Here is a 60,948-nt window from a genome sequence, read left to right as displayed (position 1 = left end):
GCCAAAGAGGAGTGACTAACTGCTGTTTGGTAGGCTGGACCAGATGACTGGAAAACAGGAAGGCAGTCTCCTCTGGCTTGGACCTGTGCTCCTTCAGTTCAGAATGGGCAAAGCCAAGGAGAGCAGGAATCATTGTGATCATTCCCTGAGAGCTTCCTGGAGGCGGTGACGATTTCTAGGAATTTTTGAACTGTGGGAAGAAGATAACAATAAAAGAAAATAGTCATCACCATACCCTCCATTGATGCCATTTCCTTTTTAGAATGGGTGGGGGAGGTAGGTGGGAAGTGGCCTCAAAGCTCTGTAGCCCGGTGGAGCAGAAAATGGATTTTTCTCCTCCAGGTAATGGTTGTGGGGTGGGGAGTAGAAAGGCTGGCTGCACTGAGGGTATCCTAGGTCTGTGGTATCTGGCCTACGATGGGCATCATTCATCCATTTATTTAACAAATCTCCAACTAACATCTGTTGGGTGCCCGGCACTAAATCGGATAGCCTTATTCAGCCTTGAATCCCCAGGAAAGGAAGGAGAAAAAGGGGGGAGGGGATGAAAAAGGAGCAATCAGTTGGAGGTGGGCTGGCGAATAAGATTCTTCAGTTGTTTTCGGACTTCCCAGGATGGACAGAAAGGGAACCGAGAAGGTGTCAACGGATGGCACCCCCACCCCCACCACCATGAAGGCCTGGCATTTCTCCCAACACCTCCCACTGCTGCCTGGGAGGAGACACCGAGCAGGAAATGGGCCTGGGGTGGGTGGGTTTTATTATTATTTTTTAAAAATTTCTTTTAATTTACATGTTGAAAATGAAATATTTTTTGGTGTAAGTTCTTTGAGTTTTGGCAAACGCAGAGAGTCGTGGAACCACCATCACAGCCCAGATACTGAACAGTTCCGGGGAGTGGAGGAAGGAGGGTTAATAATCTCCTCGCTTGTTAGCCGCAGCGGTTGCCCGCGATCCCACGGGCCGTCCTAATACAGTCCTTGCGCACAAGCCGAGATAAATAACAGCGACAAGTGGAGCAGGTGAGATTAGCAGGACCGGGGTGGGGGGACGCGATCCGAGGCGCAGTGGAGGCCGCCCGCCTGTCTTCCCAGCCTACGCCCTCTCCCCGCTGGCCTTTGGGAGGAGCGCCCTCCCAACCCTGCTCCGGGAGCCGGGGTGAGGTAGTGGAGTTCCGGAGTGCCTGACCCCCGCTGCTGGAACCGGCCGCGGGGCTTGGCTGCCGGAAGAGAGTGCGCCCCTGGGGCGCTTGGGGGCGCCTGAGGTCCTAAGGACAGGCTGGATTGGGGGGGGAGCAGAGAGAGAGGGGCTAGCCAGGGAGAATGTGGGTGGCCTAGGGGGGAGATCCGGCAGCGGGGTCCTGCGGACAAACCTGTTGGCAACCTGTGGGCCGAGGCAAGGGCAGGAGCTGTAAGCGCGGGCTCTCCGCCCCCGGCTCCGCCAGCTGCTGTAGCGGTGGCCCCCACGCCCTACGCTGGGAGAGGCTGAAGCTGCCTGGAAAGGGGCGGGGGCTCGGCCGGCGGCGGAGGGACTCCGGGGCCGCGCAGACAGCCCTGCAGACCGACAGCAGGCGGCCGGCTCACGCGCCTGCAGGACCCCAGAAGACGCGGGCCCGTGGCCTTTCCCTCCGACCCCCGCTTCAGTTCCGACCACCAAAAGTGCAAAACATTTACAAAGTGTGCAGTGCCCCGCAGGCTTCGGTCCCCGGGGCGAACGGCCGTGCTTGCCCCGCGAGCATACTGGAATCGGTGCACCCGGCTCAGCAGCCAATCTGGGTGTGCAAGGGCGGGCGAAGAGCGAGCGTGCGAGCGCGCGGCTGCAGAGCCCGCGCCGAAACCCACGTCCCTCCGCCACTGTCCTCGGGATAGATGGATCCATTTCTGCTTTCTGACATTTTCCTGCCGGGGGTGTGGGGGGGCGGAGAGAGGGAGAGAAGGGGGAGGGGCAGAGAGAGAGAGAGAGAAGAAAGCAGGCAGTCTGCTTCCCCCAGCCCTGTTTTGTTTTCTCTAATTGGTCCTGGGGGAGGCGAGGAAATTGGACAGAGGCTGGGCCGGGCGAGCTGGGCTGCCTTTAATTGGCTCCCTATTTTAACTGGAGGGGAATCAAACAGGAGAGCGAGCGACAAAGGGTGGGAGAGCGAGAGACCGAACGAGGAGACGCGAGGAGGAGGGAGGAGGGAGGGAGAGAGAGAGGGAGGGAGGCGGGGGGAGCGCGGAATGAAAAGCTCCGAGGGGGGAAAAAAGCAGCACAGCGAAGCCCAAGTTGCCGAGCGAACGGAGCGCTCCCGCGGCCCCGAGCCCAGCGGTCGCCGCGCCCGGGAGCCCGGCCCGGCCCCGCCCGCTCGGGGCCCCCGCCGGCCGAGGCCGCCGGGCGGGGGCGGGGACGACCAACTTGGGGCGCGGCGCAGCCCCGCTCTCCGGAGAGCATCGAGCCCGGGAGCGCCACGGCCGCGGCCAGACGGCGGGAGCTAAGCGCGGCGAGCGGAGGCGGCGAGCGGCGCCCGCGCCGCAGCCCCGGCCTCGCGGAGAGCGCGAGTATTTTTCAAACGACTCAAACTTTCCTCCTTTCTCCGCTTTCTGGGGTCTCTCTTGGCTGGAATTGCTCTCCTGATTCCCGCGGGGCGCCGGGGCGCGATTCCTCCCCGGGCTTCCTCGGTGGCTCGGTTAACTTCCCGGACCTGGGTACCCGTGGCTTTCGCCCCTCGGCCGAACCCAGCCAGCGCCGCTCCCCCGCTCAGGAGGGCCGGGGCTCCTTCGCCTCCGGGAGGGTGCCCAACCTCGCCCCCCTCGGTCGGGCTTCTGAGACCCCAGCACCCGCCGCGGGACTGGAGACAGCGGATTAACCCCAAGCGAAGCCCGGGCCTTCCCGTCCCCGCTCCGCGGAGGGGCGTCCCCTGGGCGGGGAAACGACAAGTTTGTCAGTCGTCGGTGGCCTGTTGGATCGAAGAGTCCCCGCCGCCGCAGAGGGGTTCCTGGCGCCCAGCACACGGAGAAGACAGCCCTGGGGACCTGGGGCGGATCGGCCGCCGGGCTCCTCGGGCCGGGGCGCTGGCTGCTGAGCCGGGCGCGCCAAGGCACCCGGGGCCGGGCCAGCGCCCCCTGCGTCCCCACGCGGGCAGCGGCCCCGCCGGAGGAGAAACCCGGGTCGCCGCCGCCGCCACCGCCGCCTCTTCAGTCTCCTGGTCTTGGTCGCCGCCGCCGCCCCCTCCGTCGCCTCTCGGGGGAAGGGGGGACGCAGGGGGCATCGCGGGGCCCCGGCGGATGCGCCCCCCGCCACCTCTCGGGCTGCGCCGCCTCGCGGGGATGAAGCACCGGCCGTGAAGATGGAGGTGACCTGCCTTCTACTTCTGGCGCTGATCCCCTTCCACTGCCGGGGACAAGGAGTCTACGGTAAGAGCCCGAGTCCCGCTCTAAGCTGGCTTAGCACCGCGCGGAAACTTTGCAAGAGGCGCAAAGTGCGCGCTGCCGGGGTTTGGTGGGGACCCCGGCTCGGACTCTGGAGTGGATGCCCGGGTCCCCGCCCTTCTCTGGGCGTGAGATCGAGCTAGCTGTTTCGGAGCACGGAGACGGGTCGTTGGGTCTGGCGTGAAGCCGGGGATGCCAGGGGGAGGTGGCCACTTCCCCAAACCTTGCCGGGGCAGGAGTGACTCGGAACCCTTGAGAGCACCCAGTCGGCTCGGGAGATCCCAACAGACCACAAACCCGGGCCTGGGGCAGCGACTTGCACGGAAACCTAGTCCTTCCCTGCCTGGCTCGGCCTCCGGAGTAGAAGCCAAGCGATGCACGATCCGGAGTTGTGCGCGGCTGGCGGGTGAGCTGGCTGCCGGCACCGCGGCCGGGCGGCGGGCTCGCCTTCCCGGCTCTCGCTGAGGCTTCGCTTCTTTTCACTCGCTTCTTGACGGCCGGAGCGGATGCCAGCATCCCCTGGATTGGGCGCCTAAAACCCCGGCATCCGTTTTCAAATCTAGCCTGAGCCAGTTCTTCCTGTCCCCGGTTCCCAGCTACAAAACCCCAGCCCCACCTTCCTTCTCCCCGAGCGCACACACGGACACATTCAGCCACCGTCCCCGGGAAACGCAAACACGGCACGCACCGATCCGGCTACGTGTTCAAACTCTGCCTCCTGCCACGCAGCTCTGCTCCTGCGTCCCTACGCCCCCGTTGTCCGGCGCTTAGGGGACTCCGGCTGGGTGTCCCTTCTCCTGTCTCTCCAGAGAGTGTTCCCTGGGGAAAGGTCCCGAGAGCCGGCATCATCTGTACACGATGGCCCAGAGCTCTCCCCTCTCAGGAACCCCTCCTCTGAGTTCTAGCAGGCTTCACAGTACCTTGACCTTATACACACAAAAAAAGTCCGCCTCGGGGCTCAGTGGCCCTTACTTTGTCTTCTCCTGACTGCAGGGTGTCCATGTGGGTCACTTTGTAATCCTGTGTAGCTGGGGTGGGGAGAGGTCCCTGTTCCTTTTTCCCCAGGGCCTGATTGTTCATCTTTAGATCAGGGGAGAGTTTGACCTGTTCTGTGGGCGTGGAGGCAGAGGCATTGTCCCCCCAGCTGCCCACCATGGGACCTGGCACACAGATGCCAGCCTCAGATGCCGATGCTAAATGCTCCCTTCTGGGGGTGCCTGGCCCTGCTGTGCCTCCCGAGAGGCAGGGGTGTCCTGAGGGGTGTCTGGGAGGTGACATGCTCCCTGCCCTACACAGTTAGCTGGCTTGGGCTTAATTCCCTGGGGAGGCAGGCCCAGGCATCTGGCCAAATTCTGCTTCTTAATTAGTTTGTGTCTCTTACTGCCTGGCCCTTTACAGAGGCCAGAAGAGGGAAGGGGGAGGAGGAGCGAAGTGGGGACTGGGAGGGGGGGGGGATTGTAGGGAGGAGGCCACTGAGCTGGTGCCAGAGGCCTCCCCAAGGCAAAGGAAGACACCTGGGGCTTGGGGGGGGGCAGGGGTCCTCTATCTTCTTTCTCCCCAAGGGTTCCTCATAGCCTCATTGCCGCAAGAGCTGGCCTAAGGAGAGATGTCACTGAGGCCTTTGCCTCCTGCTCCCCACACTCCAGGGGCTCTGAGAGTGACAGAGACCACTATTCCCTGCTTTCTATCCTCTACCCTGCTCCTCCCTCCAAGTGCCCTTGGGCGATCCGGCCAACCTATCTCCTGGCCATCCCTCTCCTCCATCCCCTCCAGCCTTCTCCAGGGCTGCACAGGGCCGGTGTTGAGGAAGCTCCTGTGAGCCTAGCCTGGAAACCCTAGCAATGAGGGTGGGGAGGGAGGAGGGATGGGAGGCATAGGGTTAGTGGTGTCTTTGGGCCCTGATTTCAGAGGCCCTGGGGTGAGGATTTAGCCTTTGGTTTATCTGCCCCCTATTTTCTGTAGTTTCTCCTCCCTCATGTGCCTGAGTCTCCCTTTTCATTGCTGTCCACTTGGAACAAATCAAGGTGAGCTGGGTGTACTGGGGCCAACCCTGGGCCCTGGGGTGACAGTGCCTTTGGGGCGTTGGCTCCGGAGAAGCCTGGGGCCTCAGGGGAATTGCAGAGTGGAGCTCTGTCTTCGTTGAGGTCGATGGAGAGAGGTGAGGATCTAGTGTAAGAAGGAAGATGGCAAGAGGCTGCTGAGTTCTTTGTGATGCTAGAAGCTTTGGCCAGACTCAGCAGAAGGGGGAACTATTGTAGGCCTGTAGTTCTTCTGCCCCCCAATTTCCCTCTCTGTCCAAAGCAGATGAAGCAACTCGAGGAAGAGTAGAGTGTCGGGGCGAGGAGTGATCACTTGTGTCCGTCATTGTATCCTGGCATCCAATATGGCACTGGGCACACGGAGAAGCTGGGCAAACATTTGCTGCAGGAATGAAGGGCTGTGGTTGGGGGGAGGTTGAGGAAATGCTTTTTGAAATTCTTTCCCCCCAAGAAGTCAGTTTAGGATGCTTTCCAGCAGGGTAGTGGGACACATTCTGAGGGTCTCTGCTTAGGAAGAGTCCCAGAGCCCTAGGCTGGCAGCCTAGGGGGCCTCAGGGAGAAGAGAAAAGAAGCCGAGGAGCAAAATAAAAGGCACAAAAAAACGCAGTGTGTCCTGGGGAGGGCCCTGTGGCTGAAGGAGGGCCAGATTAACACGGAAGCTGAACAGCTAAACTGAGGAGCAGGAGGAAGAACAGGAGGATGTGGAGGGCCAAGTCGGCAGGATCTAGCCTGGGCTGTGGGTCTCTGTTGAGGCTGGCAGGAGGCCAGTACCCAGAGCCCTATACTCTGCTTCCCGCTGAGGGTCCTCTTGCTGGCCCTGAGCTCTGTTGTCGGGCTGGGGAGGTGTGCTCAGTCTGGCCAGGTGGCTTCCCTTCTTCTTTGGGGCGCAGATGCTCTAGCAGCCGTGTACTGGACCAGATGGTCCATTTGGAGCCGATCCCCTCTTCCCTCCCTGCCTCCCAATCTCCTGGCTCCGTGGTGGATCCTGTAATTTGTTTTCTGGCTCGTGAGGGGGGTGGGTTGGCCCCAGAGGCCTACTTCTGGGGCAGAGTTAGTCACCAGGTGATGGAGGAGGAGTCCCCTGCATGTGGATAGCATCAGAAATCACCCTCTCCTCCATCCCGGCTTCCTTTCCTCACCTAGCTGCCGGACTTCCAGCCAGGGCAGGTTGGTGGGATTCCTCTCCCTTACAGAAACACAACAAACCCCTGCATTATTTAATATTCAGGAGTAGGAATTGACATTATCCTTAAGACAGGTTGTTTGCAACTTACTGGTGGAAGTCAAAATATTTCACCAAAGGTGTCATCAGAAACTACTATCCTATGCTAATTTTTGTGGGAACATGAAGACAGATGTTGAATAATTTGACAAGAGCAACATAGCTTACAGAATTATCACCAAGTCAGGTTTTTTCCCCCTCTTCTGAGGGGTGCACAGAAGGAATTTCAGGAAGTGGGTCTCCCAGTGCCATCTTCTGGGTGTTGATCTGGGTGTGGGCACTCGGGATTTTTTTTACTAGAGTTTCTGCCACGTGCCTTGAGACTGGCTGTCCGTATCTAACTCTCCCCCTGGAGAAGGCATGGCATTGGAAGATTCTGTTAGGGCTAACAGAAGGCTTGGAGTTTTCTAAATGTCCTCAAGAAGGTTCAAACCTCTGTTCCTTCTTCCTTCCCAGTTATAGAAATTGCATGAGGGAGAGACGGGCCTTGTGCCCGAAAAGGGGGCTGGTTTGTTTGCCTTGTTAGCACTGTCTCCCTGCCCCCCCCTCCCCTGCTGAAGTCGATGCTGCCTGCTGAGCCAGCCTGAGGGCTCCCCAGGAGCAGGCTGGAGGGCCCCACTTCAGGTCAAGATCGGCATGATGTCCCATTCCACCCTGCAGGCTGGGAATCTGTGTTTCCTGGTGTGGTGGGGGCTCTGGTGAGGGGGTGGTTAGAGAGGACGTTATTACCCAGGAAACCACCCCTGAGAGGGTATGCTGGGGCTATGCCAAGGGCCCACCTGTAATTGGCCAGGCTTGGCTGTGAGTTGCTGGGGCAGGGTGGCAAAGCCTCATTTAGAGCCTGGTATGAGCTCTGCTTTGCTAGAACAGGGAGGAACAGGCGGGGTGGGGTGAGGGGGTGCTCCAGAGGGAGAATGGAGGGAGCTAATCACAGCCGCCAAGGCCCAGCAAATGAATGATGCAGGAAATCAATATCTGGGGGCGGGAGTGGAAATCCGGGCATTGGTAGCAGCCCGGGCTTCTCCAGCTGCCCGGGAGGCATGGGTGGGCCTGGGAGGAGTGGGACAGGCTGAAGTGTGGAGGACCCCTCTTGGCCATCTCCCTGCCACCGCCCCCCCCCCATGACTACCCTACGTCCCACCCCAGCCCACCCACCACCTGCCTTCCATCTCCATGTTGGGTCAGTAGATGCCCCTGCAACACAGGGGGCCTGGGAGATAAGACCTCAGGTCTCTCAGTCCCGGCAGAGCCTTGCCCTGCCCCCTACTGTCCTCTGGACATCTGAGCCTGACTCGCCCCAGGTGCAGGGAGTTTGTGCAGCAGCCTGGGGACGCTGCCCTCTGCGGCTGGCACTGCCACTCCAGATGTGGCCAGCAGGGGGAGGGCTTGGCCACCACATTGCCTTTCTGGGGCTCCCTGGGCCTCAAGCCTCCCAGTGGGATGAGAGTCTGGATTCCTCAGCTTGGGGTCCATGGGGGGTCCCTAGGGCCTTCTGAAGCTCTGGACCCCCTACACCTCCACCCAGTGCCCCACGGCACTTGGCTGTGGCCAAAGCCACACTTTCTGCACCCTCTGCCACAGGAGAGCTCTGTGGAGGGGCTCAGCTCGGTGGGACCCTGCCCAGGTGGGGCTTTGTGCTGAGCAGGGACCATAGTCCCTGCAGAGCTGCCTCTTTGTGAACTTGGGGTGTGGCCCCTGTTCTTCATCTTCCTCCCCTTCTCAGAAGACTCTGCTTTGCAGACACACATCTGCCCGTGGCGGGAGCTGGGTATGAAGGGCCCGATTGCATTTCATTGCTGATACGGGAGGTGAGAGCAATGCTTAACACAGAGGAATCCTTTTTAAACAATGAAATCTCTTTTCCCCAAGGCAAAGAGTAACACGTAACAATCAGAGAATATATAACAATTATACGGAAGTAAGTAAAACTCGAAGCCCCGCCATGCATTTGGTGATGGTTCTTTGGTTCTTCTAGGCAGCCTTTTGTGCAAAGAGGACGGAGACTCCGATCCAGACTCGGTTTTAACAACAATCAGTCCTTTATAGGCGTGTAAATGCCATCTGCCTTCCTCACTGTTTCCATGCCCCTGCCTCCTTTGATTCCCGTAAAGTTCTGAGAAGTCAGCACAGCAGGTCCTCTTGTCCCCATTTAAGAGAAGAGGAAATGGAGGCTCCAAGACTTTAAGTGACCTGCTCAAGATTAGCCAGCTGGTAAGAAGTGGCTCTGAGACTCCATCCCAGGGGACCCTCTGGTTTGGTGATAGGAAAAAGGGAGGTTTTGCCCTCAAGGAGAAGGGGAGGGAGTTACATACAAGATGGTTCCTGATGATCTTGGCTAAGGGCAGATAAAGAACTGGGAGTTCAAAGGGGAAGGAAGTTGCTCGAAAGGCCTCGTGAAAGGGGCATTTGAACTGGCTTGACAAACAGAAGTAAGGGCTGAGAAGGGCATTGCAGGTGGAGGGCTCGTTGTGGCAAAGGCATATGGAGGATTAAGACCCTGGTGTGTGTGGGGAGTAGTGAGTCACTCCTTCGGGCTGGAGCAGAGACTGAAAAGGAATGGGCAGTTAGAGCTGGAACAGTGAAGGAATGATAATAACAACCGCTCATGTTTCCTGCCCAGGCTGAGATCACAAATGTGTATTGTCTTTAATCCTCACCACCGCCCCGTGAGTGAGTCATCGTCAGCCCCTTTTACCAAAAAGTAAACTGAGGACTCAGGAAGATGAAGTTGCTGGTCCAAGTGACAGAGCTGGGCTCAAACCCAGAGCTGAATACAGAGCCTGTGCTTGGGTGGAGTAGGCTGGAATCCTGGGTGTGTGGGAGAAGCTCCCAGGAAGGTCTTGAGCAGAGAAATGGGCTGACGTGAGCCATCCCTCAGGCCATTGTGCAGCTAGCTCTGTGTGTTTTAAAGAGGATATGACCAGGAGGAGGGCAACTGGGCAGGAGTTCCTGCAGTTGTCAGGGGAAGCCATAGGGAGAACTTGATCCCGGGTGGTGGCTGGGAGGATGGGCAGGAGGGAGTGGGTACAAGGACTGTGGTCATTCAACAATCATGTGATTGAAGGCTCTGGGTGGAACATTTGAGATGTCTGGCGGGAGAAGCAAGCTCTTAGTCTCTGAGCATTTGCATTCAAACCGAGGAGAGACAGGCAGTAAACAAGGAACAAGTCTATAATGCATCATACGGTGATGGGCTGGGTGGAAATGGGTAAAGGAGCCAGGGGGACAAGGAGTGGTCAGCTGCGGTTCAAGTTGAAATACAGTGGCTGGGAGGCCTCCTGAATAGACATCTGAAGATGCTGAGGGAGGAGGAGGCCCAGTGGGTGTCTGCAGGACGTATATTCCAGGAGGGGAAGAGCCAGGGCGAAGACTGGAGTAGAAGCATGCCTGGCCTGTTTAGCAGCAAGGAGGCGTCCTGTGTGGCTGGAGTCCAGTGAGCGATGGGGAGACCAGAAGGACAGAGTTAGGGGGTTAGTGGGGCCAGGTTGTCGGCAGTCTTGAAGGCTATGCAAGGATGTTGGCTTGTATTCTGAGAGATGAGGGGAGCCATGGGAGGGTTTTGAGCAGGAGAGGGACATGAACTGACACCTTTTAGAATCCCTCTGGCTGCCCTGGAGAGAATAGATGTAGGGGGTTGGGTGTGGGGGAAGGGATCCACTTAGAGACTGTTGAAAAAGGCAAGAAATGAAACGATACAATCATTAACTTCCACAAGTGCTTCTGGAAGAGTGTAGGCAAGATCTGGGGCTGAAAATGGCCCTCATGCTATGGTGGTGAGGTACAGCAAAGGCCGTGGGAGTCAGGCGAGTCTGCGGCAATGGGGTGATGTAGTTAAGAGCTGGGACTTCTGGGTAAGAAACCAGGTGGGAACCCCAGCTCTGCCCTGCACCAGCCACGAGAGCACGAGAAGTTACCTCAGCTGTCTAAGGCATGGCTTTTCTGCTTGTCGGATAGAGACAGCCGAACCCACTGCGTGGGTTTGTGACAAGCAGGCAGTGAGACAGCCTGGGAGGCCCCGAGAGCCAGACTGGCTCTCAGCCAGACCCCAGTGCATCGTTTTCTTTTAACGACAATGCCAGTGCAGTTTTGAACTTCATGGGATCCCGGTGTGGGATGTCTGGGAGAGATGCTGGCAGGATAAATAGACCTAAGTGTTCATGCTCAGGTGAGAGGGAGGTTTGCACATCTGGTTTTCTGTGCACAGAACCATGTGGGCTGAAATCGTGAATGGACTGAAACCACCAGGGAGAGAGCGGAGTGAGGGGCACTGGGCTGAGACCAGCACCCTGGGGTGTGGGAGGCCTGAGAAGAAACAGAGTGGGTGGCATCAGGGAGGTAGGAGGAGACCCAAGAGGGGTCAGGGACAGGAAAGTGAGAGGGGATGGAGTCGGTGGGAGCCGAAGTGGAGGAGGAGAGCAAGGGCCAGTCTGGGGACTGGGGGTTTGGCAGCTAGGCAGCTGCAGCCGTGAGCAGGGCTCCCTGAGATCCAGCAGGACTCCTCTGGGGACTTTATGAAAACGCAGATGCTGATTCAGTGGGTCCGGGGCTAGGCGGAGAGTCTGCGTGTCTAACCAGCTCCTGCGTGCTGCCCACGCCACTGGTCCACGTTGCTCTTTGAATACCAGAGGCACCCAGGAGAGACTCTGAACTCAAATGGCTTGGGTTGGAGGGCCAAGTAGGTAACATGCTGCCTGGGTGGGGCTCTGGCCCAGGAGCTTCACCTCTGAGCCTCAGTTTCCCTCTTTGGAAGGCTGGTTCGGGCATGCCCGCCTCTTGGGATTACAGAATAGCCCGACAGTAATAACCTTCTGTAAGCTCTCAGGCGAACTCTGGGGACTCTGTTTCCCGAGAGCAGAGGGGGTGGCAGGCAGATGGTAGGGGAGCCCCAGGAGTGGGTGGCGTGTGGAAAGGGAGGTGCAGGCTGCGCTTTTGAGAAACGTGGCAGGCTAGGGAGGGCCTGCACAGCAGTGCCTGCTCCCCAGACCCGGCCTTCTGCCTTCGGGAAGCTGGGGCTGCAGGGGCGGGTGAGCCCTGTCGGTGGGCAGTGACTTGGGCAAGCAGGAGGGTGCTGCTTGGCCAGCTTTGCAAATTCCACCCCAGGCTCTTGTTGGTTCCTTTCCAGCGCCAGAAAGTCAGCTGAAATAGACGTTGATTATCTGGAGGGTTGGAAGTTGTGTAGAGAGGTGGTTCGCAACCCCAGGGGCATGTCAGAACCACCTGGAGAGCTTTTCCAAAGACAGATGCCTGCCTCCACCCCCAGACCTCCCGAATCAGAGACTCTGCAGGTGGCATCAAGGCAGCTGCGGTTGTTGTAAAGAGCTCTCCGTTTGATTCTTGGGCACAGCTGGTGTAGACCAGGCATCCGAATGTGTCAGGCCCAAACAGATGTCTTCTTCCCTTGGGCTTTCTGAGGGCATTTCTGGGTTTTTTCAGGTCACTGCCCAAGCTTTGTTTTAGCCAAGCTCATCTAGACCCTGGGGTCTTTAAAAACAACAACAAAAACAACAAAAACCCATGCTTGTTATTTTGTAAATGATGAGCAGGGAGGCTTTCTAGTTTAATAGTTCTAACTGGCAAGTCAGGGTCACAGGCTTGGGAGACCAGCCCCTCCCCCTGCTTAAAACTGGGGGATTTCCAGTCCTGAGCCTCGAGAGCCAGAAAGACACTGCCCCAGAAACTGTTTTCATTGATTTCCAGTAGGTAAATTCTGTTACCATTTTGAGATGTTGCCCTGTTGTTTATCCTCTTCTCTTTTTGGTTTAGAGAAAATGAAAATTTCAAAGCTGGACCACATCTCGGCCATTCAGTGTAAACCAAGCAAATATTTAATATTATAGTATCTGCTAGGTGTCTGGACGGGTGGTGGGTGCAGAGGTGAAGGGCACCTGCCTCCAAGGAGCTCACAGGGAGATGGGAGAATGTAGTCTTTTCCAAAGCCCTCATTTCCTAGGTGCAGAAGCTTGAGTGACTTGCCCAAGGCTGTACAGTTCGTAGATAGTGGGGTAAGGATTTGAACTCAAGCCTGCCTCTTGCCAAGCCTAGTGTCAGCCTGCTTTCCCACGTGTGAGGTTCCTGAGGGCAGTATCTGGTCATTTTTTTTTTTTTTAAGATTTTATTTATTTATTTGAGAGAGAGTGAGAGAGAGAGCACATGAAAGGGGAGAAGGTCAGAGGGAGAAGCAGACTCCCCATGGAGGTGGGAGCCCGATGTGGAACTCGATCCCAGGACCCCGGGATCATGACCTGAGCTGAAGGCAGACACTTAACCCACTGAGCCACCCAGGTGCCCAGTATCTGGTCATTTTTTTGTTCCCTAGCCTGTGTTGTGGAAGATGGGTTGGCTGATGGGAACAGCATGAGGACCTTCAGTCCTATATCAGATAAACATCACATTCTGTTGCCAGAAACAAGACCCGACTACAGAGCCTCCAACAAATGAAAGTTGACCTTCTTAAGTCAAGAGGTAGGCTCTCCATGACTGCTCTGGTGATTCCTTGGTCACTAGAGATCCAGACTCCTTCCATCTTATTCCTCTGCTCCCCTTCTTAAGAGTGTTACTTCTCAAACTCTGCCACATGTTAGAATTATCCGGTGAGTGTTTAAAAATCCCAATGCCTATGTCATACCTCATACCAATTAAATCAGAATGTCTGGGAGTGAGAACCAGGCATCAGCATATAAATGTATTTTTAAAGGACTCCAGCCATAGAGCGTTTTTGCCTCGTTGTTGCCAAAGGGCTGCTGGGGTTTAGACATCACGACACATTCCAGGCAGGAGGAAGGGAGAAATATTTAGAAGGGTGGACCTACCTGGTGAGTCAGCTTCTGTTAAATAACTTTTCCAGGAGCCCCCTCCCAATGACTTCTGCATACATCTCATTGGTTAGTCTCAGCTGCAAGGGAGGCTGAGAAATGTAGTCTTTTAGAAGGGCACATTCTCACCTAGGAAAACATGAGGTTTGGTTAGAAGGGGAGAATGGATATTGGGTAGGTAATGAATAGTCTTTACCACAAATCCCCACCTCAGGGCCAGTTGGCATTTCTTGAAATGAGAAAGGATTTAGACGGATGTGAACGCTGCTCTCACCCCTTCCTGCCAGCCTAGCTCAGGTGGGGTGGACGGCTCTGGCTGCTCTGAGGTTGCCCAGAAGGATCCTCAGAGAAGACCGAGAGGCACAGGAAAGAGACAGACATTCATGAGGGGTCCCGCTTCCCATTTGCACTTGTTCCCTCCCCCTCCCTCCACCACTCAGGCTTGCCCGAGGTTGTTCATTTCTGCTGCTTGGTACCCCTTTCCACGGGCAGGTGGCTTCTTTGAGTCGTAGCCACGGAAGAGCTCTGAGGATCTTTCTGATTTTTAGACCAGAAACTGAGGGTCCATACTGGAAGCTGGGGACTGTACTATAGAAATGACAATCTAGCTCATCTTCCTGTCAGACCCACACCCACTGGAGACCAGTCTACCACACTGCTGTTTGCTCAGTGTCTCTCTGGTCCTTGTTTCTGGGAACTTCTCATTGTCTGACCTTGTTTCAACTTGCCATAACATAATCTCTAACAGAAAGATTCAGGAGCTGAGGCCTCTGAGCTGACCTTGAACATCGGTCTGGCCCTGAGATTTTTCCCATATGTGATTCTTAAGACATCAGGAGGGTAGAGGTAGGGAGCTGGATTCCGGTGGCCTCATGTACCTGTGTTTGGTTCTAGGGTTTCAGTGAAATGTGGGGAGACCTTGGGGAAGTCAGTTTAACTCCCAGTAAAATACATAGGCTCACAAGGCACGCTGGAGGTGGCAAGGCCTGACTTCCCTGTCCTTTCTGGAATAAGGCTACAGGGTAGACAGAGGGAAGGCCATGAGATAGGGACATAGCAAGGTGTGAGCTCCACTTCCAGCCAGTGGCCTTAAGTGACCCAGAAGCATATCTTTGAGATTCAGTGCAGGAAGAAACTGAGACCAGTGAGGGTAAGGGGCTTGTTGAGGTCACACAGCAATTAGGTGCCAAGGCTGAAGTTAAAATCCATGCCAAAGGACTCTATAGCTAGATCTTTTTTTTTTAAATAAAAGATTTTATTTATTTATTTGACAGAGAGAGATCACAAGTAGGCAGAGAGGCAGGAGGAAGCAGGCTCCCTGCTGAGCAGAGAGCCCGATGCGGGGCTCGATCCCAGGACCCTGAGATCATGACCTGAGCTAAAGGCAGAGGCTTTAACCCACTGAGCCACCCAGGCGCCCCTCCATAGCTAGATCTTGCTCATTCTCCAGTATCACCTTTCTAGGTTCAGGAGAAGCCACGGCATGTCCACATGGCATTTATAAGCTCTTCTATAGCCACACCTTTATAATTTCTACCACCCCCCTCCCCCCGCACTCCCCTCTGAACCCTATGTCTATTCCCAGGCCTTTTTGTATCTGAACTATAGGATCCGGGACTTGGTCTGGGCTCAGGACTCCGGCTTAGATGTTGGAAGCCCTTAATGGAAATCTCAAGGAGGCCCCCCCCTTGTGGGTAGAGGAGGCAGCTGGCTTGGCAGTGTGAACTAGAAGTTGCTGCCAGGCCCCACCAGGTCCAACGTCTCTGTCATACTGCCTAAGGCCCACCTTAGAGTTATTAACAAGCAGAAACACGGACACTGTTACCAGAAGGTCACTCTGGGAATACCTGGCAGCCCTCAGGCCTTTTGCCAGTGGTCTAGGTCAGTTGATGAGATGAGTTGGATCTCGAAGTGTTGGTACTCAGGCAAGGAAGTTTCCAAGGAAGTAACAGGTCGTGGCTGGGGGCCATGGTCAGTTATGTGATGTTTGTGGGTGTGATTGTTAAGCAATATGAGGGCTCTGGATCATGGCCATGTGAGAGATCTAATAGTGGACATCATGATGATCAGAACGGGCTTGGACTCACAGTCTTCGTTTGGGTTCCCCAGAAGCAGACCTCGGGAAGAGAAGCCCAGTGAGGCAGTTTATTTGACAGGTGAGCCTGGAAAACTCTGGTGGGGAAATGGAGATGTAAGACAGGGAAGCAAAGGGAACCCTGAAAAGGTGGTGGTCAAGCCAGTCACCACCATGTCCCATTGTGGACACCTGGGACACTGTAAACACCCTGGAGTTCTCCCACCGTGGTGAGGGAGCTGGGGCATATATACGCCAGCTCCTGTCATCAGCTGAGGGCTATTCTGGGGGTATTAATTTCCTGGTACTTACAGCCCCGTCCACATGCAGTATAAACTCTAGTGGCCGGAGACAGCCTCAGGCAGAGAGAAGCAACTTCTGGCCAGCGTGCAATCAAGTGGTTGGGGGTGGGTGGGGGCACGGGGGTGGCAGGCACCACCGACAGCTTGTGCTACATCCTGCCTAAGCCACCCACCTTGGTTTTCCAGACCCAGCCTGTTTGGCTGAGCTCTTTGTTCTAAGGTCTTATCTTCTGTGTAAGCCCTGACTCCAGGCTGCAAAGTCTCCCTGCGGCCATCAGATCTGTGAACTGCTCATTTACTTCCTTGGATTCTGTAACCAGAACCCCAGCGCATCAACTTCCCCAAGACCTTCCCGATAGAACCCAGGCTCTCCCTGAAAGATGGAGGGGGCCTCAGCCTTGGGAAGGGCAGGGTTGGGGGATCACTGAGGACAGACTCGGAGACTATGGGTCTTTCAGGCATTGCTATGAGAGGCCTGATCTTTAGCTCCCCACCTGCTGAATTCAAAGCTAAGAAAGAGGTGGAGAGAACCTCCGAGACTAGCTCTCTGCAGGCAGAATACCATGTGGTTGTAATAGGGTTGATGGCATTCTGTTCACTTCCTTCTCCAGGAACCAAACCTCCTCCCATGGGCAATGACCGGGCTAGCCTGCACCCTTGAATGTCCCTGGGCTGTATGGATCCACATCAAAGCACCTCAGTCTGTTGTGAGTTTTTGTGTCGGTTCGTTATCCACCTGAGATGAATTAATCCATCAAATATTTATTGAGTGCCTCCTATGTGCCAGACACTGTTCTAGATGCTGAGGATACAGCAGAGAGTGAGACAAAGAGATGATCTAGAATTACCGGCTCCTAGAGTCAGAGCCAGCAGGCGTCTTAGGGCAGATCTAATCATTTGTTGGGAGAGAAACCTGAGGCCGAGAAGGGGCAAGAGAAGTCCTCAGGCCACACGGCAAATAGGGAGCTCTGCTTAGACTCATGGAAGGCCAGAGATAATGAGCTAAGAGGTCAGCTGTCCCTAACTGGTCAGTTTTCAGAGGCAGAAACCAGTGGCCAGAGGCAGGGACATGCCAAGCTACCAGCATTACTCTTGTTTGCGAGTGAATGCATCCTTCTTTCCTATGTCTCTCCCAAGCGAGATCCGGGCTCTGATTTACTGAGGGAGTGTGTGCGTGTGTTTGTGTGTGTGGCTTCATGTGGGCTAGGGCAGCCAGCTGGAGACATGAGTGGCTTTCTCGTGATCAAGCCATCCCACCTCCTTCTGGGGCATTCAGAGGCTGCAGTGGGCTCTCTCCCTCCCCTCTTGCCTCCCCTAGTTCCCCCAGATGGACATGGCCCCCTGGCACTGCCCGCTGTCACAGTGGCCTTGGGCAGTGCCAGGAGGGTTCCGTCCTGAGTGTGCCCAAAGCCTCCACACTCCTGTCTGACTCACTTCCTTACTTTCTCAGGGGCTGAAGGAGCAAGGACTGTGAAGCTGTCCAGGGCCTGGGTAGGCTGCCTCCCTCCCAGTCTCCTCCCCCTCCTTCTGGGGGAGCTAGGGCAGGTGTCAGGAGTGGCTCTAGAGAGCCAGACTGAGAGGCAAGAGGAGGTGATGGGGTGGGAGTTCTGGGGATCAGAGTGTGTGTGTGTGTGTGTGTGTGTGTGTAGAACCATTGACAGTGTGATTAGTTGCTCGCACTGGGTACCTCGATAGGAGCTGGAACACACACACCCTTTCTCTCTATCCTGTGCATGTGTACTCCATTTGTATTTTTTTGCGTACCCATAAATATATGAGGGTGTACCCATGCTGAAGGTGTGTGAATGCATGGTTATGTATCCAAGAACGTGCCCCCCTCTGCACAGGGGGCCAAGTGTGTTACCTGTGGGGAGACTGCAGACCTCTTTGGGGGACCTTCTCTGGGTCCACCTTTATCCCCCTGCTGCTCCGGGTAGCCCTTGGTTCCCAGGCGGGGGACAGAAACGGGTATCCAGCACCCTGGGCTGTCAGCCCAGTGCTTATGTCCAGCCTGGGTTATGGCTGCGCCCCCCAACCCCCACTTCTAGGAGACCTGAAGTGGGGGCCAGGGGCAGGCTGAGGCTGGCCTGGAGCTCCTGGCTAATTTTCCCCGGCCTCCATCGATCCAGCAGCTTCTCCTGAGTCTATTAGCAGTCGGCGAGTGAAAATATCCCCCATTGCGAGCCCTGACCTGAGACAGGGAGGAATCCATAGCAATTTGTTCAAACAGAGGAAAGCGTTTCCCTCTGATTTGTATTCCAATTTATTCTAGGCAGGAAGGGGGTCAGGGTGGGGGGGCGGTGAACCCTGGCTCACCAGAGCTGGGCCCAGGCCCGTCTCCCTTGGCCCCCCATGCCAGCCGGGGTGGCAGCTGGTGCTCCCCATGGTTCCTGGGGTGGGGGCTGAGGAGGGGAGGGTGGGCCCCAGCAGGGGGACGGGAAGAGAGGCCCGCCAGCCTTCCCAGCAGGCCCGGCTTGGCTGGAGAGCTCAGTTGTGGATTTGGTTTTCACAAAATACAAAGCCGCCTGCTCGGAGCCTCTCTCCCGGGCACTGGGGCCTGTGCCAGGCGTGCGCTCACCCACTGCGCCCGTGCCAGGATGGGGGCTGGGCTGGGCTGGGCCCACGGACAGTGGCCCCAGCTGGGCTGAGTGGCAGGAGGGTCTATTCTTCCCTGAAGCCCTCCCCAGCCGGCCTTGCAGAAGCAGAGCTGCTCAGGCTCAGAGGGGAGCTGACACTTTGGAAAAGCTGCTGTGCCGGGTTGGCGAGCCCCCCATCCCAGGAGCCCTGAGTGCATCTTCCTGGTACCGTGTTCAGGCTCCGTTCCTGGTCTGAGCAAACGGGGGGCTCACCGTTCTCGGATCCAAAGTGCTCCAAACTCTCTGAGCACCTACGATATTGACAGCTCTGACTGACCTTCATTAGGGACTTACTATTTGCTGGACACTGGGCTAGTGCTATAAAATATCCAGTCCTTGCAGGGTCCAGGCGTCCTTAGGTGCCTCAGTTTCCCCACACTTCCAGATCCTTCTGCCACCTCCCTCACCCCCCTGTGCTCTATCTTTCTCACTTCCTCCTGAGAATCACTTCTCCCTTCCACCTGAGGGTGGCCCTGGTGACGGAGGGTCTCAGGACTGACGCCTCTGCATCTTTTCCAGAGGGACCCTGTGAACAGGCTAGCTCCCTTTTTCCCAGGGAGCTTCCTGTGGCCCCACCTCACCCTCACCTCCAGAGTGCAGGCCTCTGCAGAGGTGACGCCATGGCAACAGGAGAGGAGGATTCTGGGAAGGGTCAGCCGAATGGTCCTACAGCTACCCACCCCCCTCCCCTGTTTCCTTCTTTTTTGCACTGGTGCCCGCAGGGAGGGGAGTAACCAGAGACACTCTTCACACCCAGGTGTCAGTGACTAGCAGCTCTGAGGTCAGCTGTCGCACATGATTTGTCGGGCTCCATGACACCACCAAGGTCTAATTTCAGAAGCCAGCAACTAAATATATCAAAGTGGATGAATAATCATCTCTCCCAGGTGGGAGTATATGGCGTGAAGGAGCAGAGGCTTCTGACACAGATCTGGGTTCAGGTTCTGCCTCAGCCACTCCCTGGCTGTGTGATCTCGGGCAGGTTAGGCTCTGTGCCTCACGTACAAGCTTCCCCCGGGCACAAGATGGAGGTCTCAGCGTCTTCCTGAGGGGGCTGTGGTGAAGAGGCAGTGGGAGTGCATGGAAAGCCATTCTTAGCCTGGGGCCTGGAACACGGGGAGTCAGTGTTCAGAAGCCGCCCAGCTAAGTGAGTGATACCTGGGCCTGGCTGGGGGAGCTAGTGAGTCACAGAGGAAGCAGCATGTGGGGCTCTAGGTACTGGCATGTGACACATTATTAGGGGAAAGAAGGAGCAAGACCAAGACCCTGGCCCAGGAGAAAGGATGGCAGAATTCCAGCCCTCCTGCCATGTTCCTCCTGGGGAAATTTATAGCCAGAACATTCCCTGTGAGCCACTTTGCTGGTGGGGAGACAGGTGTGTTTTGCACCCAGGCCTTTGCTGCACCACTGCCTCTCCCAGACCTCATTGTCCTCCTAAGAGGCAGCCCCCCACCCACACCTCCTCAGCCCCCAGGAGCTTCCTAAGGGCAATGACTTTTCTGTCTCTGGCTGTGATTGAACTCTGGTCCTATTGGCTTCCTCCCTCCCCAAGTCCTTCACCTTTCTCCCTGACCTACTGGGTTCCAAATCATTTACAAGTTGTTCGGGGGAGGCTCAGCTTATAATCAGGTCCTGCAGTGCATGCTGCTTATGTGATTTCTAAAGTTTTAGCCAAGAAAGGAGTGAAACCCTTCGGTGATAGAGAAAAAAAAATAATGAGAATACTTAACAGGAGGGCAGGTATTGCACTTCTTGATTTATAAATGTACCCAGCACTAAAGAAAAGATGTTCCCCGACTTGATGCTTCCTGCACTGACTCTTGGAAAGAAAAGACTGTCCATCTTTTTCAGGGATTTAACATGCTTTCCCTCCTGGAGGTGTTTGCCTTTTGAAAGGGACACAGAAAAAGAATGAATAAGTGACTATTTAATATGCAGGGTGTTGATGAGTGTTATGAACCCACAAAGCAGGGAAAGGGATTGAAAGTGGTGGAAGTGGGGCAGGCGTGCTGTCTGAAATAGGGTGATCCGGGAAGGCCTCCCTCAAAACACAGCTGAAGGAAGTGAGGGAGTGAGTTCTGGAAATCTGGGGCAGAATAATGCGGCAGCTGGGGCTGCAAGTGCAAAGGCCCTGAGGTAGGAGTGGGCTTGGCCTGCTTGAAGAACAAGAGAGAGCAGTGTGACCACAGTGCTGGGGACAGTCAAAGAGAACATAAGGTGGGGATGGGAGCAAATGACAGGGGGTGTGACAGCCTATTAAAAAAGTGTTGGCTTTGATTCTACTTGAGATGGGAGACACGGTAGGGTTTTGAGCAGAGGAAGGACAGGGCCTGATTAAGTGTTATAAAGGGATTTACCTGGTTTCTGGTGGAGAAAAGACTGTAGTGGGCAAGGAAGGAAGCAGAGTGGTCCTCTCAGGAGGCTGCTGTAAAAATCCAGGCAGAAGATGGTGATGGCTAAAAGTGGGGTTGTATCACAGGGGTCAGACTGGGGATCGGTTTTGAAGGCAGCTGAGAGGGCTTGCTGGTGGCTTGGGTGTGGGGTGTGGGAGAAGGAGAGAAGCCAGGGAGGGCTGTTTCCAGCTGATGGCAGGGGATAGTGTGTCTTCACTAATGAAGGTGGGGGTAAGGAATGGCTCTTGGACCGTGGGGTGCTGCAGGGGGCGGGTGGTGTGGTGACCTCTGTCCTCCTGAGGTCACTGGATGCGGAGAGAGGCGTAGAGTGAATCAGACCCTTACATCTCAGCTCCCTGATTTTTTTAAACCTCAGAGCTAATCCTCCTGCTGCCTCCTGAGCTGAGGGGGGGTGAAAGCAGGTCTGGGGGAACTGTGGGGAGGTAGCTTCGAGACGTTTCATGCAGTCAGGTTGTGGTACCTCTAATTCCACCCCACAGCTGGGTGGGATGAGGCCCCAAAACCCACACCCGCCTTAGGGGTGGGGCCCTCAGGGGCTCTCTAGAAACTCTGTCCTCCCCTCCCCTGCTCTTTAGTCCAGGGGGTCTAACGCCCCACCTGCTCTCAAGCCACAGGATTGATTTTGCTTTCAGGGTTGTTATTATTACCCACTTAAACAACCTCATAAGAAAAAAAAAAGGAACCCAATGAGCATCAAACATTAACTGTTCATTCTAAATTCCCTGCTCATACCTGTCAATACATTTTTACATAGTGGTAAACAGTCGTCAGTTCTGTGCTGTCGGCCGACTTTATCTCCCGCACACGTCTCGAGGTATTGACTGAGCCCTCAGCCCTGTCACTTTAATGGCTGCAGGGTACTCCCTGCGTCGACCCGCTGGGGTTTGGTCACCATTTCTCTGATGCGGACAGTCTGGGCAGTCCGGCTTCTAAATAGCTCGGCTGTGAATATCCTTATGTGAATTCCTTTTTCCTTTTAAATTATTTCCTTGGGGCCTATTCCCCAAAGTGAGATTGCCTAATAGGTCATAGGATAGGAACAGTTTTATGGTCTCATTTCGCCCTGCCGGGTCGTGTTACAAAAAGTTTGAGCTGGCTTTGCACACAGCCCAGCCACAGTGGATTTTATCCTCTGAATTTATTTCCCTGGTTTTAATAGGTGTGTTATGGCTTGTTTCTTAAATTCTAGTGTATGCCTCCTGAAACCACGTTTGGGTCTCTTGGCGCCTAATAAGCACCTGATCTGGGCAGAACTTTACAGTTTTACGTGGGGCTTTCTGATATGTCCTCTCAGTGAGGCACTATGAGCGTCATAGCGTTGGCCTCTCTTTTATAGGGCAGAATGGGAGTTTGGTCACGTTAAGTGCTGGAGTGAGGCCTCTAACCAGTTCTTACAGGTTTGGTTAGAAAGGATTCCCACCCACCTGCCACTGTCCCATTCTGTCTGTGGGCCTAGGGTCCCCACAGAGGGACCCACAAGGAGCCCCCAAAGCCCCACCTGAGCCCCAGTTCAGTGTCCTTAGTCCTGTCATCTCTCCTCAGTGCCCACAGCCAGCTGGGGCCAGGCCCCCACCAGTGGCCTCTGCTTCCAGGTTGGGTCTCATCTCTATGGGGCTTGGAGGAAGCCATTGGGTTTGGGGGTCAGGTGGAGCTTTGGGGGCTCTTTGCTTCAGCAAAGCCATGATGCTTTCCACTCCCCAGCCTAGGACTGGCCCAAGCTCTACATTCTGGGTGGGGGGCCTAGACCTAGCTGGTTTTATTCTGCTCCCTTTGAACCATACTTCATGACTATCTCCTAGGCAGTGGGCACTTGTGCTTGGTGGATTCCGTTCATACTGTGTTTAACTCTCACAATAGGGAGCGCATTTATGCCCATTTTATAGTCAGAAAACTGAGGCTCTAGACCAGAGAGTTAAAAGACTTGCCCCAGGCCAGAAGGCAATTGCTGCAACTTCCTGGATGAGAACCCCATGCCCAGGCTGTGTCTAACCAGAGCCGCGCCTCCTATGGCTTTGGATCCATAGTTACGCTTTAGTGTGGGCAGCTTTGATCATATCTGTGTCTGGGGCTGCTGCCAGGGTGCAGGGCCAAGGGAATGGCAGTGATGGGGTCCCCAGGACCGGCACAGCTTGGTGGGGCTGGGTAGCTGGGACCCAAGCAGGAAAATCTACATGAGCGACCCCATATCCGTGGGCCTCATATCCCTTAGCCAGGCAGGCTCAAGGTCCTGCTTTCTAGAAGCCATTCTCTGCCATGATGGTGATAGCCTCTCTCTCCCACCATCATCCTGTATGTTCCCTTGGGGAGACCTTTCCTTCTTGCGATTATCCTATAGCCCACCTTCTGTTCTGGTCTCTCAAGATTACGGCTCGTTGCGTTCCCCCCCAAAGTAGACCTCCGCATCCAGTATTACATTTTCTTCTTGTAGGCTCTTTGAACAGGTTCCCACAGGGTCTCGGGATATATTATCAAATGGAAAAGGGACTCGAATTTACGAAGTACCTACTGAGATACCAGTCCTTGTGTTATGTACCTGATGTGAGCTATCTCATTTAATTCTCATAACCCAGAAGTTATTTCCACTACTGCCTGAGATGTCTTTTCCCCATTTGCCAATTGAGGAAACTGAGGCTTCAGGAGACTGAATGACTAGCCCAGCAGTAGGGAAATGAGCAGTAGAGTCCTATCCCCTGCGCCTCGTTCCACACCATCTGGGCTGCCCATCAGGCATACATATACAGCTTCGGGTCAAGCAGTGCTGGATTTAGGGTGTGTGCCTCTCCTCAGTCTTCCCTGAGTGTCCTGCCTGCACTGGGTAGAGCTGCCCTCACCATTGAGAGTTTTGTTTTTTTTTTTTTTTTAAGATTTTATTTATTTATTTGACAGAAATCACAAGTAGGCAGAGAGGCAGGCAGAGAAAGATGAGGAAGCAGGCTCCCTGCGGAGCAGAGAGCCTGATGTGGGGCTCGATCCCAGGACCCTGGGATCATGACCTGAGCTGAAGGCAGAGGCTTTAACCCACTGAGCCACCCAGGCGCCCCACCATTGAGAGTTTTGATCCTGGTCTTCTGTGACTGAGGGAGAAAGCCCCTTATAGCTTCTCCCAGGGCACCTCAGAGTCCCCATGTAGGGGACTTTCCTGGTGGTCTGTCCCAACATCCAGAGTTCCATTAGTAGGGTGCCCATTAGACTTCTACTAATCCATAGACAAGGAAGAGTCTGTGAGTATCACCTGGCACTCTCACTGTGTGCCTTCCGATGAGGTCAGATGTGGGTGCGAGGGTGCTGGGCATTCCGTGGGCCTGGGGCAATGGACCGGCCACCACTGCTGGTAGAGAAAGCTTGTCAAGAGGGTCAGGCTCTGCCCAAAATGTTGGGCTCTGCAAACTGTACTAGGCTCTGAAAACAGTACTAGGCTCTGAAAACAGTATCTGCTCCTGCAAATAGGAGCAGGCTCTGCAGCCAGTAGCAGGCCCTGCCTGCTTTTATGTTCAGTCGTGGTGATAGGATAGCAGCCCGAGCACTCAACCCTTCTGCTGTGGTTGCTCTCATATTCAGGGATAGCACCTTGTACTTGGAGGTCAGAGATAACCGTGCTGGGGTTGGGGAGATTTCTGTGGCTAAAGAGGAGGTTGGCTGAATACAGGTTTGGTTGTGATGAGCGAGAAAAGGACTCTGGGGTAGAGAGCAAACACTAGTGGGATCTGCAGCAAAGTGAGGACAGAGGTTCTTCACTGAGGGTGGCTCTGCATTATTTTGTCTTGTGTCCCAGTGCTGAGGGCAGGACAGGTCACACAATAGGTGCTTAGGAAATACTGCAGAACAAATCAATGACTCAGTGGCAAATAAACAGGCAATTGTGTGTGTCCTTTGAAAGGCTGGGAGGCCAAGAGCGAGAGGGAGGATGGAGAGGGAATCAGTGTGCACTGAGGTCTAATGACCTAAGAGAATGTCCAGAGGTGTGTAGGGCAGAGTGTGATGGGGCTTCCCTTCAAGATGACTGGCATTTTTTTTTTTAAGATATATTTATTTGAGAGAGAATGAGAGAGGGCGAGAGCACAAGGGCCGGGGGAGAGAGACAGAGAATCCCAAACAGATTCTCTGCTGAGCAGAGACCAGTGCACGGCTCCATCCTGTGACCCTGAGATCATGACCTGATCCAAAACCAAGAGTTGGATGCTTCAACTGACTAAGCCAGGCCAGGTGTCCCTCAAGATGACCAGCATTAAGGTGAGGTCAGAGGAGATGGCGTGGTTTGAGGGAGTCTGTTTCAGACTGGTTTTTCCCAGTATTGAATTGGAGCCTCCCCTAGGTTTGGAGAAGTCCCATGGTCCATCCTGGGTGGTGAACAGAGGACAGGTGTTAGCCAGCGCCACAGACAGCCAGGGCCAAGGGGGAGGCAGGGCAAAGCCCTGCTGTGGAGAGCACAGAAGGGTTAATTTTCCCAAGAGGTCCATGTTTGACGGCCTGTGGTTTGTTGGAGAGGTATGCCCTAACATCATCCCCAGAAAAAAGGTGCCCAGGCGGAGCTGGCCAGGGGCCTGCCCCACGAGCTTCCTCCCAGACCCTGGCCGCCATTCTCTGAGCAGCTAATTAAAAGAGAAAAGCCTGTTAATATTTCAGCACTGTTAACTCTGCTAAATTATTAAGTGTCCATTTGCATTACGTGCATAAAAGGATCCATAAACATGTGCGAACCAGGAGCTGGGAGGAACACGGAAAGATGGCTTCTAAGGATGCTGCCTGGGACTGGCCCAACTAGCGACTTGGAGACTACGTCCTGCATTCTGAGCCCCCAGCACTGTGCCAGGCCCTCGGGAGCTGGAAACACACAGGGCTTAGCATAAAAGTCAGAGAGTCAGACTAAATCAGCAGGGCGTCCTTGGACAACGTACTTAACCTTGCTGAGCCTCAGCTTCCTGATCTGACAAATGGGAGCAAAAGGCTTGTTATGAGCAATGCATGAGATAATAGACATGAAACACTTGACACAAGGCTGCACATTACTCTGTGCACAGAGTAACTTGCTATTCGTGTGTACATATTGTGATGTTATTGTTAAGTTAGGTTGGGGTTGGGGGACACTGAAGCCTTAACTCCAGCTCACAGCCGATCCCTCCCTGCCTCCTTTCTGCTGCTCAGCAGGCCTTTATAGGCATTGTCCTTATCCCAGCTTTTCCAGGACTGCACACTTCCCTGGACTCTCCCCAGCACCAAGCTCAGCCCCTCATGCTCATAAGGGTGTACTGACTGGTGGAGTCAGGACCGGAACACAGATCCTGATTCCATACTGCCTGACCCAGAACACTCAGGGATGCTCGTGGGAGGCTGTGAGGATGGTGGCCCTTGCCCTGCCATCTGCTAATGGGCCAGAAAGAACTGATGCCAGGTGGGAAAGTCCGCAGCTCCCTTCTCTTCTCCTCCCCCACCCCGCCTCCTCTGAAAGTTTCCGGGGCCTGCAGCCACACACAACTTTCCAGAAAGAGTCAGGAGCAGGAAGCAGGACCACAGCCCCCATCTGAGGATGATTAACCTTTTGAAATGTTGCGTGGGGAGGAGACCTGAAGGAAAACCGCTGGAGCTTTAAATGAAGGGTTTCCATTCATTTCGCTGCCTGCCTGCCTTCTTTGGCTCTACATCTTACTGGCAGCTCCTTGCGTGGTTAACAGCACCTCCCACACCTTGACTAGTGCTGGGGAGGAGATTCTCTCATGAGGGATGGGGTCTCTGAGGAAATTTCCTCTCCAGGTTCCAGTGAGAATTCTCTTCTGAAGCCCAGTGGGCAAGTTGAACTTGTCTTAATATGAATCCTTGAGAGTTTGAGGCTTCCTCACTGGGCTGCTGGGTGCTCACTGTCCTGACCCCCACCTATAATTTGGGGTGTATGCTTTCTGGAGGAAAAAGGAGTGAGCCAATAGGCCAGAAGCCTTCTACTAGGGACCCACTATTTCTGCCTCAGCTGTCCTCCTTATGCTGCCCTGTGTGTGACATCTCTCATGCTGTTTGGTCGTGCCCAGCCACAGGGCTGGGTGGGAAGGGCCATCGTACTTGACTTGACAGACATTTGTTTTATATTGAGCTTGGGATCAGCGTTTCTCCACTTGTTTTCCACAGCACTTCTCTCTCTCAAGATGCTAGGAGATCCTCTGTGAAGAAGGATCAAATACATTTGGAAAGCACTGGCTTAAACTAAGTTACATAGGTATGTTTACTGAGGGACTTTTCAGAGCCTTTAAAAATCTACATTTGGGTGCAGAGACACTCTGGGAAGGAGAGAGAAGGTGCAGCATCAGCATCCTGGTTTGGCAGAGGACTATCAATGAACACTTTATGGCACACAGGTTGGGAGATCCCATTTTCCTTTTCCATGGGGCTTCGTTGAGAGATCTCAGGAGAGTGAAATCGGAAAAGTCTCATAGACCAGAGGCAGAGAAGCATACGTGGTTCTAAACTCCTGTCCTATCTTCTATCCACCAACGTGGTGTCAAGCAGAGATGATCAAATCCAGCCTCCAAAATTCCCAAGGAGCTTGTTACAAATACAAACTCTGACAGCCTTGGAGTCGGCATGGCAGCAGGCTCCCCAGTGACACAGAAGGGGTAGGGGAGTCTGTGGAGGACTGGGACAGTGAACGGAGTTTCAAGCTAGCAGGTGAAAGACCTGGGTTCAAGTCCCTGCTCTGCTCCTGTCCTGTGTCCATGAGTGATGAGGAGAGGGCATTTCCTTTTCTGGACCTCTGCTGTCTTCTCTGCCAAAAGAGGCTAAATAAAACTTACTCTTCTGCCTCTCAGAATGAGGCGAGGAGCTGGGAAATATATACAGCGGGCCCCAGGAAGGTATCACTCGTCACTATCTGTAACATTAAGGCCAGTCCTTTCACGGAAAGGGCTTGCAGCAACCGCCCCCCCCCCACCCCGCCCCAACACTCCCGGAGGTGGGTTCTTGAGAGGAGCGCGGGATCATTTCTAGAATAATGATGCTAGCTACTATGTTTAGATGGCTTACTGTACCAAGCCCTGTTTTCGGCCTTTGATGTGAGTTTACTTATGTATCCCTCATAACAAGCCCGTTTTACAAGTGAGAAAATAAAGGCTTAAGTAACTTGCTAAATTCACGAAGTAACTTGCTGATAGCTGAGTGTGTTGGGAAGCTGAGAGGGGTGCTCAGAAGGGGCCTCATCCCTCCGCCCTGTTTCCAGCTCCTCCGAGGCCTTGCACCACCCTCAACATGAATTTTAACATATCGGTGAAACATCCCTACTGGCTTCATGACCGCTTTGAGCGTCTCTACTCTGGGATTTTGAGGGTTTGCCCTCCTGCCTCCAGAGGGCGCTCTCCTACCCCAATCTCTTGCTCCTACTTCATCATCTCAGGAACCGTCATTTATTGAGAGAGCACATACTGTTTGGCCAGATGTTTTACAGATGTTGTCTTAAACCCTCACGCCAGCCCCGGGAGAAGGTATTATTGTTCCCATTTTATGAAGGGAGAGGCTTAGGCTCAGAGAGGTTAAGTAACTTACCTAACGTCACCCAGTGGGTGGGTAGCAGAGGCAGGCGTTAGTCCCAGATTGTCTTCTTTTCCCATTTCTCTAAAGGATATCTCTCCTCTGCTTGCTGTTCCTCGACGCATCCCCTGCTTGAGAGTAGTCCTAGCACTTACAGAACTCTGAAGCCATCCTGTTCATTTCTGTTCCCTTGTTTGCTATCCATCTCCCCAACACTGCTCCGTCATTGTTTGCTTTTCCTGATAGTCTCTCCCACACCCAAGCAGCAGCTGCCGGCTCAAAGCATTTGTTGTTTGACAGACTGAATGAAGGGATTATGATGTCATGGTGCCTCTTGACACAGGTCCTGGCCTGGTTGCCTTTGGAATAGAAGCTGCTGCCACTAGCATTGCCTTCCTAGGGCGTGTGGAACAGGAGGCTGAGGTTAAGTGGGGCAGAGCCTTTGGGGGGCCTGGGACTTGGTGGGGACTCTGTTGGTTCGGGGTCCAAAACACAGTTCTAGCCATTCCAGGGGTAAGCAGAGTGGGGGAGACCGGTTCACGTTAACAAAGCTCAGTGGGAGGCCACGGGCAAATTGAAATGCCAAGGCCGAGGGGGCCCGGGCACCCCTTGCTCCAGAGGGAAAATCTACACCTCGAACAAGTCAGCCATGGGAAGCAGCTCATCAAATAGGAATCAGAGTAAAGGGAGTGGGTAGTTGTAATGGTTTGTGTCAGCCAAGGAAACTAGATAACCTCAACTGGCAATTTTTAAAAATTGAAGTGTACTTAGGAACAGCCAAATCTTAAGCAAATAACCTGATGCATTTTTACACATACGTCCGCTCATATAACCACCACTCAAATTCAGATGTAGACATCTCCATCAGACCCGATAGGATCCCACCTTCTCCCCAGAAACTTCTGGTGTGCCCTTCCCAGCAAATAACCCCCATCCCCACCCAAGGGCAACCACTGTTACTTTAAAATCGTTTTTTCCAGTTTTGGATTTCAGACACATGAAGTCATATACTATTTACTCCTTTGTGTCTGAGTTCTTCCACCCAGATTGTCCAGGTGAGATTCAATAGTGCTGTTGCGTCTATCAGGCATTATTTTATTTTATTTTATTTTTTTTAATTTTATTTTTGTGTAATATTCCAATGTATGATTGTACCAGAATGTATTTACCCATGCTAGTCTTGATGGACCTATGGGTGGTTTCTCATTTTTAGCTCTAATGAATACAGCTGCTATGGATATTCTTGGACCTATTGTTTGGTTGTTGTAAGCATTCATTTGCACTGGGCACTACCCAGGAGTGGAGTTGCTGTGTCATGGGATACCCTTGTCTAGCTCGAGGAGGTACTGCCAAAATCTCTTCCACAGTGGTTCTATCATTTTAGAGTTTGATCCTCTTAAGAGTTAATGTCATCAAAGGGAGTTAGGTCATCTTAGTGATGTTACCATCCACGATGCCCCTTCTCCAGTGAGGAAACGTGGCTGGTGGCCAGAGGCCTTCTGTCTGCTGGCCGGACCTTGTGCTGGCCAGACCCTGAGAAAGTCCGGCTCTCCAGCTCCTTTTCAGTATTCCTTATCAGTCACCGAACCTTCTGTTGTTACAACACTGCTTGGCTACGGGCAAGCCACAGTGTCCAAGATTACAGCTTATCTTCCACTGGAACCTGTTAAATCAAAGTCTTCCTTGTGGAGAGGCACCCCAGGCCTCTTGTAGACATCCACACAACCTTCTGGTCTTATCAGCAACTGGCATGCTCATCATGCATGGGGGGCGGGGGTGGGGGGTGGGGGTTGTTTCCTGATGAGATTTACTGGGGACCTTGACCACAGATGGCCCTCTCTTCCACGGAATGGTGATGTTCATGCATTTTCGTCATAAAGGGTGACAGTTTCAGACCCATTCCCTGGATTCCAGGGTGCATCTTATATATGGACTATGCACTAATTACAAAATTTATAGAAAGTGTGAGTTGAGAAGGATCTCAGAGGTCATCTAATCTGCTCTTCTGCCATAGGAGAGGAAACTGAGGCCCATGAGGTCTGACTGGCCCAAGGTTGCAGAGCCTCGATTCCCTGACAACTAGCCTCGATTCCTTCCTCTATGGCAGCCAGGCAGGCAGGACAGTGGTCTGGACGCTCAGACTCTTGGCTGCCGGCAGCTGCTACTGTTTGCAGAGCCTGCTACTGTTTGCAGAGACTCTAATGGTTCAACATGGCCTGTGTTGCCCCCAGTTGCTACCCCACAAGCTTTTTGATGTACAGCTGGGCTGCTGTGTGCACCCACCTCTGTAACAGTTCATGACTGTCCCATCCGTGTTGGTTGGAGAGACTCTGGTAAGGCGCTACTTGGGGTAACTACAGGATACATCAGGGTTTACTAAGCACGTCTCATCCAGTCTGTTACTGTCACACCCACCCTCATGAGTTGTGAGGGCTGGCAGCATTCTCTCTGTTTTAGAGATGAGAAAATAAGGGTCCAGAGATCACTCATGGTTTACTCTAGGTAATATATATTATATAGGACTCTGCCCTGTCACCCAGCACAAAGCTTCCCTGAGACCTGGTGTGAAAGTTGCTTCCTCCTAAAGCCTTTGGGATTCTTCCTCTAACAGACAGAGCTCTCTCTCTCTCTCTTCTCTGACCTCCGAGGGCCTTCTGTACCTCTTTTATGATGCTTAGCAACATCACCATGGGACATTCTTGTAAATTCACCCATTCAGCATTCACTGAGTGCCCCCTATATTCAAGGCCTTGTGCTGGGAATAATAAGGTGGAACTCATGGTTTGGTAGATGGAAAGGCTAGAACCCTGGATCTGGCAGACAGGCAGATCGATGCTCTTTTGTCACACTGGGAGAGTGATGGGTACAGAAGGAGGGTGGGCACCGGTCAGTCAGGGGAGGCTTCCTGGAGGAAGTTACACTTTTTTTTTTTAAAGATTTTATTTATTTATTTGACAGATCACAAGGAGGCAGAAAGACAGGCAGAGAGAGAAGGGAGGAAGCAGGCTCCCTGCTGAGCAGAGAGCCCGATGCAGGGCTTGATCCCAGGACGCTGGGACCATGACCCGAGCCAAAGGCAGTGGCTTTAACCCACTGAGCCACCCAGGTGCCCCGGAAGTTACACATTTTATGTACAGGCTTTACTTCACCTTTGTGCCCCTCTTTAGGGCAAGGACTCTGTTTTCACCCCTTTGTGCCCCTGGTGCCCACCTCCACTTTCTTCATCCCACAGCTGTGAGCAGACAGGTATGAACTCAGGGGCCTTGCCCTCCTTTTCAGAGCCCAAACATTGCTGGGCTGGGGGCTGGATACTTAGGGAGGGGCTGTGTACTTCTCCCAGTCAGTCATCTTCCTTTTGGGTGTTGTAACCACATCCTAGCTGTGGTCCCCTGGCCCTGGTCCCTGTGAGAAAGGCCAGGGAGGAGCCACTCTTTTGAGAGCTTCCAGGCCCCCAAAGAGAGCTTCCGTCCCTTGAGGAGGTTGGCCCAGGCTCAGGGAGCAATGAGGGAAGAGTAACAGGCCTTTGGGTAAGGGCAATGGGCAGTCTGTGGGACCGGGAGATATCTTGATCAAGCTCTCTAAAAGTAAAGCCTGGGATGGTTGAGGGGGTGCAGGTCAGGCGCATGATTTACTGAGAAAGTGCTCTCAGCAGACACTGGAAGGGGGAGCAGCCAGGCAAGAATGTGGTTCAGTTGCCTTAGCCTCAACCTGTTCCCAGGGGACTGTGGAGTGTAAGTGGCACATAGTCATCCCACCAGCATACAGCAGACGGTGGGGAAGCTATCAGTCCTTGGACGCTGTGTGTGTGTATTTAGGAAAGGGGTGATCTCCTGGGCATTTCTGGTGAAGGACAATTCCCAGGGGAAGGTGAGCTCTGTGCACCTAGCAGCTAATACTTCCAGAAGCTAGGGCGTGGACGCCCCCACCAGGTGTGGGGCAGTGGCGGGAGCGCCAGCATCTTCTATGACAGGGGCTGCTAAGAGGTCGATGCTCATTGAGTGACAACCCATTTTATACAGATACTGAGCCCCTCATACTCATCAGCTCACTGACAGCCCAGATCTCTTGCAAGGAGAGAGGGCTGAGGAGGAACTGGCCTCTTCCTGAGTCCTTGACCTTTCTGGTTCTGGCCTGGGGCCCTGGGAGTGTCCTTTCTAGAGCTCAACAAGTCAGGCCTCTGAGGAATGGCCTGGGGAAGTCTGGACTGCCGCCTCCCACTAACATACTTAGAGGAGGAGTCTTAGACCCCCTTCTGGCCTTGGCGCCTCTTGCCTAAACCTGTCCCCTCTCCCCACCTCAGCTCCCGCCCAGGCTCAAATTGTCCACGCAGGCCAGGCGTGTGTGGTGAAGGAGGACAACATCAGTGAGCGTGTCTACACCATCCGGGAGGGGGACACCCTCGTGCTGCAGTGCCTTGTCACCGGGCACCCTCGGCCCCAGGTAAGTACCCCCCTTGCCTCGCCGGGCACCCTCGGCCCTAGGTAAGTGCCCCCCTGGCCTTGCCTCCTCAGTCCCCGGTCCACCCTGGGATCGGAGCCACGGAAGAGGCAGTGGGAGCTGGGGATAAGAGGCAGATGAAGTTGGCAAGCCAACACAAGACAAAAGACTGGGTCTGGGAAAGAGCTAGAAAATGAACCCTGTGGGGAAGGGCTGGAGGCCATGAGCTTATTCACCTGAAAACATTGATGACTGAGGGGAAAAATTAAATGGCAGTTGTTCAATTCCACTTCATTCCTGTTGTATCTGTGGGGCAGACACTTCCTCAGAGGCATATTCCGCCTCCATGTGAGGGCAGCCCTCATGTGCTGATACTTGTGAGGTGCTTCCCCAACGTCTTCTCTTCGGCGCCTCACGCGACCAGGCTGTGGGGGAGACATGAGGGCTTCCATTACACAGCTGAGGAAATCAAAGCCTGGGTAGGTTGAGTGAACTCCCAAGATCACACAGCTCCTGGAAGGGTGAAAGCAGAACCTGAATCCAGAACCCGTGTTCTCTGTAGCTTAGCACATTTCCCCACAGCGTGTCTGCCTTTGGGTTGGGGCTCTGGATGTTACCAACAACATAGGATGCACTCTCCTCTTTGGGAAGCTTCAGGTAGGCAAGCCCCACACTCTGGAGGTTAAAAGACTGAAAGCAATAGAAAACAATGGAAGAGGAGTATCTGGAAATACCAGGTATATTTTGTCACAGACCAAGTATGTGGTTTAGTCAGAACGGTTGGCCAGTTATCACTAAAGCTGATGGGAAGAGGCAGGAGGTGGGCTGGAGGGATGGTTGGAAATTGCTGGTGAACGGCTGTGGTATTTAAGAGCAGCAGAAGATTCTTCATTGGGTCCTGGAGAGGACAATGAAATGCAGAAGCATTTTTTGGATAATTTGGGGGCACTGGGATGACTTTGATAGGTTTGGCCTGGAGACTAATAAAAGGACAAGGAAACTGCGAAGGACTCAACCTGAAACCATCAACACCTCTTGCTTCTTCTCTAAGTTTTGTTCTGAACTGATAGCGATGCTGCCATTCTTCAGTTGCTGTTTGTGTCAGGCACGATGTCAGTATGGTCCCCCAGAATGCCAGGGAGGCCACTGGGCCATCTCTCCCTAAAGCTGCACTGGCCACCTGCGTGTGTCTCCTTGTGCATTGCCTTTATGAGTGGTTCGTGGCTGGGGCTCAGTGTGTGTGCCCACACATTCTTTTTTCTACTTCCATCCACGATGTCATTCTTCCTGCTACCTGGGCTTAAACACTTAGGCTACAATATGGCTGTGTGCCATCTCATTCCCCACATCTAGCCAGCCTCTGAGGCTTCTGTTTTTATGTCTCTTGCATGGGCCTTCTGTTTCTATTCCTCATTACCTCTGGAGCTCAGACTTGCTATCCTAGCCCTTGGACCATTGCAGTAGGCTAACTGCCTCCACCCCTGCCATGTTCCCACATCTCCCCCTCCAATTCACTTCTGTACCCTGCTCCCAGAATTGTCATCCTCAAACCTGCTGTAATATGATGGAATATTACTCCCCTTCTCAGAGACCTTCCATGGTTTACCTATTACCTACCAGACCCAGTTCAGGCTGCTAGGGATGGAAGTGAAGAAACCCCTCCACACACACACAGTTTGGCCCCACTGCCATCCTCCTCATACTCATACTGTGCTCCAGTCACACTTGCCCAAGCAAACCCTGTTCGTTCCTGCAATAGCCACTGCTGTTCACCTCTCCTGAAATGCCGTCTACCTCCTTGTTTGCTCATTTCATTAAACATGTATTTACTGAGCACCTGCTATGTGCCCAGTGCTGTGATAGGCCCTGAAGATGCAGTTACAGTTCCTGTTGTCATGGAGCATCCAATCTAGCAGGGGAACAGGGAAGGAGCATCTCATAGCCCACTCTGAGGTCAGGCTGGGGGAAGGAGTGGATATGGAATTCCCCACTCCAAACAAATAACAAGAGAGTAGGAATCTCGAGGGCCAAAATGAAGAAAGAATCTGTAGCAATGGCAGTGAGCAAAATGTGAAGAACATGTCCTTGGAGGGGCTTGAACTACGTACCCACCTCAGGGATAGTAGCATGAATAGACGCACAGGGAGTATGAGTTGAGGCCACAGGTTCATCTGTGGTTAGAAGCTACACATAGACAATCTACCTAAAGCAGAAAGCTTGACAAGGGCACCCCCTGTGAATGGGGACCAGAAGTTCTCTGTCCCACAGCCCAGAGTCACAGCAGAGAGCAGAGTCTGCTTCTGGGCATGTGTACAAAATGTCGTCTGTACAGGAGAACACCTCTTGGGCTGTCTGTGTCCACTGTCCAAGTGGTGAGGACACCCAAAGCTAAGAAACTAATATAAAAACTAGTTGGAACCTGTGAACCCATGGGTCTTGGGCATAGGCAACCATAAAGCAACACCACACACAGGCCTGTGAGGGCCCAAATGGAACTTCTGTGGAAGAAAACTCCCATGGAATACAAGCCCGTGGAGTAAAATTTTAAAACAATATTTAGAAATACAGTGCCAGGAGGGCCAGTCCAGAGACTCAAAGAATTGAACAATTCACATCTGAGGAAACAGACAAAACAGAGCCATCTGAAAGGATCTTGAAAATAAACATGTTTAAAGTGTTTAAAGAGATAATGAAAGATTATACAACCTGATTAGTTAGATATGAGGGGAAAAACCAAGTAGAAATCCTAGAAATAAAAATAATACGGTCTTTTGAAAAATTTGGCCTCAACACCATAGAGATGGCTAAAGAGAAAATTAGTGAATTGGATGAATAGATCTGAGGAAATCAACTACAGTGCAGTCTGGAGAAGACAAAGAGATGGAAAATGTGAAAAGGAAGTTGGGAGACATGGAGGCTAGAATGACAAGGTACAACATAAACTTAGCACAGACTAGAGAAAACTGTGAGAAGGCAACATCTAAAGAGATAAAGGCTGAGAATTTTGTAGAATTGAAGAAAAGTACAAACCCTGCAGTGGCCATACCTGCATGAGAAAGTTGCCTTTCACCCACTTTTCCCCAGCCTTATTGTTTTTATGGCCTATGGCCTGCCGTCTTCACTGAGATCAGGGGCTTTGCCCTGTCTCAGTAATAAGCGGTCCTTCCCAACTTTAAGTTGGAAACTTCCTTACACTACTCTCCAATTCTTAAGATTTAATGACCTGGAATTGATCAATTTTTCTTAAACCCCTGCTACTCTGAGTAGTTGCTCCAGTGTCTTGTGTGATCCTTGCTAGTTCCCCACAATCTACAGCAATGTTGATAATAAGGGAAATTCATTGAGTGACGAATATATACCGGGGGCTACACTTAGATGCTTTACGCTTGTTTCTAAACCTCTACAAAGCGTAAATTATGCTGCTGTGTAACAAATGCTCTCAAACTTGGGCTCAGAACAACAAATACTTGTTGCCTCATCATTCCTATGGGACCAGAATCCAGGAGCGGCTTAGCTGGCTGGTTCTGGCTCATGGTCTCTGAGGAAGTTGCAACCATTTGAGAACTGACTGGGGTGAGAGGACCCGCTTATAGTCTACTTCCTGTGGCTGTTGACCTGATGTTTCCCTTCTTCCCCTGTAAACCTCTCCCTCCAGAGGGCTGCTCATGACAAGCCAGATGGCTTTCCTCAAGATGGAAATCACAATCCGTCATAACCTGATCTTGGCAGTGGCATACCATCAGGCCAACTGTGTTACATGGGTCACACAGCCCATCCCTGGTACAAAGTGGGAGAGCACCCCAGAAAAAAGAACTAGAGACCGGGATCACTGGCCACCATCTTGGAGGCTGGCTACCCCACAGGCCTCTCCTGCAGATGAAAAATCTGAAGTTGAGAGAGGAGTAACCTACCCAGGGCCACTAAAATTTTTAGAAAATTCTCAGTCTTACAGACACTAAAGCACATTTAATCCTTTTAGGAACCCTAGGTGGGGGTAATATTCTCCATTTTCCCAATGAGGAAAGGAAGGCAGGAAAGGGGTGTAACTTGGCCAATCCAACTTGCCTCTTAACCACTGCGCTATACTTCCTTCTTTAAAGGACCCCAGACTCTGATCGCAGATTCCCCAGATTCTTTCCCAAGGCATCCTACCCCATCTGTGTATTCCCCTGGGGGGGGGGGCGGAGAGTGGATTAGTTTTGGGTGGGTGGGGGTGCTCCATGGGTACTCAGGAAAAACAATGGGGTAGGAGGGGAGACGCCCCATCCTCCCTGCCCAACCCCTCACTGCTGTGGCTACTCTGCCCTTCCCCGTGGACCCAGGTGCGCTGGACCAAGACGGCGGGCAGCGCCTCGGACAAGTTCCAGGAGACGTCGGTGTTCAATGAGACGCTGCGCATCGAGCGCATCGCACGCACGCAGGGCGGCCGCTACTACTGCAAGGCCGAGAATGGCGTGGGCGTGCCTGCCATCAAATCTATCCGCGTGGACGTGCAGTGTGAGTTGGGGCCGGCGGCGCCCCCAGGGTGCTCAGGCTGGGCCGGAGGAGGGGGGTGGAAAGGAGGCTGGCGAAGCGACCCCTCATGGAAGAGCACAGTAGAGACTTCATCTCTCCAGGCCTAAAGGGGCATTACCTGCTGTTCCTACCATGTGTCTCACCCTATACCCTTAACACGCGTCCCCCCATAATCCATACAAACCCTGCAGCAGCCCTCTCAAGTGTTCAGGGAGGGTGGGACAGGTTGGATTAGACGATTTTCACAGATGAAATTGAGGTTATGGTGGGGGGGGGGAGTTGTGACTTGTCCACCCGCAAAGGTTCTCTTGACTGCTCTGGTGCCCTTCCCATAGTACCTCATGTCTCTGCTTTGGCCCCAGGGGCAGCTTTGAAACTTCCCTACCCCCACCACTTACAGGACCAAGCACCCCTTAGTCCTGACTGCTGGTTGAAAGGGAAGCCCCTAGTCCCTACCTGCCTGCCATAGAGATACCCTCTTAACCCCAAGAGGCTATTTCACTGCTTGCCACCTGCCTCTGTGCTGGCCCAGACTGACGCTAGTTACCGAGAAGCCCCAGGGGTAAGCCAAGGGACCTGTCTTGTGCCATCTTAATGTCTACAATGAACCTACCCATTAGAAATGCCCTGTGCCCCTCCCCTCCAAAGTGAGATCCCCAAGTGGTGAGCAGCGGAATCTTGGACCCTGCTGTCCCCCATCAGTCACCCAAAGTCCTGCCAAACCCTGGAGGTAAAGGTCATTTCTTGATTTATTCGTGCTGGAAGGGGCTGGCAGGCATGGCCTGGATGTCATCAGTGCCCTACCTCCACCCCTGGCCTTTGTTATGACTTCTGTCCAAGTGTGCTGTATGAGGGCAGAATGATGGGACACTTGTCATAGGATGTTAGGCTGTGTAATGTGGGTACCTTTGGTTCACAATGCTGGCTGTCCATTAGAATGTCTGGGGGTCTTTGTAAGAAACTACCGATGTCTTGGTTCCACTTCCAGAGATTCTGATGTAATTGGGTGTGGTGCCCAGACATTGGGATCTTTTCTTAAACTCTTTTTTTTTTTTTTTTAAATTGAGGATTAACCTACATCCAATAGAGTACACTAACCTTAAATGTACAGCTCAATGAGTTTTTGTGTCTATGCATGTGTAAACACCATCCAGTTCAAGAGCATTTCTCGGACCCCAGAAAATTCCCTCATGCTCCTCCCAGTCAATAATCTCCTTAGAGGCAATCATTCTTCTGACTTCTGACACCATCAATGAGCTATGCCAGGCAGTGGTATTGAAAAGAAAGGTATCCATGTGATTCTGTCATGCAAACAAAGGTGAGAACCACCAACCTAGTCCAATTTACCAGTGAGGCAACAAGCCCAGAGAGAGAAGGGACTTAGGCAGGTCACACTGCAAATTAGCACCTAACCCGGGATCTGAACCAGTGTCCTGATTTCCAGTCTGCAGCTGCTTCCTCCATCCCATGACGGGAAGGTGAAGAAAGACACCCCCGTGCAGGACCGGGGGCAGGGACAGCTGGGAGGCTGTTAAGTCTATTCCCCTGCCTCTAATGGGTTGGTCTATCTTGCGGGCTGGGAGACCATCTGGCTCTCTGGAAGCTTCCCTTGAGAGTAGCTTAGCTTTCCTGGGGGGCTCCCAGAAAACCCAGCCCCCTACCTTGGGGTCAGCCAGCCCTGACTCTCTCTGGCGTGGTATCCTTGCAGACCTGGATGAGCCCGTGCTGACGGTGCACCAGACGGTGAGCGATGTTCGAGGCAACTTCTACCAGGAGAAGACAGTGTTCCTGCGCTGTACTGTCAACTCCAACCCGCCTGCCCGCTTCATCTGGAAGCGGGGCTCTGACACCCTGTCTCACAGCCAGGACAATGGGGTTGACATCTATGAGCCCCTCTACACCCAGGTCAGGATGGACAGCAGCCGGCCTGGTTTCCTCATGGCTCGCCCCACACTCTTCTTTCTGCACCCCGCAGGGGCGGGGGACGCGAAGACCGAGGTCTCATGATCCCGAGTTCCAGGGACTGCCCTGACTCCAGTTATTCTGTTCTGATGTCAGAGGCATGCATTCTCACTGGGCTTCAGACATCCGGACAGAAAGGTCAGGGAGGACGGGAGAGTCCCCCAGGCAACATGTCCTCCAGGGTCATGGCTAGTTAGGAAAGGCACCCCCCCCCCCCCAAGGAGCAGGCACGTGATGCCTCAGTCTTCTGGCTGGCAGAGTATTGGGAACTCGGGCAGGTGCAGTGCTAGCGGGGGGCAGAGAGATGACTGCACTTCCCACGGGACCCCTACAGTCCCGGGAGGTGGTGAGGAAGCTGTCCTACCGGGGAGGCTTTCCGAGGTGGCTATCCCAGGTGGCAAGGCTCTACGTGTGGACATGGCCTGGGGGCCAGCCCCATGTTTGCATAGGTTGTAAGACAGAACAGGAGTCCTTCCTTACCCCCCCATTTCCCAGAGGGGGAAAGCTGAGGCCTTGGTCCTGGCTGGTGTGTCCCAGGACAGCACCAGATGCAGAGAAGCTCAAGGTACGGAGAGGGCAGCATCCAATCCAGGCTGTGGCTCCCCAAGGATAAACTGTGGAGGTTGGAAAGACAGGAATTAAAGGAAGAATTTGCTTCCGCCTATGGTGCTGGGTGAATGTGTGTGGGATCCCTGGCACCCAAGCAGGCCCCTCACCCCAGTGCACTGCTGCTACCTAGGGGGAGACCAAGGTCCTGAAGCTGAAGAACCTGCGGCCCCAGGACTACGCCAGCTATACCTGCCAGGTGTCTGTACGCAATGTGTGTGGCATCCCGGACAAGGCCATCACCTTCCGGCTCACCAACACCACGGGTACAGGACTTCCCTACTCGACCCCCTCGCCCACCTGGGCTGACTCCCCAGCTAGGAGACGGTGCCCCGCCCCACACAGGACCCTTAGGCACCGCACCGTGAGCACCTCCCTTCCTCCCCTCTGCCTGCTCCCTGCCTCCTCCCCAGTCTTCCTTCAGGCCTTCCCCAAGCCCATGGCTTCTCCTCCCCATCAGCTCCCTCAGCGCTGCCTCACAGTCCCCTAAGACCCCACCTCCTTGTCCTCATAGCACCACCAGCCCTGAAGCTGTCTGTGAATGAAACTCTGGTGGTAAACCCGGGGGAGAATGTGACCGTACAGTGTCTGCTGACAGGCGGTGATCCCTTACCCCAGCTGCAGTGGTCCCATGGGCCGGGCCCACTGCCCCTGGGCGCTCTGGCCCAGAGTGGCACCCTCAGCATCCCTTCAGTGCAGGCCCGGGACTCTGGCTACTACAACTGCACAGCCACCAACAATGTGGGCAACCCTGCCAAGAAGACGGTCAACCTGCTGGTGCGATGTACGTGGGTCTGGAGGGGCGGGAGGGGACTCGGGAGGCAGATGGGGGTGGGGGGGCTGCCCTCCAGAAACCACCGGGGAACTGGGAAAGGGGCTTGTCTGCTTCCTTATGGTAGATGAGATTCGCTGAGGGGCCATGTTCTAGGCACTTTGATTTCCCTGCAATTCTGAGGTCTGTCTGCTGGCAGCAGGACTACAGTTTGTATAAAGTTTTATTTGTGATGTACATTTCCAAATGTCATCTCAACAATGGAAGAAGTGGGAAGGGCTGGCATTGATTACTTACATTTTTTTTAAAAAAGACTTTTATTTATTCATGAGAGAGAGAGAGGCAGAGGGAGAAGAAGCAGTCTCCCCACACATCAGGGAGCCCAGTGCAGGACTTGATCCCAGGACCCTGGGATCATGACCTGAGCCAAAAGCAGATGCTTAACTGACTGAGCCACCCAGGCATCCTGATTGCCTACATTTTTCTTAGATTGGGAAACGGAGGCTGCCAAAAGCTAAATGTGGACATTCCAGTCTTTAAGAGAAATTTCCTGACTCTTCCCATACAATGGTCTCTACATTTTTCACAAAATTAAAATGAAAATAACATAACTTGCACATACCCCATATGCAAATCTTTATTGGCAAAGCATGTCAGTGAGTCTGAAGGTAATTACTAAATGTAAAAATGATACAAAATTAAAGAGGTATAAACACCCTCCTTATTAAACCTCAGCCTCATTCGCTTCTCAGTATGATCTTGATTTTGCTACTGGGCTTGAAGGAGAAAGCTTTTTTTTTTTTTTTTTAAGTTTTATTTATTTAAGTAATCTTTGCACCCAACATGGGGCTCAAACTCACGACCCTGAGACCAAGATTCATATACTCTACTGACTGAGCCAGCCAGGCGCCCCTAACGAGAAAACTAAATTTTTCTGACTTAGAAGTAACTTTAGGTTGTTGTTTGTTTGTTGCTTATTTGAAAATTTTAAAGATCCAGGCTTGTTTGCAGCTCTTTAACCCTTGAAAAATAAAGTATAGCTTCTGTCAAATCCAGTGGAGAGTCTTCTGCTGAAATGGTCTCTCCTTTTTTTCTTCCCCCTCCAACTATTCTCTTTTCTGACTCTTCTCACAAGAAGAAACTAGCTCTGGGTGGCTTTTTACTCAATCAGAGCAGGAAAGACAGTAGCCAGATTGTTGCTGATAGCTACTTTTTTCTTTGTTCTTTTCCCATCAGACATTCTTTACCACCTAATTCCATTTGGCCTTTAAAACCTGGAGATTGCAGTTTATATCACATACTTATGGTCCCCTCCTAGGGTGACACACAGCCTTCTTTGCCCAGCCCAGTCCTAGTTCATGGCTATTGTACCAGGGACCTGTTGAATTAGCACCCATTACTGAGAGTTCTGTCTAGAGTCCCCTGGGGAGGCTCAGTCAATTAAGTGTCCAACTCTTGATCTCAGCTCAGGTCTTGATCTCAGGGTCATGAGTTCAAGCCCTGCTTTGGACTCCATGTTGGATGTGGAGCCTACTTAAAAAGAAGGAGAAGAATTCTAACTCTTGGCTATGTCAGACAGTATTCAGATTTTTCAAAGAGGCTAGACCCTTTTCCCCTAAACTCTGTGTTTTGTGTAATTTCATGTGAAGTGACTGTATTAGGCTTTTATTATAAAAATTGCACACACTTGTTGCTGCAGAAGCAAACAGTACAAAAGGATAAAATGTGCAAATTAAAATTTCCCCTTAGCCCCACTCTCTAGATAGAAATGCTATTACATTCTGGTACCTCTTTCCAAAATTTGTACTTTGCATATTCAAGGTTTAAAACAAGAATAAAAATAAAGCAGTGCAGCTTTTAGGAGCGCGGGCTGAGTCTGAATTCAAGGTTGGCTATTTCTTTGGGCAAGTGACTTAGTTCTGAGTCTCAGTTCTCTCCTTCGTAAAATGGGGACAGCAAAGTGCCTCACCGCAAGACTGTGGGATGGGTGAGATGAGTAAACCCATGTCAAGGGCTTGGAACGGTGCCTCTCATGTTCAGTCAAGAGCACCTATGACAATTAATAAACCCACTTTTCTACAGCCAGCTGTTTTGAATTTTTAAAAATGCATCTGAGCAAGCAGGACCATTTCCAAGCAAAGCAGTGATTTCTCTTGGGGGTGGTGGTGGTGATGTGGGGTTGGAGCCTCCAAACTCTGGCAGTTCAAGGATAGAAGCCAGGTCTGAATGGGGGTGGGACATAGACCCTTGGCTCTGGGCCAGCCCCAGCCACCTCTCCCTCCCCTTCTGCCCATAGCCATGAAGAATGCTACATTCCAGATCACCCCAGATGTGATCAAAGAGAGTGAGAACATACAGCTGGGCCAGGACCTGAAGCTGTCATGCCACGTGGATGCAGTACCCCAGGAGAAGGTGACCTACCAGTGGTTCAAGAATGGCAAGCCGGCACGCATGTCCAAGAGGCTGCTGGTGACCCGAAATGACCCCGAGTTGCCTGCGGTCACGAGCAGCCTAGAGCTCATTGACCTGCACTTCAGCGACTATGGCACCTACCTGTGCGTGGCTTCCTTCCCAGGGGCACCCGTGCCTGACCTCAGCGTCGAGGTCAACATCTCCTCTGAGACAGGTGGGCAGCTGAGACGGCATGGGTGTGTGTGGGGGGGGGGAGGGAGGGAGCTGGAGAGGAGTAGTTTGGAGAAAGGAGAAAGGAGATCAGAGTGAGGGGAACATGATTGTGTTGACTCTGTTTTCTGCACACATTTATTAAGCACCAGTATGCCAGGCATTGTCCTAGGCTCTGGGGTAGACTGGTGGGCAAAATGAGCTCTGTTGGCATTGAATGAAGCAGGAAGGCAAACATTTTTCCAACAGTCTCACAAATAAATATATCACTGCAAACTGTGATACACAAGTCAGGAAAGAGTTTCCTAAGATAGAATGTTTGATCTGAGATCTGAGGGAGGGGTAGGACTTTGCTAGGCAAAAGAGAACAAGGGAGGGTGAAAGAAAAAGGGAGGCCACAGAAGCAGCATGTGCAAAGGCCCTGAGGGAAGTAAGTGTGGGGACCATTTGGAGCACTTTTGAAGGGAGGAAAGTGCAGCTGGGAGAATGGCATGAGATGGAAGAGAGTGGACGGGTCAGCAGGTACCACATAATGCAGGGATTTGGGTCTTTATTCCAAAAATAATAAATAACAACAATGAAATAATGACTAATATTTATTGAGTGTTTACTCTGTGTTCTGATGATTTCATATTTATCTCATTCACCTTCATGGTTTACCTTATGGGGGTAGTTCATCATCAGTTTTTAGAGATGAAGAAACAGGCTCAGGGAGTTTAAGAAACTCACCTAAGTTAACAAACAATAAGTAGTGTAGTTGGGATTCGAACCCAGACAGTTTGACTTTAGAGCCACCCCTGAAGGGTTTACAGAATGACAGGAGTTTGGAGTGGATGATTTTGGAGAGAGTCTCTAGAATCTCATCTCCAGTCCCTAGCCCTTTACACCAAGATGGTGGCTGACTTTGGCTAAGCCTCTTTAACTCTCTGGGCCTCAGTTTCCCCTCTGTGAGATAGTGAACCTGATGGCCTCGGAGGCCCCTTCCATCCTGACTCTTGCACAGGGAAAAGACCTCACATCCAGGGAGTGTGTCCCTTACAAGTGGATCCCATAGCTGGGATACAGGATGGGAGAGGGAAGATGAGTCTGGGGAGCGGCAGAGGCTGGAGCACGAGGGTCTTGTTTACAGAGCTAGGGATCTGAAACTTTAAGCTGAGGGCAGTGCAGCCTCAAAGGAAGGAGACAGCCCTTTAACCTATGGGGGCACAGAAGGGTTGGGAGCTGGGATGTTTTAGAAAAAGGGAAATCCACGGGCGCAGGGCCATTTCCTCCATTTGGCTCATTAGCCTGATGCCTGGGGCATGGAAGCTATTTAAGGGCCTGTGGAAATCATTTAGACCTGGAAAAACAATTAATTGGCTCCAAAATACAAAGAGAACTGTACAATTAAAGCCAATACACGTATAAATGTTTACAAGAGTATAAATGATCCTAACTTAGAGAGCCGGACCTCAGCTTGCCTTGTAGAGTTATTTACAATTTATATTTAGTGTAGGACATTTTAATTTGTTTGATAGGATGTAGGATGGGACCCATGGAAGTCTTTAAAAGACCCTCCAGTTGGGCAATGTGTTGGGTTGGATTGGGTTTGGCTGTGTGTAGCAGAAAATCCCGAAATACTACTAAAGGCTTAAATGAGCTAGATATGTATTTCGTTTTCTCATAAAAGTGAGCGGTCCAGGCTGGAATAATGGCTTGGCTGCTCAGAGTCCTCAGGGCCCCTCAGTCCATCTTGTCTCGCTATTCTGCTATCCCTAGTGTGGGCCCCCTTGTCCACAATAGCCTGTCCAGCGGCAGCCATCAATCTGCATTCCAGCCCATAGGCTGGAGGAGAAGAGGGGCACAGTCTTTCCTTTTGAGGACCCTTATTTTCTGTCACATCCCATTGGCCAGAATTTAGTCCTGTGGCCACAGCTAGACCTAAGACGGGCTGGGAGACTTAGTGGTTATTCTGGCTGAGCGCCCTGCCGAACTCCAGATATTCTCTGACTTTGGAAGAAAGGGTAAGCATGTTGGGGGAGAGACTAGGCATCTGTGATAACATGCCAGAAGACAAATGGAAGCTCTAGATTGGGGCCAGTGGGCAGGAGAGAAGGGATTGAAGGAAGAGGTCAGTGGGTAGAACTGTTTAAAAGGTGGAACCCCCTTTTGTTGGGCTAAAGGGAAAGAAGGAATAGGCTTCAGAATCTCTTTCCGAGTTGGGAGACCCTAAGGTGGAGAGAACTGGGGGCGGTGAGTTGTGTTTTGGAGATACTGAGGGATCTTTGGGACATCTGGGATGGGGAAGGGAGGCTCAAACCTAGGGGGAGGAAAGCAGAAGCCCCAAAGTAGAGGCTAGCGGGAACTCTAACCCTGCTCCTGCCGGCCTCCCCACTGCAGTGCCTCCCACCATCAGCGTGCCCAAGGGCAGGGCCGTGGTCACAGTGCGGGAGGGCTCGCCCGCTGAGCTGCAGTGCGAGGTTCGAGGCAAGCCGCGGCCGCCGGTGCTCTGGTCCCGCGTGGACAAGGAGGCTGCGCTGCTGCCCTCGGGGCTGCCCCTGGAGGAGACTCCGGACGGGAAGCTGCGGCTGGAGCACGTGAGCCGCGACATGAGTGGGACCTACCGCTGCCAGACGGCTCGGTATAATGGCTTCAACGTGCGCCCCCGCGAGGCCCAGGTGCAGCTGAACGTGCAGTGTGAGTCTCATCGCCCCACCTGGACTACCTTCTGAGCTGTCCCTCCCGGTTCAAGGCCTGACCTGCCCCTTCTTCACCCCTTTATACCCTCCAATCCAACCAATCCCCTCCACGTACTGCTGATACGCCTAAAACCCTGTCATCCCCCCCCCCAACCCCGTGTTCTAATATGGGAGGTCTGTGGCCCTTGTCACGTTTCCACTTTCAAATGCCCCGCCCCCATCTTCGTTCCTAGGGACCCAGTGGGCAAAGAAATAACTGATTTTGACAGGTAGAAATGGGAGTTTGAAAGACCTTCAAGGGAGCACATTGTGTCTGATAGTGTAAGGATGAGAGTTAACAAACCTCATTCAGCTCTTGCCAAGCACTGTTCTAAGAGCATTTTAAGAGCGTTCCAAGAGCATGAACTCATTTAACCCTTAACAGCCCTATAAATAGACTCTATTAGTCCTTTATTTTTACAAATAGAGAAACCGAGTCACAGGATAAGTAACTTGCCTAAGGCCCTACCAGCTAGTTTGAAGCTGGGCTGGGATTTGAACCTAAGGCAACTATCTAGCTCTGGGGATCTTGCTCTAAATTCCGACGTTATGCAACTTTTCACTACGTGGGGGAGGGGCGAGGAGAGGAGTGTGATGGAACGATTTGAGGCAAGACGAGAGGCCCAGTCTGGGAAGCATGGCTGGAGGAACTGGCCGGGAGGGGGTGGGTATGGGCAGGTCAGGGAGGTAGGAGCACGGCTACTGTCTATGTTACGAATGTGTGTCGCTCGGGGATCCCTCCAGGCTGGGGGGTGCGGGAGCAGGGTCGAGTGCGTTGCCTCCGATCGGGCCGCTCCTCAAGCCCCACCCGGCCCCGCTGACCGCCGCCCCCGCCCCCAGTCCCGCCAGAGGTGGAGCCCAGCTCCCAGGATGTGCGCCAAGCGCTGGGCCGGCCCGTGCTGCTACGCTGCTCGCTGCTTCGGGGCGGCCCCCAGCGTATCGCCTCGGCCGTGTGGCGCTTCAAAGGGCAGCTGCTGCCTCCGCCGCCCGCTGTCCCCGTCGCCGCCGAGGCCCCTGACCACTCTGAACTGCGCCTCGACGCCGTCACCCGCGACAGCAGCGGCAGCTACGAATGCAGCATCTCGAACGACGTGGGCTCTGCTACCTGCCTCTTTCAGGTCTCGGGTGAGCGTCCCGTGGGTCCCGCTCCACCCAATCGCGCCCACCTGGGGCTAGGCTCCGCCCCAACTGCAGCCCCGCCCACGCCCGGCCTGGGCCCCGCCCCTTTCCGGCCCGCCTTCGCTAGGTTTAGGCCTCTGCCTTTCCAAGACCCGCCCACGCCAGGTCTAAACCGCGCCCATGCCGCCCGCACTAAACTGTGATGTCTTTAGGTCCCCTCTAGACAGGCTGTAGCAATTCACTCACAGACCCTTCAGGTGTAGGACCTTTTCTTCTCAAGGGCCGCTTATACGTGCCCTAAACCCCGCCTGTTTTAGCTCAGCCTCCTTCCCCTTGGCCTCGGACGGCCTTGCCTCTTTCAAGCCCCTATTTCCCCGGGGTTAGGCTTCGCTCCTCTAGACCCGCGAGCACCAGGTATGGGCCCTTCCCTTTAAAGACCCATCCACGCCGCGCCTGGGCCGCAGCTGTGAGGCATAGGCTCCCTTCGAGCCTCGTCCAATCCCAGCTTTCCGTTTCCTTCTTTTTTGGGGGCGGGGGCGGCCCCGCCCCGCCCACACCAGGTTTAAATCTGCCCACTCAAGCACCGGGCATCGCCCCATCCCAGACCTCACATTTCAAGCCCCTCCTCCTTAGTCCTTGGCCGCAGAGGCTGCGGATGGAGGACCCCCTCTTTTCCTAACTGCAGGCCCAATGTAAGGGGCCTGAGCTGTAGCTAAGAGGAGAGAAGACAACTCAACAGCTTCTCTGGAACGTCGTGGGTGGTTCTGGGCCAGCCAGCACACCTTTCCTGAGCTGTCACCCTCGAGGTTCAGGCCCCTTGGTGCTCAGAAATCCCTCTCAGCCCATATCTCAAGTCATTCCTGGGTGGGCTGTTTGGGGCTGCAGGCAGGCATAGGTGAGTCAGAAAGGGTCGGAGGTCATGGTGAGGGCTGAGGGGAACGCATAGAGGCCAAAGGAGTTTCTGACCCCCTTTCTCTTCATTGAGGGAGAGCTGGTTCCTTCTCAGAGCTGGTGGCAGTGCCCCTGGAGGAGAACCCCAGGTGTGCCTGTCCCCTTCTGCATCCCCAGCTCTCCCAGCAGCCCCCAACTGACCGGCTGCCCCTTTAGGTCTTGTTTGGATCTCTTCAGTCAAAAACAGGGGGTCAGGACCACAGGTCACTTCCCCCCCACCCCCCAGCCCTGCCAGCCAGAGGCCCCTATGACATTTCCCACCTCCTTCCCCTCTCCCCTGTTCTCCCACACTTCCCCTGTCTCCCCATCTTTTTTCTCTCTCTGTCCTTCTCCTCTCTTCCTTCCACCTCAATATCCTTGACCCTTCTTTGCATCTTTCCCCCCATCCTCTTTCCCTCCCTAATATCCCTCCTCTGTGTCTTCCCAAATTTCTCTTTTCTCTGGTTTTTCCTTGGCCTTTCCTCTCTGTTCTCACCAATACCACATCTTGGAATTCCCAATCCCCCTTTTCTCCACTTCCCACCTTCCCTCCTACTCCACCCTCGCTCCCCCAATATCCTCCTCTCCCACCATCTCCTCTCTTCACTATGTTCCCTTTCTCTTTGTCTCCATATACCCTTGTCCCTGTTTCTTGCCATCTTTCTCTGTCTCCCTGTCCCGCGCCTCCTCTCTCTGTGTCTCTCCCCATCTCCCACCCTTCACGGCCCCACGCCCCCCTCCCCGCCCTCTCAGCCAAAGCCTACAGCCCGGAGTTTTACTTCGACACCCCCAACCCCACCCGCAGCCACAAGCTGTCCAAGAACTACTCCTATGTGCTGCAGTGGACCCAGAGGGAGCCCGATGCTGTGGACCCCCTGCTCAACTACAGACTCAGTGTCCGCCAGGTGGGCCAAGGGGGACAGGGCCGGGGCAGGGGGAGTGAGGAGGGACAGGCTGACCCTGGGAATGTCCATCAAGCCATGAGAAGCGGTTGGAGGCAGGTCTTGGACACATCTGACCCCCTTACAGACCACACTTCAGAGCCAGAGAGAAAGTTTTCTGGACATAGCAGCAGAAGCTGGAAGGTTTTAGGGACCCTCTCTGGTCCCATGCTCTGGGCCCTGCCCTGAAAACTGCGCTGGGTCTGCTGGGTTTGTACAGGAGAAAGGGGGCAGAGCTAGCTCTGCTCACAAAACACAGAATCTACTCGTGAGTCAGGAGCTTAGGGTGGGGGAGGGAGGCAGTTTCATCCACAGGGTCTCTAGAATGCAGGCTATGCTGTTCTTATGTCAGGTTTAATGCCATGTGGTTCTTCCGCCCAAGGGGCAGTAGGTGTGGAGGGTGAAAGTGTGGCTCTGGGTCGGACCACCTAGGCTAGAATCCAGCTCCGTGTGAGCTAGGGCAAACCACATCTGTTTGGCCTCAGTTTCTTTATCTGTAAAATGGGAGTCATTATAACATTCTGCCTCAGAAGATTGGAATTTTGAGGATTGAGTGGGTTACTAATGACAAATCACCTTGAACAGTGTCCAGCATGCATTTATTGTTCAATATGAGTTGCTATCCCATGTTATTCAGATGGCCTGAGGAGGGAGGCGCGGTAGGAGTGATTGCCCTCTCTCACAGACGGGGAAACTGAGGGTCTGGTTTCCTTGTCCTTTATTCTTTCTGCTCCCTGCCCATGCCCCCCACCCCACCCTCCAAGTCACACCAGGGCCTGGGCCGGTGCTCTGGTGGAGGGTGTGGCCATCTGGGCATCTGGGAACACCCTGTATCTGCAGCTGAATCAGCACAACGCCATGGTGAAGGCCATCCCAGTACGGCGCGTGGAGAAGGGGCAGCTGCTGGAGTACATCCTGACTGACCTCCGTGTGCCCCACAGCTACGAGGTCCGCCTCACACCCTATACCACCTTCGGGGCTGGGGACATGGCCTCCCGCATCATTCACTACACAGAGCGTAGGTGGTGGTGGGGGGGGTGGGTTGGGAAGGGTGGGCTCCTCTCCTCCCCAGGGGAACCCCTTCCAACCTCCCCACATGGTTCCAGAGCTTGGAGCTCCCCGCTCTGCAGTGTCCTACTTTGTCACCGCAGGGTAGGCCCCTCTGGCCTCCAGTCCTGGTTTTGGGAACGCTGTCCCCTGGTCCCAAGCCTGGGCACCCTCTATACAGTCCCATACCTCAGTTCTGACTTGGTTTTCCTGCTTGCTTTCTCAGCCATCAACTCTCCCAACCTGTCAGGTGAGACACCTCCCTCCCACTTCCCCTTCCCTTTGGGGACACAAAGATTCCCTTGGTGGGTGGAGAGGACCCTGGCAGATACCCAGAGAGAAAATGGGGGTGGAGGCCAGCACCTGGAAGGAGAAGCCAAAGGGAACAGGGCTGGGCTTGGAGACAAGTGCATCCAGGATTCATTCTGGGGCTTAAAGGTGGGGGGCAGAGGTGGGGGACATCTGTAACTCAAGGCCTCTCCTCCTCAAATCAGCATCCTGATCCAATCCCTAGAATCACTGTCCCTAGAAAGAAAACAGAGAGACCAGACTAATCAATATCCCCTGTTCTCTGCAGCAGGGGTCCTCAGTCTGAGATCCATGAAGCCCCCCACCCCACCCACAGGATCTGTGTATAGAATTCAGGGCATCCATGAACCTGGAACGTGGAAGGGCATACAGTTACTTCTTTATCTTCCCTTAACTTCTGGCAGAAGTTTAACATCTTTAGTGACGAATGCGGACAACAAACCAGGGTAGTGTAATTACTACCTGTGACCCTGTCATCAGGACAAAGCCGAGGTTTGCACGGTACCTTAAAGTTGTTGCGGCCACTTCTGAATATCATTTACATCCATCAGGACTTTGAAACCACCGCAGTTATTAGAGCTAACGCTAGATCTTGTTATTTAATTAGATAAAAAAGAAGCCCACTTATTATCATATCACAAACGTGTTTTTTAAAATATTTTGACAGCTGTATCTCAATATAAGTGATTTCCTTTGTGACCCTCTGTATTTCATTGTGTGCATCTAAAATTATTATTCTGAGATGGAGTCCCTAGACATCACTAGATAGCAGAGGTCTGTGGTATACAAAGGTTAGGAAGTCCTGTTCTGGGAACAAATTTGTCAGGGGCCCCGTTGCCTGGTTTCTCAAGCCCTGAGATCCTAGGCCCATGGCTTGGGTGCACGACACCTGCCTCAGGGTGGCCAGGGAGGGCGAAGCTGGCCCAGGTGGCCTGAGAAGCCTGACCTTCTTTGTCTCCTCCCCACCCTTGGCCCAATGCAGACAACACCTGCCACTTTGAAGATGAGAAGATCTGTGGCTACACCCAGGACCTGACAGACAACTTTGACTGGACACGGCAGAATGCCCTCACCCAGAATCCCAAGCGCTCCCCCAACACTGGTCCCCCCACTGACATCAGTGGCACCCCTGAGGGTGAGGACATGGACTGCTGCAGGACAGTTTTTGGGGGTGTGTGTATGTGTATAGCACCAGGGAATCCCAGTCCAAAGGCAGGGACACAACCCTGTCTCCAGGGAGCCCCAGTCTGAGGGGCAGACACAGCCTTGCCCTCAGGGAGCCCCATTCTGAGGGGGAAGACACAGCCCTGCCTCAGGAAGCCCCATTCTGAGGGAGGAGACACAGCCCTACCCTCAGGGAGCCCCAGTCTGAAGGGAGCCACAGCCCTGCTCTTAGAGAGCTCTAATTTGACGGGGAGACACAACTCTGTCTTCATGGGGACCCAGAAGAAGAGAAACTGCAATAGGGTTCGCGGAACTCCTGGCCTAGACTCCTATGCTGTGCGGCGAGGCAGGGAGGACGTGGTGGATGGGTGAGGCACCTGGGGTCAGAGGAAGTTCAGGCAGTGAAGGGATCAGATGGGAAGCGGCTGCGTGGGGTGAGGAGGAGGCTGTTGGTGCATCCCCCCCTCCCCAACAGGCTACTACATGTTCATCGAGACATCAAGGCCCCGGGAGCTGGGGGACCGAGCCCGTTTGGTGAGTCCCTTGTACAATGCCAGTGCTAAGTTCTACTGCGTCTCCTTTTTCTACCACATGTACGGGAAGCACATTGGTGAGTCGGGGGACCAGGTCGTCTGCCCAAGGGTTGCTGGGGCGGGGAGGAGAGACGGAATCCACGGGAGGCTGGCACTGGCCCGTATGAGGCCTGGGCTTCCTCAGCTTGGCTGAATCACAAATCCTTGGAGGGGGTATGGGCAGAATCTGGGCAAGGGAGGAAGCCAGAGCCCACTCATTCGAGGTTTTCCTGAGTCTGCAAACAAAATCCTCCAGCAGGACAAGATGGAAGCCTTGGAGGAGAGGGTGAAAACAGCTAAGAGGGTGCTGGTATTGAGCGCCTGTCAGGTGCCCGGTGATATTCTGGGGGCTCTGCATCTGTAGTCCCATTACCTCCCACAAACACCAGGTGAGGGAGGTGTTACTATGTAGATCAAAGAGGTTCAGCATTTTCCCCGGGATCACACAGCAACCTGAGTTAGTCTGACTCCCCCGAGCCCTAAGCTCAAGGTTGGGAGGGTGCCACTCTGTAACTGATGAGGGGCAGTCCCTCTTCCTAAGGCTGGGTGAGCATTTGCCCTCTGGGAAGTCACGTCAATCAATGAAGTCATCATTCAGCTGTCACTTCTTGAGCTCCTGTTCTATGCCAGGCATCAGGTGATGCAACAAACAGGGAGAGGAGTTTCCTGTGCTCCTGGCACCTACGGTCAAGTGGGAGACAGATGTCTAATTAAACCAGATAAGACTGAGTGGCCATTGTGACACATGCCCACAGCAGGACAGGGGCCAAACAGCTGGTAACAGAGACCAACGCTGGAGGCTTGGTTATGGACGACTCTGCTGAGGAAGTGACAAGCTTTTAAAATTTTCATTTGTTTGTTTGTTGACTTCTTTACTGGACAGGCCGTGTATTCTGTATGGGTCAAAATGTCCAAAGGGCTTATAATGAGAGTCCCCTTCCCATCCCAGTCCTCCTGCTACCTAGAGCCCTTCCCCAAAGGCCATCAATCCGCTAGATTTGGGGACAGGATTCCAGAAACTTTTTATGTATGTAGAAGCCAGCGGAAGATTTGAATTCAACCCAAGAAAGACCCTGTAAGCATCAGATCTGGACAGGAGGGCTTTCTAGTAGGGATGCTGTGGAGGGGGCCCCTGTCCCATGTCACGTGACTCCTCTGCTCTGCCCCTTTCATCACCATCTCCTCTAGGCCTCCCAGATCTGATCTGGCCCCTGCCTCCTTCTCTGACCTCATCTTCTGCGAGATGAGGTTACTGGTCTCCTTGCTTTCCTTGAAATACTTGAGGCGGGTTCCTGCCAAAGAGGACTTTGCTCATGATGTTCCTTGGCCTGGAACATTCCCCTCCCCTCATTCAAGGGACCTCTCTGAAGTCCCTTGACATCCCCACCTCAATACCTCTTTATTCCTTTCCCTGCATGATTGGCTTTATAATGCTTATCACCAGTAGAAGGTAAGCTCCAGGATGGCGGGTGTCCTCGCCTCATTTACTGACATATCTCTTATGTCTAGAACGGTGCCTGGCACATGGTGGGGCTCAGCTAGTTGAACAAATGAATGATAGGGGGGTCTAAAGTTCTAACCAGGAGGTTCTCTGAAAGTCCTCTTCCAGTTGTGAGGACCATCGTAAACAGTTCTTTATTCAACATTTAATTATTGAGAACCTGTAGCAATTTGCTGCAGACCTTCCCTCAAAGAGTCCAATGGGAGGAGAAGATGTGGATGGCTCTGTCACACCACAGAGCAGACAGTGGTCTGGGCCTGGAGCACTGAAGTAGAAGGACTCAGGGTTCCCAGGGAAGCACAGAGGATCCCAGCTCAAGCCTAGGAAGACTTCTTGGGGGGAAATGGCATTTCAGAGAAGCCTCGAGTCACAGGAAGGATTTGGCCAGGGTGATGTGGTAGGGGAGGGAGTCTCCAGCAGTGGGAAGAGGCTGAGCAAAAGCCCAGAGGTGGGAGAGCTGGAGTCTGTCTGTCCAGACTCCAGCATGAAGTTCCCTCTGGCTTTGCAGATGGCAAGGGAGGCAGGGAAGACAGTAGTGAGCAGGCCCACCCTTAAGGGAGGCTGCATGTCTTGGGCCTTGGCTGATGCTGTGAAAGGCGGTCAGGAATCCCCTGAGCGGGGGAGACCCTAGAGCTGATGGGCTCCTCAGGAAAGGGGGTGGAAATTCAATTTTTGTTCGAGCAGTGAAAAGAGAGGTTCCCCATTAGTGGCCTTGGGGCAGGGTGGTGGAAAAGAAAAGGCAGAAAAGATACGGGAATTGAGGGGGATAGGGAGGGGGAAGAGAGAAGGGTCTCTCGGTGAGGAGCATGAAAGGTATAGGGGCTTCGGCCTGTTGAAGTCTGTGTGGCACCTCCTGGCCCACTCTGGCTGGCTGCAGTCCTCTGATGGGCCCATCTGCTGGCGAGGGTCCCCACCCAGGCCTACTCTGCCTCTGGGGAAGGCCGTGTTTCTTGCTGTCCCGTTCCCTCCTCCTCCCTCCCCTCCTAGCCTACCTGGCAGCTGGACAGCACCAGCTGTCCCCAGACCTTGTGTCTTTCTGGCCAACTCCTTTCATCTCAGGCAGGTAACATTTGGTGGCTCTTCCCCAGCGGGGGTCTGTCTATCTGGTGTCACAGATGGTGTGGCTTTGTCTCCGGGCAGTGCCATGGAAATGCCAGCCACCGGGCGCTAAGATTGATTCCCCTTCCCTCTGAGCCAGATCCTTCCCATCACTGGGGACTGGAGGTAGGCTGGAAGAGCTGGGAAGGGGCATGACATTGCCTGGGTGCTCTTTGCCAAGTCACGATCCCCTCCCCCTTTTCCAAGGTCCCCAGCACCTCCCGAATTCCAGGCCCCTGTGGCTGTGGGCACACGAGCTCAGCACCCACAGGCAAATGCCCTCAATGTTTCGCTTCCTCTGTTTTTACTGTGGCTGTGTAGCACAGATACAAACATCTCTCTTTAAAGCAACTCCCTCTCATTTTCTTGGCTTTGTCCAAAGCGTGAATATTAGAGAAATCCTGAGTTTGAAGGACTTGTTTTACTCATTTCTCAAAACATACCTCTAAGTATCAAAAAAATTTTTTAAAGATTTTATTTATTTATTTGACAGACAGAGATCACAGGTAGGCAGAGAGGCAGCCAGAGAGAGAGGAAGGGAAGCAGGCTCCCTGCTGAGCAGAGAGCTCGATGTGGAGCTCCATCCCAGTACCCTGGGATCATGACCTGAGCCGAAGGCAGAGGCTTTAACCCACTGAGCCACCCAGGCACCCTAAGTATCAAAATTTTTAAAGTCCATTCCTGTGACTCTAGAAAAAATCATCCCATGCCTGGGGTGTGCCTTGTGTGCTTTGGGAATCCTGCTCTGTGCTCAGTCATGGACCCCACTGCGTGGGACAACTCCACTCCAGAGGAAGAAGGATTTTGTGTGTGTGTGTGTGTGTGTGTGTGTGTGTGTTTGGGGTGGGGGGATTAGTTGAATAGAAAGGAAAGGAAGGAATGAAGGAAAATTTGCAAGGCGTCCTGATGAATTGAAGCCCGCTGCCATCCTGTCTGTCCTGTGTTGTGAGCCGTGGCATAATGGGATGTGAACCATTCTGGGCTAGTGTTGCGGGCAGTGGCAGGGGAGGGGGGCCTCGTCCAGATCCTCACTGCTCCCCTCTCTTCATCCCCACCACAGGCTCCCTCAACCTCTTGGTGCGGTCCCGGAACAAAGGGGCCCTGGACACACACGCCTGGTCTCTCAGTGGCAATAAGGGCAACGTGTGGCAGCAGGCGCACGTGCCCATCAACCCCAGCGGGCCCTTCCAGGTGAGGCTCTCCCAGCCCTCAGGCCGGTGGTCTGTCCAGGGAACACTGAGGAAGACTCGGACTTCCTCCCAGGAGCTGGGGAGAAACTCAGGGGGTATGGGGGCTTCCAGTGGACTGAGGGGAAGGGGTTGGGGGTTCTCTCTAGCAGAACCCCCTAATCCCTGCTCTCTGACCCCACCCCAGATTATTTTTGAGGGGGTTCGAGGCTCTGGCTACCTGGGGGATATCGCCATAGATGACGTCACACTGAAGAAGGGAGAGTGTCCCCGGAAGCAGATGGATCCCAATAAAGGTGCAAGATGGGGAGGAGGGAGGAGCCAAATCTGGGAGGGCGGGCTCTGTGGGTAGGCACCTGTTGGTGTCAGGGCTGAATGGCGATTCAGAGCGACTGGGTGATGGGACGCATGTGTCCGTGACTGCATGAACAGATGCTGGTGTGTTTGGGTGGGACATTTGGCTCAGGTTATGGGGTATTTGTAGGGCAATGAGAAGAGTAAACTGTGCCCTCCTGTGAACTTACCGAGTTATCACAGTACCTAGATGCCTCCTGTGCCTGCGTCGGGGTATGTCTGTGTATGTGTGTGTGTTGGGGGGGGGGTCCAGATGTAAACATGTGCCCCACCCCCCAGTGCCAGGTGTTTGCCATCATAACAGCTGGAATTTATTGAGTGATTACCATGCACCAGGCAGGGTGCAAAACCCCATATATGTGTAATCTCAGGTCATGAGGACAAGAGCCCCTGAGGTGGCACTGATGGTTTGACTCATTTTATAGAGGAGGAAACAGGCCCACGGAGGTCAGGTGAATTGCTCCATGACTTAGTGAGCTGCAGAGCAAGGATTTAGGTCCTGGAAGGCTTAAGTTAACCCCCACACCACCCAACCTCACATCTGCACTTACGAGCATGTCTATGTGCAGCGAGGGCAGTGTCCCCCTTTAGGTGTCCCAGAGACAGGGGGCAGCTTGCTAGTCCCTGGCCTGCCGAGCTGACCGGAGCCCTGGCCTGTGTCCCTTCTTTCTCTTGTCACAGTGGTGGTGATGCCGGGCAGTGGAGCCCCCCGCCAGCCCCACCCACAGCTCTGGGGGCCCATGGTCATCTTCCTCTTGGCATTGCAGAGATGATGAGAGCTGCGTGGCCCCCCCACCCCGCCCCCGGCACACCAAAGTGTCCGCATCGTACCAAAGACTGACCCCCGCCAGCCGGGGTGCCCAGGGGCAGGGCCGGCCCGCCAGGGAGGGGGCCTGCACTGGCTGCGAGGATGAGCAGAGAACAAGGACAGAGGCCCAGCGCTGAGGCCCTGGAGACAGTCGTTTGACACACGCACACACTCACTCACACACACACACACAGATATATTAAAGCACAAGTTTCTATCTGACCTGCCAGCACCTTCTTTTCTGCGGAGACAAGGGACTCGCTAGAATGGCGTCCGCCACCCCAGGGACCTCGGCGCCACGTGGGCCTTGTCCTGGCTGCACCTGTGGTGTGTTTCTGACCTTCCCTCGTTCCTCAGACCATTGGCTTTACCAGAAGGGAGCCAGAAGGGGAGCCGACTCAGGAGCCCACCCTTGGCTGGACTCTGGGACTCCCCGGGATGGGGGAGGCCAGGGTCATAGGAGGCCAGGGGGTACCTGGTGAGCTCCGTGAATGCCCCCCAGCGGGCAGTGTGAGGGAGGCCAGACACCTGCTGCATGCCGTCCGTTTTCAGGGCAAGGGCTGGAAGGTGGAGACCCCAGGTCACCTTGATCCCTTGGCCTGTTCTTGGATGTCATATCCTCCCCGCACTGCACCCCCTTTGAAGGGACCCAGCACAGGGTCTTGGGCCTGGGCAGTCTGAAGACTGACACCTTTCTCCTGCCCCATATAACCCCACCCCACCCATAAGGAGCTGGATTCCCAAGAGCACAATCCCCACCTTGGTCAGCAGGCCTAACCTTAACACCCACCTGCCTCTCAAAGGAGTGGGGGTCGAGGGGGTGGCCAGCCATTCCCCAGGTGAGGCTTGACTTTGAGAGGAGTAGAGAAGAAGGCCTGTTTTTGCGAGTTCGTGCTCTCATGGCATTTGGGAGTAGAGTGGAGCCTTCATTTCTTCTATACTTGGCATGAAGGGGTGTGCTGGATAGGAGGATGTGTGTAAAGGGGGTACCCTCCCCCACCTCCACTGCAAAGCACTGGCCCTTCCCTGCCCAGGGGCAGTGAAGGAGGGGTTTGCAGAACTGGGGCAGGGAGCGCGGCAGTGGCTGGCCTCCGTGCTGCCTGGAGCTAAGCTCATGCCCGGAACTGTGAAAAGGCTCTCTGTCCGCGGGTTCTGGGTTGGGAGCCTAGATGGGCACGGTGGAATCTAGCCCTCTCCTTCTCAATGTCACCCCTGAGATCCCACCCTGCCATCCGTGGGAGAGAGGAGGCCCAGCCCCTTCCAGGATGAGTCTTCATGCACGTGTCCATGGGACAGTATGCATGCGTGCGTGTGTGTGTGCGCGCGTTAGTGTGCCTGCCTGTCTCTGTGTAGCACTGTGGGTACATCTCTGGTCAGGAGTGAGTGCTAATGTGAGTCTGCACGTGCAATTACACATATTTGTTTGTGAGGCTGGGCCTCACCCCTGGCTCAGTGCGTGCCTGTGGATGTCAGCATGCATCTCCCCCTTCACGAGTGACACGAATGTCTGTGAGTGCTGTGGCACTCTGTAGCCTACTCTGTAGCCTACTGCAGAGTAGTAGTAGCCTACTCTGTAGCCTCAAGCTGCCTGCTACTGCCCCAATTTCTACCTTCCATCCCCTAAGGATGACAAAGAGCTTACAGACGACCCTACTGAAATGCAAGCACCTTTGGTGGCCCATGTTGCAGGGCTTTGCCTGGAGCATTCGGAGGGGACAGCTGCCAAGCAGAGGGAACCAGGCAGTGCCAAGAGACAGGGAGGGAACCAGTGCAAAGGCTGCCCATCTCACTGCCCTGCCAGGCCTGTGCTATCATCATCACCAACAGCTGGGGGGGGGGTGGCTGGGCCAGGCCTGGAGCGGGGCCTTCTGATCCCGGACCAACCTGGCTGTCTTGCTGGCCCATCTGAGGCCTCTCTCCAAAATGAGTGGCTCCAGGTTCCCAGAACACACTTGCATCCCGTCTGCTGAGTATTGTTCCTTAATTGTCCCATCTGTGCAGGGTCTGTTGCCCCAACTAGACTGTGAGCTCCTCCTCTGAGCCTTCCAACCTTCTCGCCCAGCCCATCCCAACCTCATGCCCAGCACAAGTGGGCCTGTTAGGGAAATCAGAGCGGGCTTTGCCCAGCGGAATGGATTCTATAAATCAGTGATTTCCAGCCCCAGCTGTAGAATCAAACCTCCAGAGGCTCTTTTAGAAAGCACGGATGCTTGGTCCTACCCCCAGAGGTTTTAATTTAATTGGACTGGTATGCAGCATGGTATCAGAAATGTTTAAAAGCTCTTCGGAAGAAGCGGAATGTGAACCACTGGCCCATCACCTGCCAGGGGCTTCCTCCTTGCCCTTGTTGGAGTGGGTATGGAGATCCAGAGAGGAATGGCACCGGGCACCTCCTCCTTGGGGCACCAAGGTCCTTGGTCCTCGTATGTGGACCAGCGAGGTTGGTGCCTATTTGTGTTTGTGTGTGTGTGTGCGCAGGTCTGAAGGGACTGTGGGTGTCCGTGTGTGTACTAACACTACCAGTGTGTGATGGGAACTCCTAGGATGTGCCGGTCTGTGTGTGGGAGGATGGGGTCTGCAAGGAAGGAGAGTCTTCGTGTGTCCCAGTGTTGGTGTGTCTGTGTCTGCCTGTGAGTCAGCACCTCTGTGTTAGTGTCGGCTGTGCCGTGTGCCGGTAGGTGGCCCGTGAAGACCCCCAGCCCAGGGGAGACCAGGCTGGCTGGATCCAGCGCATCTCCCCCGAGGCAGTCTTGCCCTCAGGGTCAGGGTGGCTGAGGCATTTTGTGGCCTTAAAACAGGGGGTCCGGGGTCAGCTCTCAAGGCGTTAGGGTTTATTCACCCCTGTTGCCCCCTGTTTGATGTTTGGGGAGACCCCTGAGGCCAGGTGCTGTACAGGCAGAAGTGGGGGAGTCTCAGCTGGACTTTGCTGCTCCTGGGACCACAGGCAGGTGCCCCGGGTCCCCAGCTAAGCCTTCAGACCATGCCCCCACTTCCCGGGATGCTCCTCCCACCTAGCCTTCTCTGGGATATTCCCTACTCTCTTTCCCATTCATTCTCCTTTCTCCCTGTGCTTGGTGAAGCCCGGGGCTCAGGCTCTCACTGCCTGAGGCCAAACCCTTCCTTGTGTAAATGAGAAAGGTGCAGGGGCAGGGGTTGGCCCAAGGTCACACACAGCCCCTTGGGGTGGAGCCAGCTTTGCACGCCAGGTGCTCCCACCCTGGGGCAGTCACACTGTGGGCCAATGCCTCCAGCCTGGCACCAGGGGAGTTTGGCCCAGCTGCCCTGTCTCTGGGCACTGGTACAGATGTTACAGATGTTGCTGGGCAGCCGCTCTAGGAGCCCTTTCTGGCCTCTCACCCCAGGCCACTGCTCCTCCCAGCCCAGATCAGACCTGAGTGCCATGTGGACTCTGCCTCCCTGTGCCTCCACTGGCTTTAGCTACTGCCTAGGCTCCCAGATAGAAGGGTCTGTTTCCCCTCCCCAGCCCTCTGTCTTCACATGAGCCTGGACTCCAATGTCCTAGTGTCCTCATCCTGTGGGCTTCCCCTTATGGACCAAGAGGGCTGGGGTGAGAGGGTACAAAGTCTTGTGTTTTCCTCTTCCTGAACTCAGGGGGCTTGATGGCATTTCCAAGGTCTGTTCCAAGGATGAACCTTCTCCAGGGAGTCCCTGTAGGGCCACGGGTTGAGGTTCTGGGCTCTGGGGAGCCCTCCGTACTTCCAAAGGCAAGATAGCATGACCCTCTCTGTTAATCAGTGCTGTGTGAGAGTATGTGTCTGTGAGGGTGAGATGTGTGTGTGTATGTGTTATGTATATGTGTGAGGGTGTGTACTGGGGCAGAAGGACCACTCCTTCCTAGGGAGCCCTTGACCATGAGA

General features: G+C 53.8%; 1 protein-coding gene across 1 annotated transcript; it reads left to right on the top strand.

The window, feature by feature from the left end:
- Nucleotides 1–3,322: 3,322 nt before the first annotated feature.
- Nucleotides 3,323–57,291, top strand: MDGA1 (MAM domain containing glycosylphosphatidylinositol anchor 1; the record flags this gene model as incomplete). The annotated part of the gene is made up of 17 exons (XM_080806651.1): nt 3,323–3,389; nt 32,710–32,849; nt 37,169–37,343; nt 39,070–39,266; nt 40,063–40,195; nt 40,444–40,713; nt 42,998–43,327; nt 45,703–45,999; nt 46,881–47,165; nt 48,843–48,994; nt 49,871–50,048; nt 50,304–50,327; nt 51,369–51,521; nt 52,026–52,160; nt 55,782–55,912; nt 56,096–56,204; nt 56,944–57,291. 17 exons carry the CDS (start codon nt 3,323–3,325, stop codon nt 57,033–57,035), a joined length of 2,868 nt encoding a protein of 955 aa, XP_080662777.1. The 3' UTR covers nt 57,036–57,291.
- Between the last annotated feature and the right edge of the window lie 3,657 nt (nt 57,292–60,948).

Source organism: Martes martes (genome assembly GCF_963455335.1).
Source record: "Martes martes genome assembly, chromosome: 6".
NCBI classification, from domain to species: domain Eukaryota; kingdom Metazoa; phylum Chordata; class Mammalia; order Carnivora; family Mustelidae; genus Martes; species Martes martes.
Note: the sequence above shows the minus strand (reverse complement) of the source record. Positions and strands in the feature narration are given on the sequence as shown.